Here is a 72,089-nt window from a genome sequence, read left to right as displayed (position 1 = left end):
CAATATATATATATATATATATAGGTTGTTTAACTCATTCATGCTTGTATTCACACGATAAGAATATCAATAAGAGGGAGATAGGTTGTTCAGCTCATTCGTGCCTCATTTAATTCATACCTTTTGCCTTTCCATTTTCTCTTTTCTCTAAGTAAAAATAAAAATACAATAAAATTAAAAGGCGGACTTATGTTTCTCAGAGGTTTAAAATACATTGCTAGTATTTTTTTTAAATAAAATACTAATTTGTATAATATATTTTAGGGTCATGGGCGGATTTGGATTCAGGGAATTCATTATTTCTATGCAGTCAAGTACAGTCAAATGAATCTGGACCGTTCACATCATCCAAGCTTTCATGTACTGCCACGTCACCTAATTTAACCATAAAAAATGGAAAAGGAAAAACCCATCAGAAAAAAGGTAACGGCCACTGAACTTATTTTCTTATTTATCATCATCTGCTACCTTCTTCAACCTCAAAGATGGCTACAAGTTACAACCATTAAAGAAAGACATCTAGCTTGCTTCTTCAACCTCAATTACTCAGACAATTGTTTAATATTCCCTCTAAAGTATAACAACATAGTATGCAAATCTCCTTTTGTTTAAGATGAGGATCAATACATCATCAATGATGTTAAAATCTCCTTAATTAGACATGGTATATGCTTAATTGCAAAGATGATTTAGAAAAGCATCAGTTTTGCAAATCTAGTAACATTTGAAGCCAACAAAACCAAGCATCTTCTTTACTCTAAATTAGAACCTTTTTTTTTTCCTCTTTTGAAATTCCCAACACAAAATTTGTAAATCAAACGATGGGAGAACTTCGTCGTTGTCGATTGTCAATATCGAAATCACGACACAACAAGTTCGCCGCCGCACAAGTTCAACGACGTCTCCCTTTTCTGATGGTTTTCATTTTTATTTATTTTTATTGTTAAATTAGGTGATGTAGCAGTATATAAAGCCGTGGATGATGTGAACAGTCCAGATTCATTTGACTGCGTAGAAATAATGAATTCACTGAATCCAAATCCGGTCATGGGCACATGTTAGAAATTTAAAAAAGTAATTATGTTTTAAATATTTTTAACTTCTAAAGAGATAAAATACACCATTTTTAATACAAAATTACTATTTATAGGATACTAATAAGTGTCGGAAGAGCGTGTCATAAGAGCATATGTTATTTTTTCCTATATTTTATTGCAAAGTGTCTTCTACCAAACTTAATTGACGACATTTATGTACTTATGTAGGATTAATATATCAAAATTATCTAACATTGGCTAAAAAAAATAAGGCTTAATTACACACAACAATTTCAAGAAGTTCTCATGTGTTGAAGTTGAAGCCATCAAAAAGAAAATATATAGCAAACTTAAAATGACTAAATTACTAATTTAAAAACCCAAGTTCAACATTTTTAAAATCACTAATATTATTATCTAACATCAAATAAAAATAAACTACTATTATCTAACATTTTAGTCAAAAAAAAATTAAATAAGAATAAACTATTTCTTCTCATCATACCGATAAAGGGCTCGTTTGACCCAACTTTTTTTAAAGCTTATGCAAACAGCTTATGCAATTTTTATATATTATTATAAGTTTGTCAAGGTAGTTTATGATAAAATAGCTTATAAAATTACAAGTTTCACTAGTGTAAACTTATAAAATAGCATAAATTCTAATTTATATTGCATAAGCTGTTTGCATAAGCTCTAAAAAAATTGGGCAAAACGAGCACAAAAGAAGGTGTAATGCAGTAGTTGATAAAATATATTAAGCCGAAACCTTTCGTAAAATTTTCAAGTATACATCAATCTATGGTACTATAGATTTAATGGGCAAACATATTGATTAAAAAAAAAAAGTGGGCGAACATATTTAACAGCCACAGCTGATAAATTGCTACATATCTAGGCTACCTGACAAAAAAAACACTAGAGAATTATCCCAGCTATCTTTCATGACATGTCAAACAATTCCTAAGCAAACTCTACCTGATTTATAGACAAAAATCTGATTAAACTATACATTGTATATATGGTTGAACGCTATTTTTTGGTACAATATATGGATGAACTCTATTTATGATAGAACAGAAGAAAAAAAAAAAATAGAACAGCATATAATAATTATACAACATACTTTTTATTCGCTCAAGAGATAAGAATCAATCACTCTTTAAAATGCCAAGAATCTAACTCTTATCTATGATTGTAAGAATGCACTCTTTTTCAACACTCCTAGCACCTCTTGAACCACTTAAGTTATTTTTTAATTAGGTCAAATGTCATACCTTTTCATCACTTGCACTTGTCTCCATAAACCTTTACAAATGTGCATATATACAATACAATAGGGATTCTTCCATTGAAAGGGTTTCGTTACTCAATGAATACCAAGGGGGTTTCTTTATTAAGGGAACCAAAGTATGCTCTCGAACAGCACACAGTTTAGGAATCTCACTATAGATTATCTCGAATCATGTACACATTGATGCATTAATATTCATGGCTGTAATGAAGAGAATAAGAAGAAGAAAATTCACTCATTTACTAATTCATATCTATTTTCAGCTTGACATTACAATTATGAGACAGCAACCAAGAATTGAATATCAACAGTGACTGCTACAAAACTTCTGCAAAATGACCAATAACGACTACACAATGCTCATAAATGATACATTACCTTGTATATCTACCAAAGGCCTGAAAAAAGGAAGAAAGTAGAATTCAAATTCAGGACTAGAAAGTTAAGGAACACCTTGTGTATGCGAATCTATACACACACAGGAACTTTATAACTCAAATAAGATGCTTTAGAAAAAATTATAAGTTTTTCTTTGCCACCTAGCCTTGTACAAACAACATTGTTTATTATCATTTAACAAGTACAAACCCTTAGTCGGATATATCAGCCAGTTGACCAAATACAAACGAAATTAACATAGTAAGCTGTCCTAACAAACCAGCAAGAAAACATATAGTCGTTTATAAATTTTTTTGTTCATTTTGATGGGTTATCATTCAAGTATTCAAACAATGTTCACCAAATAACTTGATGAAATGAATATTAGTGTCAGACTGTCAGGCATTGTATTGTTATAAGAAAGACTATATTTTCATAGCACTAAATCTGGACTATTTCTTCTGAAAGTGAAACAACTACAAGTCAGACATGGCACTGGCCCGTAATTCAAATTTATACTTATCGAGAAGATAACAAGGATTCATATGCATAAGTCATAAGTAATCAAAATTTAGCAATAATATTACCTCAACTTAGTGTTACACAAAAATGCAGAGTGAAGAAGGTTTAAATCACCCTCACATCCTCTAAAGTAGGTTAGCCTTCCCACAAAACCAATGATGAGTTCTTACTTTACAATACAGTTTACTGAACAGCAGCATTCCCAAATCTTTGCACCAAGAATTCATCGAGCTGACCCCAGTTAGGGGTATCAGATTTATTTAAATCACCCGATGGCAATGACCGTATGCATTGGAGAATATGTTTGATGTCCCGATATAACCTAGCAAGATGGAGGAATTTTTAGAAACAAATTGCATTCTTATTAGTCATAAAATTTTAGGTCCAAATAATATAAATTGGGAAAAGTAAATACCTATTCTGTGCTTGTGAAGTGCTTATATCAAATCTTGAAAATGCTTCTGAAATTTGTGAGTGGAAGATAACCACCACTTGCCTGAAAAACAGAAAGTTCAAGGAGTAAACAGTAGGAATTCATAAGATGCTAGATGATAGCATTACAGAATCAATTTTCTTTATAAGCTGAGACAGAAGCAGAGACGGTAGCAGCCTTAATTACACTTTCCATTTAAATGGAAAAACACGTAAAAATTTACTTCAGAATTCATCATATACAAGAATACAAATTCCGGAAATCGAGCAGCACAATTAATTGATGGCAGAACTAATACCAACCCAAGAGATTATTGGGAGGTCACGTGATAGTTAAATACATCAGTTTGCACTCTGCAATGTAAGATTCATATCCAGCTAACAAACTTCTAAAACCTAATATGCTCTAGTATTTCAGAACAATGTTTCTCTATCAACTAATTACACCTAAAACCTAGCAGCAGCCGGTCACCCTGGAGAAAACAATAAAATACCGACTGTTTAAATAATCATCCCGACATTAGATAATGGGTACCACATTGATAGAGAGCCGAGTATGAGGGATAAAGGAAAAAGGGTTATTATTTAGAGAGTCTGAATTGCTTGGGAGAAAATACTCTCAGCCTGTTATTATTTATAAGCAAGCGAATACAACTAACTTTGATCTAATCCCTTAACTATCGGGATGAATAAACTAACAAACTTAATCTTATAGAGTTGTTTTCTCAACAGAATATATCTTAAATCTATACATATCTTCACAGTAATAGAGAGTATGGTGAGGATATATGGTAAATAGTGTGTTGGGGTGCTTAGTTGGCAAGTTTGTCATGCCTTAGTATTATAAATAGTGTGGTGAGTGAGTGGTAGTGGGTATGGAAGATTTTAGTTGGACCCATTATGGTTAGGAAAAGAAAGAGTGCTCTCTTTCTTTGAGGAGCTTAGCTCCAAGGGTAGATTGGAAATCATTTCCTTCTACACTTTATCTTTCATTTACTATTTTCCATTGTAAGAGCTTTTGCTCCATTTTCAGTCCATAAACACATTATTTCATATACTTGCATTTCTGGGTTCCAACAATGGTCCGACCTGCCGGATAATAGCCCTTTTTCCTTCCCTCATACTCTGGAAATCTTAATATCACATTTTTTAGACAAAATATCATAATAAAGGAAACAAGGAGATTTCTGAGGTTCTTACCTGAAAATTGCCTGAACATCTTCTTCATTCAAGGTTCGAGATAGAACACGCTGGAGGTATCCAACTTCCTAGCATCAAGTTAACAATATAAATAGGTTCCAATTATGAGATTTCTTTGGTGAAAGATTGGGCATGAGAGCAGAGCTAAAAAATTTAATCAATTTCAAAGCACCCATCACATCAAATATATCAGCATCATATCTAGAAGCACACCAAGTTAGATACATGTTCCATATTTGTCATTATAAATTTCTTGAAGTTAACCAAACTCAAATGGTAGAATGATTTCTAAGTAAATCATATACAGCTTAGATTCTATGCGTAATATTAAGGCAAAAAAGAATTATAGTTACAACTTACAGTCCTAACAATTTACATAGACAAATTAAACAGACTCATCACAGATTCCATTTTAATATTTTTCAAACTGATTTAACCATTTGCAGTTAACCAATTGTTTAACATATTTAACCAACCAATATTGGGGTATTGCGATTATCACATAATAATTTAGGCATTTTTAGGAGTTGATCATTTATTTTTAAGTGATAAACAATAATAAGATGGTCTTTCAAAAGTGATTCCTTCGTAACCAACAAAAACTCTGTTAGAACCCAACCTTGTTTACTGGGCCCGGAGGGGCAATTGATCCATAAAGTAAATAATGGGCCCAAGATTGGGATGCAAGAGAAAGAGTGTTGAAGGGAAATTAAGTTGAGCTGGCAGCATTAGTAGAAGGAAGGAAGTGTGAAACCGTTTCTGTTAGAGAAGGGTGGATAAATACAGAGAGTGACTTGTTAGGAAGGTATCTTTGAGAATATTGAAGTTGTAATAGAATGGAGAGCTACTGCTCTCTGTAGGGGCTTGGCCCTGTGGCAGATAGAGATTTTTCTATTCTGTAAATTCCTTATTTCCTCACATAATAGTACAAATCTTTACTTTCTAAATTCATTGTTTTAGTTCTAAAGTTCTGGTTCCTAACAAACTCTAACAGAAAATAGTTTTGATAACAAGGCTCATAAAATAACCAAATATTTTGACAGAGAACCAATTTACAACTCGATGAACATATGAAAGTAGATATTAATAATCAGTAACTAACAAGGAAAAGAGTTGCAAATAAAAATGAAAAGACGGAAACAATAAAATATGGAAAAACTTCAAGAATGAGGATTAACAGAAAAGCATATCATAATAAAGTATGAAATGGTACCAAACAGTGTGTAATTAAAAATTGTAGACATAGAATCCAAGTATAACAATTATCTTTGTGAATCAGCGCAGTTATTTACCTTTGTAAGGGACCGAGCAAATTGACTGGGCTGGGGATCAGCATCCTCAGGTCTATTCCAACTCTCAACAATTTGAGGCAACCCACGCAAATGTACTAATAATCTTTCTCGCATTATCTGAACCAATTTAGTATGTATTTCATCTCTATGGACTTTATAATCCTGAAATGAAAAGATATGAAGGTCACTAAATGTTACAAAAGTAAACATTCTCAAAATATTTTGAAGTTTTCTTGCAAACAAAATGAAACATTTTTTTATAAAATGAGAAAGGCAGTAAATGAAGAAAAAAAATTTTAGGCAAAATCAAAATAAGAAACAATGACATTGGTACTGTTAATTACAGTCATAAATATGATATTCTCTCTGTTTAATATTGTTCATACAGTTTCCTTATATTATTATTTTTCCTTAATTTGAGAGATTCTCTCTTGTATTATGTTTCTGTATATCCCCTTTGTGTAATGCAACTTGATCATTCTAAACATGCAGAACACTTTAAAGCCTTCATAAAATGCGATGAATTTCATAGATGATGATATTAAAGAGCTTGAACATGATGAAACTAAGAGAAAACAAGTTTCTGAGAAAACATTATCTATAGTGGATATAGAAGAGTAAAACATTCCTTGCCGGTCCTTGTTCCTGTTCCCAAACATTTTGTTAAAACCAATATTTTAACAAAGGCGGCAAACTCCAATCTATTGACCTTCAGCTTAAATGCACACAAGTTGTTAAAAACTTATTGTGCAAGACCTTCTCTGTAGAATACAAGTCATCGCATTTATTTGTAAGCTTCACACAGACTTCTCTCTATTTTTTATTTTTCTGTTCACTTTCATTTTCTATCACATTTGGTCATTTTTCATTCCCATTCTCAGCACTTTAGACTTTAAACTCAAATACTCTATTGATTGCCCCCCTTTTAAAATATTTATTTTCTAACCAAAGGAAAAGTAGAAGGATTGGGTAATCGTTGCAAGGGTGATTAAATGGAATTATTGCAAGCGGGATTTAATGGAAAATCTATTTCCACTAAATAAACTACTATATAAAAAATTTCACCTTATACGAGGAATTGTAATTCAAAAAAATTCAGCACCTATAAGTAGGAAAATAAAAGAAACAGTAATATTTCCAGCAAAGAAATTCATTGAAAAATGCAATTAAAACCAAACATCTACATAAGTATACCCTATCAGACGAAGGAAGGGGAAATAGGAATTATGCAAGTACCTGCGCAACTCGATCAATCTCTGAAAGCAATAGCAATTTTCTACTCTCCGGTACTTTCAGAAAAAGAATCTGCCGAATTTCTTACACCAGAAATGAAGAAAAAAAGTTATAATTTAATTAAACCATGTAATAAAAATGCCATAAACTCTTGTGATATCAACACATTCAAAAAAACTTAATATAGGTGTGCGCATTTGTACCGGGAATAATAGCATGTATGAAGCTAATGACTTGACTTGCCAGCGCAAGGTGTTTAGAGGTGATGGACTTCAAACCAGACACCTGAACAAAACTTACAAAATATTAGAAACCAAACGAATCTCTTACGTTAGTTGAAATGAGAGCAGGATAGACGCAAAACTGTCTCGGGTTGAAGGGGAAAAGCACCCGAATATGAGAGGAAGTAGGGACGTAATTCTTGGGTCTGTTCTGTCTTTAAATTAATAGTTGTGGCATTTACTTAGGATACAGTAAGATTAAGTGATGCATTTTATTCAAAAACCAAAAAATTCTGATGTGTGTCGCCGGCGTGTCAGTATGTATTGACGATATATCGGAGCTATCGAGTATGATACGGGACCAAAACTCGTAGACCCATGCATCAGAGGTTGGTTCAAAATCAATTGGTAGTTTGTTGCTGCCTATGACGATTATGTTCTAGTTAGAAGAGGAGTGTTGGGACTTGGGATGATGTAAATAAGTAGTTATAGTTTATAGTATCATGTAAATAGAGTAACAAGGGCATCATTAGTGTTTATATTTATTTTATTAACTTTACTAGTAAATATATATATATATAAATATAGCCCAGTTGTCCAAGACACGTGAATTCTCATTTTTGCCTTCTTTTTCTCTAATCTCGATATTGAAGCATTAGTGAGAGCTTATTGAATCATACAATTGTATTTACAAGCTTATGAGACAATTTTTGCTCTATGGCATTGAATGTTGCGAAGTGAAGGGCAATGTGAGAGAATTTTAATAGTATTGGATATGAAGAATGAGTGTTGAGGTGGATAATGGTCCAATTAAAAGAGATAGAGGAATACTTAAATTCTTGAGTGAGGACCCATTTTGATCCCTCGCAAATTTCTGACGGGGCAATTCAATCCCTTACAAACTAGTCGCCGATTCAACATAACCTAGGGACTAACTTGTCCTAGCATGAAAATGTCAGAGACTAATTTGGGTTTTATTTTTGTTTGAGACTGTATTGTCCCTTCACTTGGACTTTGCTCTAAATATATGCATATGACTTGTATGAATATAGTTTCTATATTTAAAAGGATTCAAAAGATCAAAGAACGATACTAGTAGTACCTGCATTGCACCAGCCCCTAGCACAAGTTGACATGTTCTTGTGTTGAAAAACTTCAAGATTTCTGCCACACGGTGAACAACTTCTGACGATAGTGTTGGCAAAAGGTTGTTCATATCAATATATTCTGACAACATCTTCAGCAATATCAAGCCACTGGAAGCAAACAGAAGAAATTAATGTATTCACAGCTGAAGGCTAAAATAAAGAGTATCAGACAAAATCATAAAATATATGTGAACCCAACTGCAAATTAAGACTCACATGAAGCAGTATATTGTAATAAAAAATAATAATAATAGTAACAATAATATAAAATAATTAAGAATGTCTACACATGGACATGGTAATTCAGAGAGAGAGAGAACAGTGAATAGAAGACAGAATAGAAGCTGCATACAACAGTGGGCAAAACGAATGAACAAAGTTCAGTCCAGATAACTAACCAGTTTACCATGTGATAACCAACACCTTTGTAAAAAAGAGCCTGAGATGCAGACTTCTTATGATCTTTTTCGGTGCTGATACTCTCTAGCGATTTACTATGACCTCTATTTGGTTTCTTAGATTCTTCCGTGAAATCAGTCTGCTCCACATTCTGTTCAGCATTTGACTGTCCAGTGTCTGCCATTGGCCGAGCATCATTGTTTGTCGCCATATCATGGTAACTGATTGAATTATCTTCTTCAACACCATTAAGGTTCCCAGAAGACAGTGAATCCGATGAAAAAAGCATATTGATAATGGATTGAAATTCATCAGGAACATCTATCTCCACCCAAGTTTCCTGGTCAAGCACAGCCTTAATTTTTGACATCTAAATACAAAGCAACAGCTGTTAATAGAGATTAACATTTTTTTTATGACGAAGTATTATATAATATAATGGAAGCACCAAATTTAAACTGACCCGAGAATCATGCTGGAAATCAATAAAAGCCTTGGCCTGTGACTGCAGTGTCCCACGGATGCTGTATCCCAATCTTCCACCAATCTGTTAATTTGAATGTGGGAATTCAATCGGGGAACTAAGGGTCCGTTTGGTGCACAGGATAGAGAGACATGATATGATAACACTATCCTATCATGTTTAAATCTCTTGTTTGGTGCACCAAGAGGAAAGGATAAATATAACCTATTACTAATCCTATCCAACTATTCCTTTGTTATTTTAATCCTTATTTTTTGGTGGGTTAACAACCTGATAGCATAATATTATCAGGCGCGCTTGTATTTTCTATTTGTCAAAGACGCTTGTTCGATTCTCTGTGGCAACTGCTTCTACAATTTTTACCGACATTTTTCCTTTTAATTATCTCTATTCTCCATAAATCCCTAGTCGACATGCTTCCCCCAATCGTTACTCTATTCTATACTTTTCTAATTCCCAGCAATCCCTAATCGATCAACACTGAGGGTGTGTTTGTTTCAAGGTATGAAATTGCATTCCTTGGAATGATATTCCTAGGAATATTATTTTCAGGAATAACATTCCTACTCATGTGTTTGGTTAAAATTTAGATTTCCTGGGAATGTTTTTAAAATTTATATAAAATAAAAAATTGAAAAAATAAAAATGCAAATAAATGTGAGTGATAGTGGGAAGTTATGAGAAGTTATAGGAAGTTGAGTTTTATTCTCATGGGAATGTTATATTCTCACCCTATTAGCATGGGAATAACAAGTGTAGAAGTTATGTGTAATTAACATTCCTGGGATTAAAAAATTCCTGGGAACAAACTTTCCAAACTTGAAACAAACATAGCAATGTTACATTCCAGATCTCATATTCCCAGGAATAACATTACAAACCTTGAAACAAACACACCCTGAACTGTTCCAGTTTTTTTTAATCCCCCAAGCACTGTAATCATTTAAAGAGTCTGCCATGCCTTTATAAAAGGGGGGAAAAAGCTAGAGAATAACAATGAAGACGACGATGGCAGAATCAATGATTGTTGTTATTATTTTACTTGTTTTCTAGTATTCAATTGACTTGTTTCATTATTCATCATAGATTTTCCTATTGTTGTTATTATTTTACTGCCATCATAGATGGAATCAAATTGAAAGTTGGGTGGAATCAAGTTGATTTTGATTCATCGTCGTCACCTGTTGTTACTATTATTATTTTTTATTTTTTTTAATTGCTATGTTAACAAGTGTAATTTTTCTTCTTAAATTATGTAAAATTTGATTATACAATAGGATAATTTTTCTTCAACATGTAAAATATAAAATTATTTTTTTTATAAAAAACTGTATTTGTTTTACAAGAATAATTTTTCCATTTAAATATATATATGTATTTTATCATGTCAATATCAACTGTGCACCAAACATAGGATATGATAAAATATTGATATCCTCTTTTTGATCTTGTGTGCACCAAACACATGACATGATATGTGCTTATCATGTCACTATCATATCCTATCATTATCCATCTTCTTATCCTATCATATCTCTATCCTATCCTGCACACCAAACGGGCCCTAAAAGCACATAATTTGCAATATAAATTTTAAGCCAAAATAAAATATGTACTTTTTCCGTAGCTGTAATGAACTCATGGGTGATGTTGTAAATAGTTAGAAACTCCTGCAGTTTCAACCTAGGATGGAGAACGGCGCGGACCCCCAGAAGCTTTGCCCATCTTCCATGAGCAGCATCACATGCTGCAAAGACAGCTTCTGCGTTTTCTCGCAATACATCAGCTCTGTTTAGGACCAGATTCTTTGAGAACATCAAACAAATAGGGCAGCAACTAAAACATAAAAGTAATTGCAGAAAGCATACTAGATCTAAGTATAATTTATTTTATATAATCCATATACCAATTCTTAATACCCATTATCCACATTTTTTTAAGAGAGAGCACATAAGAGCAATTAGTTACCAGTGATCAGTAAAAAAGAAATATTATACACTACTTAAATCCTAGAAGCATTTGAAACAGAAAAATGACTACTTTAGGGCCGAATAAGATGACAAGATAAAACATTTGAGAGGACCATCACCATACATACTGGTTTAACATCGTTAAGGTGACAGATGTTATTATGTTTGCAAAGATAGTGTTAGGAACAAGAAAATGTACCACAGATAAATTAGATGGTTTTACCACAGCTAAAGTCATGTGGCAAACCACTTAAGTCTTAAGGGAACAGAAAGTAGTGGCGTTTAATAATATTCCAGCTCATTTTTCTTTTAACTTTCCTCTCACAATTTTCTCCCATTTGGTTTTTTTGTAGCGTACTTTTTTAAATGATAGGATAGTTGTATAATGTTTTTAGTATAAAGCCTTTTGTGTACCTTAACCTATCAGATTGAACTTTTGAATTAATTGCCTTATGACATATACATAGTATCCTGATGATTGAAAAGATTCCTACCAATATGGACTCTAGAAAGGAAAAGTCCCCATTCAATATATTACATTTGTCACCAATTCAATAAAGAATCAAACAGTTATACCTATTAAAGGAAAAAAAAATTGTTTGCGCAAAACAATAAGAAAATTTTCTAATTACATCACAATTATTTATCATTTATATTAACTTAAAGCTTGTATTTCTTTACTTCATTAGTAAGTTTAGGTGCTTCTGTGAGAGAAAAATTAGCTCCTACATCATAAATTATGGAATTTTTTCAATCTAGAAAAAAGAATCCAGAAAAACTTTCCAATACAAGTCTATTAGAACAAAGAGCCTAGATTTAACCTGAAATTTTTTGACATGTTTGAGGAGCTTGAAGCATCAATTACTTTTCCCTGAAAAGAGGGACCCTTGGCAACATTTCTTTGCGGTGAATATGGCAAAAACATAGTACCATGAACCTCACTATCTTGGGATATTTCGGCCGCTGCAGCACCATGAGCAATTGCAGCTGCAACTGAATCAGAAGCATAATGACCATCACAGTTGCTCAAAATCCATTCAATGGCTTTTTTCACTTCAGCAGCCCGCACTAAATGTGCCTGCAATCACTAAAAAGAAAAAAATCTTATTACATCACTCTTAAAACAGCTGATAAACTGCAAACCATTGGAAAACTAAATTTCAGTAACATGGATGTAATGCTTGACACACAATACCTATGCTTGTACATAAAATGCAGCCAATGCATAGAGTATTCCTAAGAAGATAAAACATGTCATTTAATTTTAACATAATAAGTTGTCATAAGTCAATTATCCTTTTATTGGGCAATGGCCATTGATAATGAAAGCATAATGCATCCAAGACAAAAATTATACAGTAAAAAGTATACAGCATACAATGCAATCTAATGCTATTAAAACCGATGTAATATATGGAAATGTCTGAGTCCTGGTGATTGCAGAACTCGCTCATAGATGCAAACAATATGTATGTCATGAATAAAACGTTTTGAGGTTTAACACGTTCTAAGTATTATAATAGTTAGGGAAACACCACAAGATTGTCAACAAAAAAAATACAAGAATTTATAAGCAAGAGTTTCAATTCATGTATAAGTGATATTTGTTGGTATAACTCACGATTTCAAATTCTCACAAATATAAAGAAAAAAGCTGAACACTCAAGGAGTTCCATTAACATAATGACCACTTTAGAGATAACATACAAGAAAACAATTGGACTGCAGATTGAAAATATATTGTATTTATATGTATCATGGAAAGGAGAACGCGCCATATATATGCATGAAGCCAACCTAACCAATCCCTAAAGATTAAAGAATAGAATCAACTAAAAAGGACAATTAAGAAAGAATCCCAGAAAATACAATCAGGATATTATCTAAACTCATACTAATATTATTTTAAGATACATATAAGACTCGCCTCCTCCAAAATGGATAACCAGAAATCCTCCAAAATATGAAGAGAAAACAAATACATCACATGATATAAAAGAGTAAAATATGCATCAAAGTAGCCCAATCTCTACATGAAAACCCTGGAACAAGTACAACCCTATCCCAAGATAAGTTGAGGATCAAAGAGTTTCCCTAAAATGATAAAGTGTTTAGCTCCGACAGAAGACCAAAGGACCACAAAGGCCAAATATAATTTGCCAAACAATGTTTGTTTCCCTTTGGCACACCAAAACTTTACCGTGGAACACACATCCAACATCCAAAAGTTATTGAATGATAATTATCACTACTTGCAACTTGTACTGGGTTTATTAGTGGTTCATGTGCTCTGTTTTTTTAGTGTTTTGTTGTTATATACATCTAACAGTCAGTTAGTTTGTTAGGACTGATGGTTGCGGTCAGTTCTGTAATCCGTTTCCTTCACTGTGATCTTCTCATTTATAAACGTGAGCAGTCACCGTTGTGTTGTATCAATTAAGTCAAATTAATTTCAGTTAGAATTTTTCTGCATTTCCCTCTATTCTTTCTCAATTCATGCCAGAACTGTAATAAGCTCCAAATCCAATGTAGGAGGGCACACCAAAACTTCAGCAAGGAACACCTCCAAAATATATGTGCCCAAGTGACAGGACATTTCAAAAGCATGGCAACATTTTAAAATTTTCATTAGTTGCAGAGTCCATGTATTTTGTATCCATGACTATCCATCTCCGCAATACCGGCAAGAAATAATTAATGCACATCCTCTATTTTATTAAGACTAAATAAATTTCAAACTAACAAAATTATAGTCTAGATGGACACAACAAAGGTCAAGTACAAATTACCTGTACTATCATGAAAATAGCACTCAAAAGATGGACAAAGCAATCAGACGAGAGACTCCTTAACTTGCTAGCAAGTGAAGCACCACCACCTGAGTCACGATTTAACATTAGAAACTTGAACCATTATTCAATGACGCTGCCATTATTTGATGACACTACACTTGTGTAATATTTGGACACTAACATCATTCGCTAACATTTTATCAGATAATGGTAATTCAAAATTCATCATAGGATATTTTTGAATCTTCCTTAATTGTAATTGAAGCAATAATAAAATATTTTTTAATCTTCGTAGGATTGAAATTTACTATCATACTCATCAAAATGCACATTAATGTAAAATTATTCATTATGTCATTGAGATATGCCAAAAATAACGCCATATGCATTATTGAAATATATGAAAATAAGAACCATCTGATTACAAACTTATTTACATTTTATGAGATGTGAATTAAATAATCTAACAAATTGTTATTATTCAATGGTTGGACCAACACAAAAATTATGTTTTCGAGTTTTTAATGTTGTAACACTGCATATATTAAACCGATAAGACTTAAACCCTTCCCATATATATATATATATATATATATATATATATATATATATATATATATATATATATATATATATACATACATAAGAATTAATTTCTCATTGCCAAACATCAACAGTTATGATAAAGAAAATCTCACCATCTGCCTCTACAGCTCTGTCTCCAGAAAAGAACTCTGATTCTGAACCTCGGGAAGCAAGAACTGGAAGCAACTCGGCAACAGCAGTTTTAATAGCACTCTTCATATCAGCAGTCAGTGTGTCTCGATAGATCCTCAGAATAGAGGGAAGTTTAGCCTGAAAATAAGAAAATCATTAATTAAGCCACATCAAGCTAAACCCAAGAAAACCTATTTTCCAGTTCTCTGGGCAAAATGGTACAGTATTATTTAACAAGTATGATCCCCTGCAAAGATAAAACTCATCCAACAAAGGACCATAGACATGCATTTCAAGAAGCCGGAAGAACAAGGAGTAAATTTAAAATAAATAAATCCCCTTCTTAATCTGTTTTTATAAAATCTATGATAGTTGAAAAGAAAAAAAAATTCTATGCTAGACTGAAATTTTAGCAATAGTAAGGATATCTCGTAGGCCTCTCCCCACAAATCATGTGAAATCATAAGATCCTACACTACAAACGCTAAGGGGGGAGGGAAACTTGGAATAATAGACAAGTTTCAACTTACATCGTCATGGACAAAAATGTTTTGATTCCAAGTCAACAAATTCCCTCCCAGAAAGAGTCGCATCAATGAATGCCCGTCATATGTGCAATTATTATTTTTGAAATAATGCATGTTAAGGCTAGTTGTCCTATTCATATATCCGTTACTCCACCTAGATGGATAAAACTTGGGTGGTGTTGTTGTATTCTATACATAGTTTACTACTTTGTACATAGTGAATAAGCTGAAAATATAGATGGCATGAGGAAACCACAATCAAACCCCGCCTAATAAGCATACTTTATTATTTTTCCAATTCCACATAAAATAACCCATGGCCAAGACTTCCTCTGCCACTCCAAGGTTTTCAGATTTCATGCATCACATAGAACTAATAGAATGAAACACGAGGAATTTCAAGAGAATCACATTGACAGCATCAAAATGGAACTTTCACGGTGCTATTTCTTTGTGTACAGTTCATCAACCATTTTTACGGTACAGGATCTCAGACGATTTTTTTCTGTTTCTCTTTTCTTATTCTCATTTATCTGTTACCAAATGCCAAGCGTTTACAAATCACTATCAAGGATAAAGGAACAGAATATCCTCAAAAGTAGAAAAGGCATAGCTAGTTGCATGGATCTTGGTAAATATTTTTCATAAATTAAAGCCAATACTCAAACTTCCACGACATGATATAGAAATTGAACAAACATAAGCAATAAATATTTGCAGAGTAAATGCAATTAATACTTACAGTTCTAAGCAAGCCAATTACTGTAGGGAGAAGACTATCTTTGAAATTAGTTGTTTCTTCTTCTTCTTCCAACTTTACCTGGTTATGATCAGGTAGGGGTTAGATCAAAAATTGCATCCTCAACTTCAAAAGATCACAATTGACTTGATATTTATTAAGAATTGAGAGAGAACTGTTGAATCTTCAATTCAGTTTTCATTGATTCTGAAATTGGCTGTTACAATTCAATTACAGACTGCCATTTATAGTAGGCTAGTCATGACCTGATATAGCAGATTAATTCCTAGTAGCCTAATACACAAGTTAGCCTAAGCTTAGTGTTGTAGGAACTATACTGTATCTCTAATAATATTATCAAAACACAAATGCACACAGAAGCTAATAACAAAGAACACAATTCATGCAAGCATAACATTGTGAGATCTTGAGCTTCTCAAACATTGGATCAAATGTCAGAGTACGGAATGGAATTATTTATCATTGTGCTTAAGGCATCAAAAATCAACAAGGTTAATGAGATCCCCCTAGGATGAATCGTTCCGGAGAACCCGGGTTCGATTCCTGATGGGAACAATTTTTGTTCAAGTTTTGCTTACCTCGCGGCCGAACTCTGGATTACCTGGGCCCCCTTCCTCTGGGAACCAGACGGTTCATACCCACAAAAAAATCCAACTACTCAACTACGTTCCAACACAAAGGGAAGAGTTTAGACTGTGGATTGTTCATACTAATCACAAGTCAATCCATGACAAACCCATTTGGAAGTGAAACTCTAAACTCGGGTTTTTAGAACTTCATTTAAAACCCGCTACTGCACAGAGCAAGGTGCTGCGGGTCTGAAAAGCTCACTAGTCTACTAGTTTTCAGTTTCATATTTAACATTTTATTCTTTCAGTTTTACCATTAAATCTGAATCTCTATTCAACAAGGTTGTGGTTTCTATTTCATCTATTATGGAGCTGGCATGTGTTATGAACCTTCATGTGGGATCGAGTCACAAGTCTAGAGGCAGTAGAATCTTTCTTCTGATCTTATAGTAAAAGCAAGAAGCAGGCTCGTCCTTGATCGTGCCCCCTCCTGCAAGTTTCTCAATAATAATAATTTGATAATTTTACATGCCTATTTTTACCATAACCCTCTGATTCATATGAAAAATGGGCTATGGTAATCCAGTGTTTGACTGGGAGGTAAGTGAAGCTTGACAAAGAATTGTCCAGCTAGGGATCAAACTTGGGTAATCTCAATCAATTCAACCTTAATTGACGTTCATTAACTACTTGGTTAATTGATATACCTTTTAAATAAGCTACAGCAGCAGAAAGAGTCCTAATTGAATTTGGATAAAAACTAATACAGGCTAAAGGTTAGAGTCAATCCTAACAATGCTAAAAATTCAAAATTTTGTTATCCTAATCTTATCAAGATAAGGAAGCTGAATAACTCTAAAATAAAATAGATAAATTAGTTCTAATCAGCAAATCCTAATTAGCATAAATATAAAAGATAAAATAATCCTCATCAATAATTCAAAAATGTAAGTGGATAATGTCTTCTTTCTATATAATAGTGCTATGTCCCATATCAGAATGTTGAGTTATTATTGTGCTAAGGGAAAACTACATCCACCACCATTAAGGTATCACTAAATGACAATCACCCCCCCCCCCTCTCTAGTAGTAAAATGAATACAAACCTCCCTTATTTGTTTCTCTATTGGTCAGACAGACCCCTCCCAATTTCACCCATTCATACTCCGTTAAGAATCAACGGTTAATGTTTATCGATACACGGAACTAACATTAGAAACCCATAGATTTCATGGAACATGTTGATCTTTTATTTATGCTCTGTTTCATTAACTTCTATCCCTCCATAATCCACCATGCTCCGCCTACAGTGTTCGTTGTTTTTGCATTAAATGACTATTATCCTTCTCATATTTCTATCGCAAGATCCATCAATTGCAATTTGCAACCACCGATTTTGACTTGAAGAAACTACAGCAAAAATGACCCTTTCCAGCAAAAAAAGAACGATTTCGACCTTTTCAGTAAACCACAAAATACATTCATGAATATATCTTTGTTCCCTCAAATCTAACAGAAAATTGAGATTCAATCAAAACAAACAGTACCAAAACCCAAAATTAGAAGAAAATAAATTAAGAAATATGTTAATTATTCTCTCAAATCAGATGCCGTTAGTTTTTTTTTTTACAGGAGTATATTGGAGGAGTATATTGTCAGCTCTATTTCAGTTTGAAAATTGAATTACAAGTAGAAACAAAAAATGATTGGGCGATGTATGGGAGAGAAAGTGTTAGAAGATGAAAAATAAAGGATGAGTGAGCATTCTCTCTCTCTATGTGACGATGGTAAACACCATTAGTCTAGAAGGGAGGTGAGTGATTTATTAAAACTAGAGGGGGTCTATGTGTCGCATAGCAAAACCTTGAGGGAGGTAACTGTATTTTCCCCTTGTGCTAATGGTATTATATTATGAATGAACTGTTGGAAAATCTTCCTTTTATTGTGGCCAGGCCACATTGTCAGCCTTCATTGCTGAAACATTTAGTTATAGAAGTGTCTTTTTGCTTGAATTCATTAGTTAGAATCTGACTCACTCCCTCTTTTCAGGGTTCTCCTAAATTGGTTAATTTCTTTGTGTTTAAGGATAGTTGACCACCTCTGGTTTACTAGCATATGCTTGAAAGCTCATGAATCTTATTTTAATGTGTATCATGTAATACTTGTCTAATGTTTAATATAATGATTCCAGAGTTACAGGCTACTGTTATTCTCATTTCAAAGACTGTGTACACACTACAGTAAGCAGCATCCTTTCTCGAGTTTTTCCTAATTCTAAGTTATGCATTTGAATCTTTATGCTACTCTGATTTATTATGAATTTGAAACTTGAAATGTTGAACTATTGGTGTGTTAATGTATATAGGGAGTGACTCCTGTGAGAACCCTTACTTAATATGAGAAATGAGATCACTCAATTACATCCTTTAGATTTTAATTAAAGGCTTAGATTAAGGTTTCAATGAAAAATTAGTCTCAAAGTTTCCATGAAAAATCTATCATGTTCTATTTCTGACCACACCCAAATTATGTTATGCTTTCATCTTCCCCTTTTCAACCCCAAACCGGTTGTTTTAATCAGCCCCATCGCCGTCAGAATAGTTGATGTTTTAGTGGGTTTTAGATTGAAATCTTGATGTTTACATTATGCTCCAGAAATTGCTCTCCTGACACTTTGATTACTTTTTTAGGTCAAATGACAATTTTGATTACTAGTATAACTGGAACGGTGGAGTTCATAAATCGTTAATCAAATCCCTTTCTATTTTGTATAAATGGTGGAGTTCATAAACCCCTTTTATTCTGTGCGATTAGCGATGGAGGTGTAAAACACAAGCAAATTTGATTTCCTTACAAGTTTTATTTTCTTTTCACAAGGGGAGGGCTGTGGTTCGACGAAAACAAAAAACATTTGGAGTTGGAATGGAGAAGATGAAATCAAATAATTAATTGGGTGGAGGTGAGAACACATTATAGTTTTCAATCCAAGCCGTTAAATATGAGTTTAAAATATGCCAACTACAGTTTACATGAAAAAACCGCTATGACACTACCCGCTCTAAAACAAAATGGTAAAGATTTGAAAGATTTCCGGCACAGATTCATATCATATCATATAAAATAAAAGAAACAAAAAAAAAATCAGGTGTTAAAGATAAAAGTAATTGAAGATACAATCTTACTTCATCTTTGCCATTCATGGGAATGGAAGCTCTTGCTTTAGCTTTAGATAAAATTATCGCATCTGATTCTGCAGCATCGTGTAAAGATGCTCGAATAAACTCTGCTGAAAGAATGCTACAAAAATAATACAATACATTACTAAAAACATTCAATATATAAGACAACTTCAGTTTTTTCTTCAAAAATCTACAATACTTTTTTACCGTTATATCAGATTTTAAAGTTACAAGCATTATACAAAGAAAACATGTTTTAGATAAGCATAAGTTTAAAACATTATAAAATAAAGCAATACGGATGAATATAGTTTGAATCAAAGAAACAATTGACCTTTAGGTTGGAGTCAGATTCACAGAACCGTAATAAAAAAATATGAATTTAGCTTGTTAAGATCAACCCTTAAACAAAGTTAAATGCCACGAGCAAAAAAAGACACTCCTGAATTTTCACACTTGAAGATTTGGATTACTTGTTTCCAAGTCACAACAAATCACAATATCAACCATCTTTTTATCCAAATTAAAAATAAAGAACTAATTCATTTGTTGATGATTCCTCGTTTCCAGGTCACAATATATAGCATCTCATTAGCTGATTCGTTTCTCTAGTATCCTGTATCTCTCTTTTCTTTCTTACCAATCCAAATTATGTGTTTTACTTGGATAAACCAACCCGAATAATCTGCAGCAGACTGAAGCAGAGTCATGCTATAAAAATGTGTTGTATCATCGGGCACCTATCTATATTCTTATAAACCTATATATTCAAAACATTGGCAACAATATATGTACAAATTCAACAGTAAGGAAGTACTACATTATAAATTAAAATTCACTACAGTTGCATATTACTCCTTCCACCCCTAATCTGTGGTCCTTTAAGGATTTTGCACACATATTAAGAAATAATAAAGTTAGATAAGTTTAGACTCTTTTACCCTTAATTCATTTAATGCATGCATTTGATGTTTGTAAGGGTACAAAAGGAAAAACATCATTAACTATATCTTGGTTTCCAAAAAGAACCAAAGTTTTGTGGATTTATCTTTCTCCAGGGTCTTAATTTTTCACTTATGTTTCTTTTAGGATGATATATTGATATATTGATATTCAATGGTTGCATTCCTCTACTACTCTTTTTGTCAAAACAATTTCTTTTTCTACCCATTCTACAAAAGATTTCACAGATAGCCCAAGTGCAGCGCATGAATGAATCATTGTTTCAACCCTTCCAGGCCATTAAAAGGCAAACACAGAGATAGTATAATTCAACCCTATTCCCTCCCATTTATTACTGATCAAAAATCAAGAAACGCAGAGAAAGCACTGTCAAATGAATTTTTAGATGCAGGTTAACGGAATACACAATCTAAGAGCAAATAAACAGTAGCATATAGATCAGGACAGAACTAAATTGTACCTGTTTATGGATTCTATAAATCCCGTTACATGATCTCTAAGATGACGAAAGCAATGCAAGCCAGTAAGCTCATCTCCATCCTACCAAAGGTACAGGAAACAAATAAGACTAAAATTAGCATAAAAAAAATTTCACTAGTAACTACATTGTACTTGGGATTTTTTCAACTCGAATAAAATTTAGAACTCTAGTCTGTTGAGTTGTCTATCATATTCTATTAAGTTGGCTCCGCTAAAATAAAACCATAACAAGTTTGGACTTGGGACCCTTTCCTAGTCATGATAGGTCAAACACATATAGTGCTCATTAAAAGAAAAAGAACAGAACTAAGGCTACGACCATGAATAAAGGAAGTAGTTAAGAATAAAATTCATACGATTTCATATAATAATAATTAAAGTATACCAGTAAATGTTGCAAATCATCAGTTACGTCCAGTGCTCCAGCACAATCTGCAGATGTAACAAGCTGTATCACAGCAAAATATATCAACTTAAAATGGATTTCCAGTTGCCGAACAATAACAACAATTCATAAAAAAAACTAAAATAATAAAGGAAACATGGCAAAAACCAAACAAAATGACAATACATATCAACAAAATGTGACGATTAATCCGGTGACAGACATACTAATTTTCAATGAAACCCATCCAGTGACAGACATACTAATTTTCGAGGAAACCCATCGCATAAATTGATTAATTAACAATCTCACATAACTACTACAAAGGCACAAAGTAGTTTCCCCACAAATCTCCATAATACATTAATCCTATTCACTATAGTTTCCACATTTCCAGCACAAATGCCTACAAGGAGTCGGAATTTGAAACTCGGAATAATTCACAAGCTAACAAATCTAAAAAGCCACATAAGTTAACTGCAATCAGCTTTCCATAATTCTCCATAACCATACTAAGTAGAGTTTCTAACATTCACGGCACCAAATCTTAAAACACTCATCTCTAAAATGAATGAATCGCACCAAAAACATTCAAATCCAAAATTGAACTAAGCTCCACTCACACACTAACATTGAATCTTGAGACAGAATAAGAAAACGAACCAATTTGAGAGCAGAGAGTGCTTGATTGACGTATAAAATAAGTCTGAGTTTCTGCTGAAGCGCCAACAGATTCGTCCTGGTGCCATTGAGCTGCTGAATCTGCCTAGCAGACTCAACCAAATCGGAATCAATAAGCCGAACGGTATCCTTCAATTGACGAATCCTCGCACATCCTTCAACGATCTTACCATTAAGATCCTGTAACTGTCCCTGCGCTTCGAAAAACGACGAAGACCTTAGCGAGATCTCCTTAACAAGATGAAGCTCAACCACATCAAGATACTGCGAAAGCTTCTCCTGCAACACAGCGTTCTCATTGAACGTAGAAAAAGGACACGCAGCACGAAACGTAGCACCTTCTTCCAATCGAAAATCCTCTTTAAAGTAAAGCGACGGAACCTCACGTAAACAAGCTACAAGCGCTTGACCGGCACCGGAGCCATCGACGTCGTTACCGGAGATCTCTTTGGTAGCGTGTTTACGGATGTCATCGAATCGGTGAAAAGGATCGGAGACGGTTGTTAGGTAAGAGATGAAATCGGATCGGGTGACTTCGGAGGTGGCTTTGATTGAAGAAGAGATTGGGGAAAATTCGGGAGGGTAGACGGTGGTTGAAGAGAGAGGGTTGTTGAGAATGGAAGAGAGGCTTTGAATTGAATCTTTGGAGAAAGATGGAGAAGAAGATGAGGAAGGTGATGAAGTTGTACGGTTGAGATGTGTTGCAGTGGAAAGGGTTGATGATGATGATGATCTTCCCCACGTTTGTTGGGAAGGTGGGGAATCCATTTGTGGATTATTATTATTATTATTATTATTGAATGGGAGAGAAAGGGATTAGTGAGGGAACATTGGTTTTTATAGTGAGAGGGAGATCGGAGAGTGGTGATTGATTGATTGTAGAGAGAATAGTTTGGATTGAGTTGAGTTTGGTTGGATTAGTGATGCATGTGAGGGTGAGGAATGGGAAAGGTTGGGATCTGGACTGGAGGAGGAGGAAAAAGAGAGCGAGAGTTGAGGTTTGTTAGTTTTGCAGTGAAGAAATGAAATGATGGAAATGGAGACTGGAAGGAAGAGGATCTTTGGTATGGGAAAAATCCGGTGTTTTGAACCGGGTTGGGATTGGGACTCACTTTAAACCGGTATCGAATGTGCCAAATAAATATGATTTTTTTTTTTAAATATTAATATGAATTTAATTAATCTGTTTTGTTAGTGCATAATTATTTATATTATTTTATATTAACATAGAAATATGAATAAAAAAATAATATTAACATAGAAATTAAGTTCCCCGTGAGCTTAGCTCAGTTGGTAGGGACATCGCATTATATGTGTAAGAGTCTAGGTTCGAATCCGGGACACTCCACTTATTCACCTTTAAGGTGGATTTTCTAGCCACTAAACTACTTGAATTTTTTTTCACTTTAATGCACTTTTGATCCCTATTTTGAAAAAATTGAACTTTTAATCTCTACTTTAAAAGTCAATTTTTTGATCCCTTGTTTTTGTTTTTTTCTAAATTTTAGTCCCCTAATTCAATTTGGTCAAATATTTGTTGATGTGTCAAGCTCATTAATGACGTGGCAGTGTCAATATGAACAAATCATATTTAATGTCATTAATTTTTGTCTTTAAATCGTATTTGTTGATTTGTATCGATTGTTTTTTTAACCATGGTCATTGATTTACATCTAATGTTACTATTCACTAGGGGTAAATTTATGCGTTGCACGGGTTCGATTAAAATACATAATTAAAATATTTTTATGAATTAAAAATAATAATTGTGATAAGTATAATCACACATTCGATTAAAATACATTGTTAAATACTTTTTACGATATGGTTATATTTAATATTATATATGTGTAAAAACAAAAAAAGTTGTTCAGAATTAAAATAATTTTTATTGAAATGATGTATCATATTTTATTTTAATTGTGTCATCGTATAAAATCTTAGTTTTCATTATATGAGTTGCAATTTTAGTCACAAATCACTTTGCTTTTTTATTTTTAATGTATCCTTTATTTATTTATTTTCAATAAGAGTTGGAGGTCATACATACTTATACTTGGTGAAAATATTGTTCATGGGTAATGTTGAACTAAGAAGTACGGTGGTTTTGACATTTCTTTTTATGCATTGTGGTAGTATAGTGGCAACTTGCTTTGCTTTTTTACTTTTTTTTTCTTACCGTTGTTTTTTTACTTTTGTATGTTAGAGGTAGTCATGCTTGCCTTATGCTGATATATTGACTTTGTCGAGCTGAGTTTTTATTTATTATTAAAATTTATTCTAAAATTTTTTTTGATAATTTTTTTTTCATTTGTGCAATTTTTCAACTACGTTTTTCCTATACTATTAATAAAAAATGTAAATAATTGATATTTTAATAAAATAAAAATAGTTTGTAACTTACGACTTTTCATTGACCATTCATCAATTTGAACCTTTTATTATTTTTATAAATAAATAAATAAATAAAAATATTTTTTTGACTAAATTTGTTATTCTATAAATGAAATAAAATAGAAAAAGGAGTGTTAATTAACTAATTTGTAGAATGACTGATGGATAAATTTGATTATGTTTGCTTTAACATAATCAAAATTCTTGGGGACGACTCTTGAGTTTCGTGTTTTGAATTTTACTTGTACCTAAAATAAAATAGAGATGTTGCTAGCAATTAATAAAAAAAGTAAAGATTAGCCATATATTTAATAAAAATTACAGTAATAATATATAACAATTATGTAAAAAAAATTGAATGGGACTATACATATAAAACTAAATTAAAAATTATACTTAACTTGCACCAATACATACACCATTTTCCAATCAGCAACATATCATTCTTCATAACACTGGTAACGATTGAAAAACATGAAATTGCAATGAATATTAGTGTTAATGGTGAGGTTGTCCATAAAACCATATGTCTTCATCTATGTGTTCATATATAAAAACAACAAATATGTAAATTTAAAAACACAATAGATAACAAGTTGGTAAAAGGTGATCTACTTACTTGTTGACATTGTTTTGAGTGTAGCTGATAAGTTAGGAAATTATTCAAGGGATTGACAAAACTCGCCTAAGTTTTCCTTCAAATCTTCCTCACATTCCGAACATGAGCAATCAATCATGTTTTTCCTTCATGACATTAAAGAATAAATGAATATAAAAGTAACAAAAGAACAAAAGAATGTACAATAATTACTATAAAAGACAAATGAACACATGTATATTCAAAAAATGTCTACATATCTTGCTGAGATTGCTATCAATAGTAGACATAGTGTACAACTTGAAGATATATATAATCTCATGAGTACCATTGCAAGTGTCAAATGTATAGAACAAATATAAAAAAAATGTGATAAGTGGTGGTTATAAAGGTTAGAGTGAAAATGAAAATTAAGCAATATTTCTTTTATTACTCTATGTTGGTTACATTTGCAATAAACTCTAAGGTTAGGGAAGTGTAATAGTGGAAAATACTTAATGGTACGGTTATGATAGTGAAAAGTTATAAATAATATAAAAACATGTTTTGTGCAATTCATTCTTATGAAAAATTTGATTAAATTAAATATTTATAAGTGGAGTTTTTTTTTATCAAATAAGTGGACTTTTCTTAGATGTGCCATATATATATATATATATATATATATATATATATATATATATATATATATATATATATATATATATATATATATATATATATATATATATATAGTGAAAGACAAATGAGCAACAAGTTGCGCCGCTAATCCTTTTTGGATGGCAAAATTAATCATTTTGAAAACTACATCTACAGACCTAGGAGAGACAATATTGCTAGGAAGCCAACGTGTCAAACGCGAATGGTATAAAAACATGTTGATTGTCAAAACATGCTTTATCATGTTTGGTCACTCTACTTGAAGCAACTTTAAGGGTCGCTTGTTCTACAATAAAATCTCATGACCTCAATCCACAAGTGGGAAAACTTCAGTCAAGTCCAAATGAGCATGCTTCCCTCTTGTCCAACCGTACACTAAAACATTCGCGGGTCTAAACGTCGATCTTCCTTCATGTGGGTCAAACATGTAAAAGACTTAGCTGGACAAATGTATGCTAGTTCAGATTTGGTAGGATTTTTTTTATAAAAAAAACTCTTTTCACTCTCGATCCCCTTTCCTCTAATTTCTATCTAAGTCTTTTTCCAGACCTGCCTCCTTCTAATCCAAATGTCCAATTGTGATGTAACCAAGATTGGTGTTGGTGCGATGAGCAGCGGCATCCCTCCACATCACCTTAGCCCAGATCGGCGTTGGAGCTTCGTGGTGGTCTGTCTTTGTCCGTGGTGTTTCTGTTCATGGGGTTCTAAAAACGAGGAGTAAAATTTAAAAGTTAAAATTTAAAGGATCAAACTTAAAAAAAATAAAAAAAGGCTTTAATATACTTTTGATCCACCTATTTTGAAAAAATGAACTTTTGATCCCCTATTTTAAAAGCCAACTTTTTTATCCCCTATTTTGAAAAACCTGAAGTTTTAATACCCCTATTTTAGATTTTTCTGAATTTTAGTCCCCCAACTCAATTTGATAAGATTTTTGCTGATTTGTCAAGCTCATTAACGACGTGACAGTTTCCATGTTGACAAAACATTTTCACGTCATTAATTTTTTTAAAAATCAAATATTTTAAAAGTATTAAAATAATAAAATAATTAATGATAATTAAAAAACATAAAATAAACCTCGTTACATTATATAATAATAACTAAAATAAAGTTCTTTACTTTGTCAAAAAAATAAATAAATAAAGCCTTTTACATTATTATATAACTAAAAACCAGTAAATTACTCAAAGAAGTTAGAAAAGCAAACGATGGTTCCCAAATCATGACACCCTAAGAAATCAGAAACACAAATAATCACGCTTATGTTAACATCCTTCGTCTTTGTTCGCTCACTCTTAATCGTTCATTGACTTTGTCCGCGATCGTTAACTTTTTTTGGGTAATTTACTGATTTTTTATTATATATATGTATAGAGGTTAATTTTACTGTTTTTTAAATTATTATTAATTAATTATTTTATTGTTTAATACTTTTAAAATATTTGATGTAAAAAAATTAAAGACATCGAAACGTTTTGTCACCATGGACACTGCCACGTCAATAATAAGTTAATTTGACACATCAGCAAAAATTTGACCAAATTGAGTTCGGGGACTAAAATTCAGAAAAATCTAAAATAGGGGATCAAAACTTCAGGTTTTTCAAAATAGGGGGATAAAAAATTTGACTTTTAAAATAAGGGGATCAAAAGTTCAAGTTTTTTAAAATAGGGGGATCAAAAGTGCATTAAAGCCTAAAAAAAATTAGAAAAATCTTACCTATATTAGAAAAGAATATACATAAGAAATTCTCAGTTTGCCCCTTTTTAATTTTTTGCAGGTTATTTTGTGTCTTTATTCAAAGGTTAGTAGAATATTAAAATGCTAAAAAATTTCTCAACAAGATTCGAACCTCTGACCTTTTAGTTACACTTCTTATTACATTTACCACTAAACCATATCAATTAATTTGATATATTTTTGTAACCAACATATTACCTATATTAGAAAAGAATATACATAAGAAATTCTCAGTTTGCCCCTTTTTAATTTTTTGCCACATCACTCAATTAAGGTTATTTTGTGTCTTTATTCAAAGGTTAGTAGAATATTAAAATGTTAAAAAATTTCTCAACAAAATTCGAACCTCTGAGACCTTTTAGTTACACTTCTTATTACATTTACCACTAAACCATATCAATTAATTTGATATATTTTTGTAACCAACATATAGTCAATATGATTTAAATGCCCAATTGCAACCACAAAACCCTACTTTACTTGTTACTTCTTCCACTTTTTTTTTATCTACAAATCCAATTTTTTGTATGTAACTCAAATTAAAATTACCCCACTTTATAAAAATTCAATTTTTTTATTAAATAAAAATCAATTATTAACTGGGCATTGATATATCTTATGCATATTTATTAACTGGATAACGACCATCTGCCACGTTTTTTTTAATATAGGCAGATTACACTTTTTTTTTTCCTTTTTATCTACAAATCCATTTTTACTAATATATTATGTTGTCTATTTTTTATTTAATAATTTACGGGTTATATTCATATTAATATGTGAACCTAATTTTTTTGGTTATATCTATGATTATGCAGAATCTATATTTAGTCTCACCGAACTTGTGTTTTACTAATATATTATGTTGTCTATTTTTTTTAATAATTTATGGGTGATATTCATATTAATATGAGAACCTAATTTTTTTGGTTATATCTACGATTATGCAGAATCTATATTTAGTCTCACGGAACTTGTGTTTTACTAATAATTATGTTGTCTATTTTTTAAAATAATTTACAGGTTATATTCATATTAATATGGAAACCTAATTTTTTTTTGGTTATATCTACGGGGCCCTTATATTTTTACTCATATATTAATAAAGTTGTATATATTTTTATTAATTTTATGAGTTATACTCATATATTAATAGTGGACATAATCTTTTTGTGTGAATTCTGATGGACCTATGTTTTTCTTCTTATTAATAAGGTTTTCTGTATTTTAATAATTTATGTAGGACTTATATTTATACTCATATATTAATACGAGAACTTTTTTTTTAATTTCTACAAGATTTATTAATATCTACCTATATTAGAAAAGAATATACATAAGAAATTCTCAATTTGCCCCTTTTTAATTTTTTGCCACATCATTCAATTAAGGTTATTTTGTGTCTTTATTCAAAAGTTAGTAGAATATTAAAATGCTAAAAAAATTCTCAACAAGATTCGAACCCCTGATCTTTTAGTTACACGTTCTTTTATAATATATGTGGAACCTATATTTATACTCATATATTAACATGAAAACCTATTTTTTTATGTTGTCTATTTTTTTTTTACAATTTTACGGGTCATACTCATATTTAATATTTAATACGGTGACCTAATTATTTTGATGATTTTTGCGAGACCTGTATTTTCACTAACATATTAATAAGGTTGTCTATTTTCTAATAATTTTTACGGGCTATATTTATACTCATATATTGAATACATGGACATAAGTTTTTGGTGATGATTTTACCATTGTTCTTTTTCTTTTTTACCAAATATTACATCCTTTATGATATTTTTTTTTAATCTTTTGATTTACTTTCCAATAAATTATTATTTCAGGTTACCGAGTGAGGAGCGGCAATGGCGCGACTGCCGTGCATGAGTGTCTAGCTAGTTAAAAATGAAATTAGATGTAAGTCAATATGAGGAGTGCTAGCAACACACTCTTTAACAAACACACTCTCTTCTATTGGTTAAAATTTATATGAGTCCCATAAAAGTTATATGGGTCCACATTTTTTTATGGGACCCATGTGAATTTCAACCAATAAAAGAGAGTGTGTTTGTTAAAGAGTGTGTTGCTAGATTATTCAAGTCAATATACTAAAAGGTGTAACGGCTAGTTGGAGTACAACTGGTTACGTGTCACAGCACGTTCCCTAACGTCTCTCTTCTCATCATTCATTCATACTCTCTCTCTCTCTCTCTCACACACACACACACACACTCTTCATCACTCTAGTGCTGCTACTGTTACTTCCTCCACTTCGCTTCTTCTTCAATTAGGTTTTCATTTTCTTCAACAACAATGAACATCTTCAAGAAGAAAACCTCACCCAAAGGTTTTTTATTTTGCCCTAATTCTTACGTAACAAATCAGTACTTTCTGTTTCTTAACTTCGATCTACTTTTTCGTTGTGTTTCAGAAGTGGAAGTTCATTTAGTTATTTTTTTTTTGTATGACAGAAGCTCTGCGACAAAGTAAGAGAGAAATGTCTACTGCAACTAGAGGTAATTAAATTATTAATTACTTGATTTTCGATTTTCTTCTGCTTATTTTAGAATTGTAGTTTAATTATCGACTAATTACTTTTTTTTGGTTGTTTTTTCCATTTGATTTTACTATATGAATTGCTAGATTAGAAAGAGCTTTACTATTTATTTCTTTTCTAAATAGGAAAAAACTACCTTAAATAGGAAAACACACGGTGCTTCATAGTATTTGCGTTTCATTTCTTCCTTAAATTTGTGTCTTTCTTTCCCTTTTTGTATTTTTTCGTTAGGATGAACACATGATCTTAATGGTTAACAGAATCGGTAGGATTACTGATAATTTATTCACTTCATGATTACACTGGAAATTTCACTTATAATAATACACTACAGTAATGTAAATTAACAACGATGGGGTTTTTTGGGTTCATATTTCAATATAATAATCAATGAATTACATAATTCAAGCATATTCATGCTTGAAATAATGAATATCTTATAATTCATAGGGGTTTTAGAGCCTTGATTGGATTGACTTATTTGAGCTTATCAATTTCACAAAACTTATGCTAGTTGATAAACAAGCTTATGACACATAGCATAGCAGTATACACACATAGGCATAGCCTTGATTGGATTGACTTATTTGAGCTTATCAATTTCACAAAACTTATGACACATAGCAGTATATACAAAAAAAATTAAATTAATTTTTTTTCTTCTTTTTCTATAGAAATAGTTTATTATGTAAGCTTATACATAAACGCTTGAGCTATAAGCTGCCAATAAGCTGTTTATCCAAATAGGGCATAAAGGTTGAACACTAATAGTTACAATCAAATAGTTAAAGCCTTAAAGGTGAAATGTACATTAATATAATTTTTTATTTATTTTACTAAAGTGGGATTTCTGTAATATTCTTCTCTGTTTTCTTTTGTTCACTCTCGTTCTTTCTTATTTCTGACTATACATTACAAGGCATTAAGTAGGACTTAAGGCCCGTCTGGAATAGCTTATGCAAAATTGCAAATCATCTTATATGCAAATAAATAAGGTTTTATGTTAATTTATAAGTTTCCACTAACAAAAACTGTATTTTTATAAGCTATTTTTTCATAAACTATCTTGACAAACTTATAATAATATATAAAAACTTATTTATTTGCATAAGCTGTTTTGTATAAGCTCAAAAATAAGCTATTCCAAACGGGCCCTTAGCAATGCTTCACATCCAATTAGATTACTTAAGGATATGTTGGGATGGAAGATTTTTTTTTTTTTTTTTCTGGTTATAGGGATGGAAGATTTTTTATAGGAGTGGGGAAGGCTTGTATTTATTTTCTAAATTAAGGAAGTTATATAATGTTTCTAAAAGTGAAATAAGTGTGATTGAAATTTTATGTGATTATCTCTCATGTTATTCTTTCAATTTTTTTAAATCTCACATACCAAATATTCCCTAGATAAATAAGCACTTATGTAACATTTCTTTCTTTTAGGAATTGAAAGAGAGATAGCATCGCTTCAGATGGAGGTAAATAGTGTTACCAGAGATCTTCTTAGTAATTTTATGTTCTGTTTCATATTTTCTTAGTAATTTTATGTTCTGTTTCATTGCCTTGTGTACTGTAGGAAAAGAAGTTGGTGGCAGAGATTAAAAAAGAAGCAAAAACTGGAAATGAGGTAAGATCTTGAAACTGCTTTGTAGAAGTTATCTTACCAACAAACCTACCAATGTTCAAGGGAACACATTTAGTTATCTACTTTTCATTGATGAAAGTGTCGGTCTTTCCTAATATGTATTGTCCTATTATGCTAAACATTGGATTATAAGCATTGGAAATAGGTGATTTTTTGGTGTGCAACAACTTCGGAGTTTCATATTTAGTTTAGGTCATTCTGTACAATCCTCAACTATAGTAACTCACATATTCCTCGAGTCATAGCTTGAAATTCAGTTTTTGAACTTATACAAGCAACTACATTCAGTTTCCTACTCATCTATCCAACAAAGTTTTTCCACAAGTACATATAAGAATATGAGGCTGACCTCCTATAGATGACTAACCCTGCATAGTTAGTATATTTTTAGATTATATAGATCTCCACCCTTTCTAGAACACTCCCTCTACCAGTTCTAGACTTGAGGTGCTAATGAATTCCATCCTTTGCTTGTTGTAAGTGCCGTACTCTTGGTCATACACATGAATTTGATAACTATTTTGATTGCATATGCCCGATTTGGTGTTTCTTTGATAGGAGGAAGATGAAGATGCCTTGTTGCAAATAAGCAAATTAAATTAAAAGTTTTTAGCTTTACAATATCCTTTATGCCAAACTCAATTGTTGATTTTTCCTTTACCAGATGTTTAAACATACATAAATAGTACAGTTTCCTTTTGTGAATCTCCCAAATCATGCAGGAGGATATGGTTTCAGTCATACAAAACATTATTCAATTTGTACACCTTTCCTCCGCTAAGGAAATCATATAGAGTAGAATCTCCATATAATTTCCGTCCTCTAAATCTCCAGGAAGAAATACATTAATGACAAGCAAGAAAGAGTAGGACTTACACTGTGTTCGTCCTTGCCACCAAATGTTTCCTTTTACAACTTGTTTGGCCTTATAGCATCTTAGAAATCCATTTGCAAAAAGAAATTTGTACTTTAGGGGAGATGATAGTCCAGTTAGAAGTTTATATAATATTATAAACAAACAGTTTAACATCAATATTATGCTGTTAATTATATTGTCTTTTTCTTGGATGGGAATGGAGGGAGTTGGATTAGGCCTAAGTTTGTGAAGCACTATTATAGTATCTTCCCTACGCAGTTGTAACATTGCTTTCTATTGAAACTTGTATTGTATGCATATATTTGTGTACATTTGAACTGATTTGGAATGCATGATATTCGCTACATAGCAATGCTGAATAACAAAGTGTCTGGTTACAGGCTGCTACAAGAATCTTGGCTCGTCAACTAGTTAGGTTACGCCAACAGATAACCAATTTGCAGGGAAGTCGTGCTCAGATCAGGGGTGTAGCAACTCACACACAGGTGGGTGAAAGAAGTCCTTTTTTTTTCTTCTCAAGAGGTTAACTGGATTTCCATTTTTCATAATTTCCAAATTTCTTTTGTAGGCATTATATGCAAGCACTTCAATCTCGACAGGGATGAAGGGTGCAACTAAAGCAATGGTGGCAATGAATAAGGTATATTTTTTGTATCTTTTTTGCTTTCCATTATTCAAAATTGCGGACTAAAATTGTTTCTGTTTTATAGTAGTTATTGATATACACAATCAGTTTAGCCCCTTTTAATACCATATTGAACTCTTGATATGCCATTGCCAAAGAAGCAAACAAAACAATCCGTGCTATATGTTAAGAGCAACTTAACTTCCATAGGATATCTTCGACACAAGACTAGATATTTGTGATTTCCATCCATGGTTTATACTTTAACACAAAAAAGTGAAAACAATTGTACTGTCGAAAATTTCCTGCTTGCACTGAATCCACATTTTGTAATATGTGATAGATGCTTTTCTGTCATTGTTAGATTTTTGAAAACTTGTGCTTATGACTAGAATGATACAGTAATCATGACCTTTCTTATCTTTGCAGCAAATGGCACCGGCAAAGCAGGCTAAAGTGATACAAGAATTCCAAAAGCAATCAGCACAAATGGACATGACGGTAATTTTATCCTTTTTTGTATATTTCTATTCCAATATGTTCTCATGCAAAATCAGTTCATTCTTAACTGTTGTTAGACTTTCTTCGGGAGAGTGGTTGTTTATTGGTTGACACTATATTTCTAATTGCATACCACAAGGGGAATTATTGTTTTCACTGGTATTGAGCAGTTGGGACCTTCCGTGGAATTTTTTTTGGTAAAGAAGTAATCCAAGGAACAACAATAAACTAACAGTTAAATGAAGGAAAAATGTTTTATGTAAAAGATAAGTAACAAAGACTATGGGTGTAGTTTTCTTTTTGAACGGCAAATATATTATTATAAATATTCAGGTCTTTGCACAAGACGAACAAAGATATGTAAAAGAGGGGCTACAAAACAAAGGTGCCGTATATAAGCGGAACACCAATGAAAATACCATAACAGACACCACCTAATAGAGGGCTACTCTAATCCCATTCTTAGAAAGACACTCTTTAGCTTCCAGATCACCGGAGAAGACAGCAACCCGACCCATAGAGATGTCAAAAGACACTAACTCCCGATCTCGAATCAAAATTAATCGGCCCATCAGAATCCAAAAAACAACTCCTTGAGTCAAAAGTCGATGGGACACCAGTGGAATGAGAACCTAGGCAGATGAGTCTCAGCTCGCAGACCGCCTCCAAAACAGTCAACATCAGCGCGATTAAGGTAAACTAGATACATAGAGACCTGCAAATCTCAACAGATTTGGAAACCATCAGCGACTTAAAAAAAAGTCCTGCAAATCTCAACAGATTTGGACACAGTCAGAGAATCCAGTATGCTAGAAAACCAATCGCACACGACATCAACATTGACGACGCCAAATCCAACACCACCACCACCACCATAACACCAACAACCCACCACCTCATCACAACACTACCTCCTCACCACAACACCAACTATGAGATGGTGGATAAAAAACATCGACGACTATGGGTGTAGTTTGATTTGTGCACTGTCATGAAGATAGTACTTTTCAGCTGAAAACCGGAAAAAAAAAACCTGCCACTATATACTGAAGATGATAGTGAGTGTGGTTGTTGCACTGGAAAAGGTTGTGTTAGAAAAAGCGTCAATAATAAAGATAAAAAAAATTGGTAGTGGAACTGAGGTTGGAAATAAGATTGTGGCAATAGAGAGATTGTATTTAAAAAAGAATGAAGTATAAGAACTAAAAAAAGTAACCAAAATTAAAGTATTCATGATCTAAGCTTAAGAACTAAAAGAAATAAAAGATTCAGAAGATAGCTGATGCGTGGGCTCTGACCTTCATACTATATAAACTGTCAAAAGGGGAAAGTTGGCACAACATCGGCATCGGGGTTGAAACCATGTGTCTAGTAGGTCATTGGTTCAATTTGTGGAACCAGCCTCTAGCAAAAGCAAGGTAAATGTTGCTACAAGCCTACAATAGATCCAATCCTTTGTCTCCACCACGGTGAGGTGAAAACTTTATTAGCATCAAGTTTCCCTTTTATACTACACGTTTTAATTAGCTTGGAGCAAGCAGATATTGTGCTTGCCTGATAACCTCAGGAGACTGCAGGATCCAACCATAGCATTAGACTAATTTTTTTTTTTTTCTCTCCAAATATTTATAATGTTATCCTAAATGCAGATTGAGATGATGTCAGAATCTATTGATGAAACTTTAGACAAAGATGAAGCCGAGGAAGAATCTGAAGAGCTCACTAACCAGGTAAATATAAATAAATGACAAACATAATTATACAGCTTACTAAATACTTAAGGATAAGTTCCCATTGTCATATCTAATTTTCATTTATTCATTGTAGGTTCTTGATGAAATTGGAGTGGATATTGCATCACAGGTTAGTTTTCAACCCAATCTTTTAATATGTTAGAGATACAATATAAAAAATCATGTGTGTTTTCACCCATCTGCTTAAGTTTATGAAATAGTTAGTAGTTCATGACTTGACATCAAAGCTTCTATGACAAATCTTGTCACTGCGTTGATTCTTTCTTTAATTACTTTTATGAGTATTGGGCCTGATACTGTATTTGTTTTCTTCTGTAGTTATCTTCTGCTCCGAAAGGTCGGATTGCTTCAAGGACAACTGAAAATGTTGCTCCAAGGTACACTTCAACCTTATTCATATGGAGAATGTTGTTGCCTATACATATCCACTTCTTCTATTGGTTTCTAACTTAAGTGTTGCTTTGTGCATGCAGATCAGAATCCCAAGATGTTGAAGAGCTTGAAAAGAGATTGGCTTCTCTACGAAGAATATAAAGATCTGCTACAGCTGTTGATAGATGTGTTTCTTAATGTACAAATTCATCATATATTCTATATAGCAACAATAAGATTGTACTCTAATGGCACCTCATTTTGTTACTGCTTTTATTCGTTGTTAGATATGAAGCATAGTTGCGGGACTCGAATGTATCACTAGCAGAAGCATTTATAAATTGGGCGTTTGTTTGGTTAGGATCTAATATAAAGTTTAAAACAATCCTAACTATATATCTTCAAGTGTTGGTCAATAAGCTACTTTGGTAGGTACTTCTTATGTTTTTTAATTCTGATCCTCTCTATACCCCATAAGATGCATGAATAACGGATTTGGATTATGTGCGGTCACTAATTGCGTGCAATCGTACAATTACGACTTTCTGACCATCTGATATAGATCTTACAGTCAAAATTTGAAGATTGAAACTTCAAGTTTTATAAAATTTTCAAAATATCCCTTTATAAATTGTGACTGCATCCTCATATTGATAAAATGTCCAGAGAACATTTTGAAATGGAAATCAAGAAAAAATATCTAATCATAAAAACAGAAAAACATGAATTATGCAGTCAGTGACCGCACAAAATTCAAAATCTATGAATAACATAATTCTTGGAGTATGTCATTGTCATTCTGTTTTCTAGAGATTCTATTGGCAGCAAAGGTTTAAGAATATATAGAATCTATATGGGAGCCACAAACATGACAGGTACAGCCTCCATTATCACCACCCATCCCCCACCCAACATCCACCATCAGTATCTCCGTTGTCTATAGCCACCACTTTTATTGTAACCATGGAGATAAGGACTTTCTATTGTTGCATCAAAGATAATGGCAGCTGGAGTAGGCTAAGAAATTTAACTAAGTGGTTATTATTCAAAAAGTTGTTCTATGAAGCTTTGATTAAGTTATTTTGAATAGTTATTGAAACAATAATTGAAATTTTTTAAGAAACATCTAACTTCACATATTGGAATCCGGCTCGTCTAAAGTTTATAAAGTGAGAAATATCAATTGTTAATAAATAAATCAAATGTAAATATCCGTTTGATCCGCAAAACATAAGTACAAAAGTACAGAACAGAACGACATAATACAAACGTTTAAGGTATTAAACAAACTTTCTGTTGTACGATGTTTGATGAACAAAAAATTATTTTGATATTTTAGACATCATGTGGAGAGGACAAAAAGTTGTCCCATTGTTTTGTGCGACAAAAATTTCAGTTTTTGTCCTATCCGTTGACCCTTAGTTTCTCCGGTACCAGGAATAATTTTAAAATCAAACACAGTACAACTAAAGTTGTCATGTCCGGTCCCTTTTTTTAGTAGATCAAACGCACCTAATCTTTTATTTTTTCTTTCACTTTTTCCATGGCGTTTTTTGCTTTATCAATATCTCATTCACATGCTCCCATCCCAAGTCTCCCCACTCAAGACCAAAATGTCTTCTCCATTCACTTACATGTCCAATTTCTTTCTACGTACCTCACCAATCATTGAAATCACTTGATACTATCGTTGTCAATTTTTTAGAGCTTTCAAAATTGTTGTACATTTGTAGCCAAAAGAACACTTATTTGAACTAAATAATCATTTTTTTTTTCCAAATAGTCTAGTTGCTATAAATTTCACCTTAAAAGTATATAAGTGAGATGACGAATCCCGGCTCGTGCATATATAATACAATGTCTATGTCAACTGAGTTAAACTCGCGGACATATTTTTAATGTTTTTGATTGTGTTTATGACTTTGTATTTGATAAATATCGTTTATTTAACTAAATAATATTTTTTTTTGGGTTACAGAGCAGTTAATTTTTAGTAGCTTTTGAGAAATAAATTTATTTTAACTAGAACATCGACCCGTGCACGGGTCTGATTAACTGTAAGATATATAATAATTAAATAAGATATGATAATTCCAATAATGTAAGGTATACGAAAAAAGTTGAGTAACATTAAACGATAGTTCAACAATAATTTTGGATAAATATTCATACAAAGAAAATTATGTTATATTACGGAAGACTTCTTTATTGACCACATTCGAAGTCTTAGTCGTATCTTCACCATCGTCATCGATGATCAATATTTTTAATCCTTTTCTAGAAGTAACTCTTGAAATTGCAACATACAACTGACCATGTGAAAACACTGGCGACGGAAGATATATCCCAACATGCTTTAAAGATTGTCCCTAACTCTTATTAATAGTCATCGCAAAGAAATCATTATAGGAAATTGTCTCCGTTGAAATTTAAAAGGAATTCTCACGTCAGATGGTGTCAGAGAAAATCTAGGTATGAAAACCTGATCACCAATATTACTTTCTGAAATAAATTTTCCTTCAAAAGCACGTTTTCTCAATCTCGTAATAATAAGTCTTGTTCCATTGCATAATTCTAATTTTTTATTCAAATTCCTTAATAGCATAACTAGAACTCCAACTTTAAGTCTCAACTTGTGATTTGGAAGTCCCGACGTATAAATCGTGTTCAAAAATTCGGTATGAACATCATCCACAGTTTAACCGTCTACATTTTGTGTGAGTGGAGTATTATAACTCAAATATGTTTTTTCTTCATCAGGAATTAAATCCAACATATAATCATTTATTGTGTCGACTATTGAATTTTTAAGAGCTAGTATAGCTCTATTTTGGAAATACGTTATATCGTTCATATTTTGTAAAAGTTGGGGATAAGTGTTTTCAACGATAGAAGCAAGAGGATTACCTGAATTTGGAATCAATAAATCTGATGGAATGTCAAGCTCTAAATCATCGTCGTTGTCATCTCCAATTTCTCCATCGCCAACACCCAAAACTCATTCAGAAAATAATCTTCTTTGTTCAACGTCTGCACTTGAAGCACCATCGAGAAGCCTCATGCTTTTACTCAATGTTAAAACTTCAAAAAAATTCCAAAGAACCGAAGAATTAATAGTAGCATGAACAACTTCTGGCCTTGTACCTTTGGGTATTACTGGTAGAATTTGTCTAAAATCTCTGCCAAAAAAACCAACTTTTCCACCGAAGGAAATATGTTTATTTTTTTCATCGACAAACTTGAGAATATCTTTTAAAGTTTTATCAACAACTTCGAAACAGTGTTTATGCATCAGTGGTGCTTCATCCCATATAACGAGCTTTGCTTTTTGTATTAATAGCGCCAAAGGGCTTTTAGGAACTATAGTACATGTTGAAAACTCGTCAACATTTAGAGGAATACAAAGCCTTGAATGTGCTGTTCTACCGCCATGTATAAGCAATGCAGCGATCCCACTTGAGACAACTGTTAAAACTATCTCACCTTTTGAGCGTAATGCGGCTGACATGGCCCTCTAGATAAATGTCTTCCCCGTACCGCCATAACCATAAAGAAAAAACACACCAGGTTTGTTTTTGTTAACTCTTGTCATGATTGTGTCATATACTTTACGTTGCTATGAAATCATAGTTGACATCAATCTAACATGTTCCTCAGCTAATGATTGTTTGTTATAATTCAATTCGTCGTGTATTAAACTATTTTGTATATCAGGAACTAATGATGTGTCTGCTCTATGCATTGGAGGATAATCTTTTAAACTCTTCCCACAACTACGTAACATCATCTCAACATCTGCTAGTGCATATTGTATCAATTGATCATTGGTTAATATTAAATCTGCAATGTTAAAATCAAAATAATGAATGTGATTAGTGACATGACTATGGTTGTGTTCGGTTGTATTGCAAAAAAAATTGATTTAGCAGAATTGAGTTTGATGGATTTGATTTTGGTTAAAAGTGAGTTAAACAGAATTGATTTATGTTTGGATACATTAACGTAAAAATAAAGGGTATTTATAAAAAATATCAATTCTTTTTCCAATTTTAAAAAACTACAATTTAATAAACTGCATAATAAATAATTTAAAAAGTTATATAAGCAAGGTTACATGAGATATTGAAATGTGAAAGATGTTTTTTTTTTTAATAGATTTCAATATTGTTGAAGATGTTATAGTATGAGAATATATATATATATATATATATATATATATATATATATATATATATATGGGGAGAGATCAAATTACACCGGTGTAACATTTGAGTAATGTTACACCGCTCAATAACACTTCAACGAATACAAATTTTACAAAATCCACCGTTGGATTGAAAATTTATATCATATAGATCATTCATGTTCAATTCTATAAAAATCTAAAATCATTTGATATGTTATTGAGATTGATCAAGCTTAAGGGTATTCAATAAAAACACATAAAGCGTTAATCTTGTTCGGTCTCAATAACATATCAAACGATTTTGATTTTTGTAAAATTGAACATGAATGATCTAAATGATATAAACTTTCAATCCAACGGTGGATTTTGTAAAATTTGTATTCGTTGAAGCGTTATTGAGCGGTGTAACATTACTCAAATATTACACCGGTGTAATTTGATCCATATATATATATATATATATATATATATATATATATATATATATATATATATATATATATATACTTTCCAAATCACACGTGATAATAACTTTCCAAATCTCACATGATAATTATTCTCTAAATTTATGATCCGGTAGAAAAAAAATCATTGATCAGGAAAGAAATAAAAATATTTCGTGATGAATAATATAGTCAACAATAATTTTGATATGATATACTTTTAAAATTGATGGTGCTTATCAATTATTGCACATAATTTTAATCACAATTCGTATACTTGCCATAGTGGTTGGAAATATTGTCTTGCATCGAAGGGTTGTGGGTTTGAATCATAGCTAAGACAAAATTGTATTATTTTTTAATAAAAATTGCAAGATAAAATGGAGGGAAAACATGGAAAACAAATTAGGGTTTAGGGTTTGCTTGTGTATACAAGCTTATAATATAGGACAAAACTTACATGCATTTCCATACATGCATTTCTTACTTTTCCACTCACAAAGAGGTGGTTATTTGTGTTTTTTCATTTTGAAAAAATAAATGAAAATTATTTTTTAATAAAAAAAACTACCTCTTTGTGAGAGGAAAAGTAAGAAATGCATGTATGGAAATGCATGTAAGTTTTGTCCTATAATATAAAAGATGAGTGTGGTAAATGATTTTTATTGACGCAGCGTGGTAAATGATAGAGAACATTAAAAAATCCATTTTATTATTAGAAATAAATAAAAAAAAGCATTTTATTATTAGAAATAAATAAACACATAATACCTTCAGCTTAACATGTGAATGTATAAAAATAATAATATACAAAAAGAAAAAACTAAAGCGTGTTAGGTAGATAAACTTAGTATATGTTTGGTTTTGCGGTGGACATAATTGATTTTGACAGAATTGAGTTTGACAGAAATCTCTTTTAACAGAATTGAGTTTGACAGAATTGATTTATGTTTGGATACAATAATTTAGAATTGATTGTTATCAATTCATGTTGTTTGGATAATTTTAAACAAAATTGCTTTTGGATGTATAATTACCATAATGGATATAGATAAATTCATATAACATACATTATTTTTATTTGGGTTTGTCTATGTACAACTAAACGTAGTAATTTTGTATTGAAAAACAACAATTATTTATTAAAAATTATGCATTTAATATAAAATGCACAAATTTTAATACAAATTTACTCTTTTGAATTTTTTAATATCTATAAATTTGCATATAATAGAAAATTATTCTTATTTAAATATGATGTACTCCCTTCGTCCCAAAATAAATGACTTATTTTTTACTTAGTGTACTATTCATATGACCTAATTTGACCTTATTTTTTTTACTAATATATACATGCAAATATTAACATATGAGCTGTTGTTTGTCTTAGAAATGAGTATTGGGCCTAACTCAACCTTACAAAACCGGCTTGTAAGGTGATGATTGCCTCTAGTATATAAACACTTAGTCAGGCCATCTCTCAACCGATGTGGGACTCTTAACACACCCCCTCACGCCCAGCACTATTGGGCTTGGTGCGCGGATATAAACGGTGGGTGGCCCGATAGCGAAAACCTAATAACAGGTGGCCCAGCAAATCGTGGAGAGGCTCTGATACCATCTTAGAAATGAGTATTGGGCCTAACTCAACCTTACAAAACCGGCTTCTAAGGTGAGGATTGCCTCTAGTATATAAACACTTAGTCAGGCCATCTCTCAACCGATGTGGGACTCTTAACAGTCTGACCTTATTTTTTTTACTAATATGACCTAATTTGACCTTATTTTTTGGGCCAAGTAGTCTAATGGCTGAAAAATTCACCTTAAAGCTGAATAAGTGGAGTGTCCGAGGTTCGAACCCTGCACATATAGTGCGACGCCCCTCTCAACTAAGTTAAGCTCACGAGGACTAAAAAAATAAGAATTTATTGGTGGATTAAAATGAGAGTATAATAGGAAAATATGTACAAAAATACATTTCGTTAATTTGATGTTAATATTTCAAAACGACACTTAAAAAAAGGAATGGATGAAATATTAATTAGTGTCCTAGTATTAGTCAACAAAACTCTTATAAATTGTGTGACAATAAAAAATTGAAATTTTAAAAAAAATGCATTAAATCTATAAATCTTGACAACAAGAGTCCATCAAAAGCCATTGTAGGTTTGAAAAACTAGTGTTTTGCATTTTTTCAATTAATTAATCTTTTTATATATTTTGTTAGATAAATGTTGTTAGTGGTTGTTGATTTAACTAGGGAAGGTATTATCTAGGAAAGGTAATTTTTAGTTTTGTCATTTAATAGGGAAGGTAATTCTGCAACACAAACTTTACCCCCAAGTTTCAAATTCCTTTGTCTATAAATAGCAAAGGATTGGTGCATCAAAAATACAATACAATCCTTTCATTTTTTTTATCCTTTCTCTTTTCTTCAACACAAGAGAACCCATCTTCATTTCCTTTTTGCTATTGACTTCTGTTTTACATTGAATTCTTGAGGATTGATTTCTTGAACCTAAAAAGAAAAAACTCATTTGATTAGATCTCATCCATAATCAATCTTTAAGTGAGGCATGAATATATGAACAAAGATTGAGGCCATGAACTATTTCTATATGCAATTTATTAGTTACTTTGTTTGAGACTTACATTTTATTATTGATTGGTCTTTTTTATAGGTGACACTCACTTCTATCAAGGATCTTGTGTCTGTGTTTCAAAGGTAAATATATGTTTTTCGAATATCTCATTTCTTTCATGAATTGTCTTTAGTAATACATTCTTATATTACTGACCTCATATCATTTTGGTGACATTATGCTTAGTTCTATTATGTACTTTTATATTCATGCTCAAGAATTGATTTTGCAGGAACCATTTGAAGATGAAAATAAGAATAATTTTGGGAGGGAACTTTCATACAAGGTGTTCAAATAGCCTAAACAGTTTGAACTTGAAGAATATTCATTCAAAATTCATCACAAAACAATTAAAGTACAAAATTTAACACTAATTCCATATTACACACTCATGACATCTTACTATGTCTAAACTCATCCTCTAATAGTGAGTAAATTAATAGTTTCCGTTTGAAGTTTATGACTTTCATCAAGTTTATTTGTCTTTCCTTTTCTTTCCTTTCAAAAAAGTTGAAATCATGATAACATGAACAATCAATCAAACTCTCTTCTATATTGGGATTACTACTAACCAAGGAAATGTAACAATTTTCATTCATAATGCTTTTTTCAATTTTTAATAACAAAGTCAAAATCTTTGATTAATTCTCTTTCAATTTCAAACACATTGGATACAATGAACTATTTATATTCTGTTTTTTATTGTTTACCCCACTCCAATCAGTTCTTACATGAATAATGTTTTTAGTAATACACTATTAAATCACTAACTTCATAATTTTAGTTAGATCATGTTTAATTTTTATTATGTGCATTTATAAATCTAAGAGTACATATAAAGAATAGGAGCAAAAAAAGTAATTAGCAAACAATAAAGGAAGAGAAAATTTAAAGAATACATTTAAAGAGTATAACTAATAGTGAGAAAAGGAGAAACTATTTGTTATAAACTGAATGCAGTAAAAATAAGTGGAATGAGAATTGAGCTTAGACACTTAAACACAGTAGTAGAAAGACTAAAGAAACATGCTAACATTAACCGATTACATCTATATTCTGCTTCTTTGTTCCATTTTTCAGTCAGGTACACGTATTACGTATATATAGGCATAAGCTACATACGTTTGTCGATACATATAATCATCTCTAAGCAAATTACCAAATAACTGTTAGTATGCATAAAATCAACCAATGTTCTTCCATAAACTGTTGAACTTCATAGGCCAAAATAATTTATAATGCAAAAAAAAAAAAGATTGAAACACACAGTTGATTATTTTCTTCAATTTACTGTAATGTTAAACTGCCTCTAACAACCAAAAGCTTAACTCCAGTGCTCGAATATTCAACATGAGACTGTCTTGAAACATCATTGATATTCCATACAAACAAATAAAAGAATAAAAAAATCAGAACAAAGGCAACAATCGATTTTCTTTCATACTTCACAAAAACGAAAATACAGAGCAATTATGATAGCAAAATGTAAACAAAACCAGGACCCAAAGGCAAGAATCATATGATTTCATGCTTTATAAATAAAAAAATAAATCATAGAGCAATCACAATGTCAAAATAAAAACGAAAACATGGTCACTTATTTTGTTTGTATCGTGTGGCAGAGTGAGGGCAAAGACACTTTGGGATTGCAACAATCTGAGATTGAAGACAGAGCAAGGCGATCAACCATGAGAGAAGGGGACGATGTGAGATTGAACGACGATTTTGTGATGCGTGAAGAGGAGTACAGCGTTGCAATTTGAAGACTATAACGATTTGAGGACAAATATGGTGTTTCTGGATAAATTCATTTGAGTTTCTGGATAAATTCTTTGACGATGCATTTAGGAGAAATGAGACCTATAACACAGACACATGATAAGTAATCAAAACAAACTTTAAAACCGTAAGATTTAAATCAAACTGGGGGTGAAGATTGAGAGTAATTCTATTGAGTTACTCTTGGAGTCAATTGATACCTCCGCATGAATCAATAACAAAAGGCACAAAATAATTCAAAGAAAAAAAAATAAATTAAGAATAAGATTGTCCTTACTATCTTTGCACAATAAATCTACAGCAAAAACACGACACAATAATTCAAAGAAAGAAAATCAAAACATAAGTTCAGAATGAGATTGTCCTTACTCCTTACTATCTTTGCATCCCCCTTCTTCTGTAGCTCTTCCATACATCAGTGTTGGCCAACCAATATTTTAAGACCACTACGTGTTGTCTAGTTCCTTCATCAGCCACGACACATTGCCACATGAATTAATATTAATAAAAATCCTGAAATTTAAGTTCTAATACTAACACAACTTTCAACGTAGAAATAATGCACGCGAGAGATTGCACTAGAGAAAATTAAAACCAATATATTAAACTATAGACTATTAATCTCAACAGGTAGATCATGATAAGCTTCTAAATGTGAATGTGATAAAACATCATTTCAGATTGTGAGAAATGAACAGTTATATACGGTTTTTAATCGACACAGCCTACATAAGTAGATTAAAAATGTATATCTTCCACATGTAACCTTACTGTATCATGAATTTATCAACAAAAATAAATAAATTATTGTATCATGAACTCTATGAGCAAAATGGTTAAAATAAACACTTGTGTATTTACATAAACAATTAGGAACTACCAATAAAACTGGCAATATCAACGACTCACAATCAAAATACACCAAGACATGCAAATTCATATGAATAACTATTAAAATCACCCAATTTCTTTGTTTAATAGTTGACCATTATGTTCCCTCGGCTACACAACCTAGTAAAGTTCAACACGTGGCGTAAGCCCATAAATAACACCACACCATTTGGGTTCAAAAGATAAGCCAAAAATCTAAAATAACATAAACAAAAAATCAAAGAAAATTTCATTTGTAAGAAACAATAACGGGATGAATTGAATAAGGAATATCACGCTGTAGAAAACTTGAATAGTATTAGGAAAATTTTAGACCAAGTGTTTCTCCGTAGGAGCGTTAGTGAGATTTGTTAAGTGAGATGAAGAGTATTAGGAACAATTGGAGATTTTGTAAGGTACTAAAAGTATGGAGACGATGTTTGTGTGAACCGAAGTTGACGTACCTGTTTGATCGGAAGGGGTTGAATATGTAGAAGAAGAAGTGATTAGAATTATTAAGAGGAATAAATGATTTCATTTAGATAAGTGATTGGACAATTAGTGTCGAAGTTGAATGAGATCTCAGAAGTTGAGATGAAGCTAAGTACGAAGTAATATTTTGGATGATGAGAAATAAGAAAGTTAGCCGCTGGAAAACGTGTTGAGAATGAGTATTAGAGAGCATTTTCGTAGCATTTGGAAGATAAGAGTGAGTTGAGTAATTGTTTACTAGAGAATGTTGATTCTTGAAATAGAAAAGTCGATGGAGGCTAGTGATGTTAGCGGTTTGATAAGAATGGTTTATGCCAACATCATGATTGTTGACTATCTATCGACAAATTGAGGAACTGACCGTCCTTGATCTCTTGTTGATAATAGACAAAAATTGTGTTGGTTTGGATAAACTAATTTTGTCAAACCTAGATTTGTGTAGCGTTTGGAGTGTTTTGTTGGAAAATGGATAAAGGGTTATCCGGAGTTGTTTTAGTCGCATAATTTTCGAGGGAGAAAATCTTTTAAGTTGGGGAGAGTTGTAACAACCCAATTTTTATTATTCGCTATTTAAGTGTTTAATTAATTTTTGCGATGACTTTTAATTAAGTTAGTGGCGAATAGTTATTTATCGAGAGTATTAGTTAATGAGCCAATTAAGTCGCGTTTGTGAGAGTTAGTGTCCATGAGGTTTAGTTGGGCCGAGTTATTGGGTTTTGGCCCAATGGGCCTTGACACAAAGGAGAGGGGGACACTACTTAAGGCCTTGTTAGAGAGAGAAATTCATTTTTTTCTCAAAATTTGTGAAGGAGGTAGAGAGAAAGGAGAGCAAGGAGCTAGGGCAAGAGGGAAAACTTGAGATTCAAATAGAAAGCTCGAAATTTCGTCGGATCTAAGGTACGAGAGTTAGATTGTATATTCGTGAGTGGTCATAAAGAGGGGAGGATGTCGATTCCTCCATTCCCAAACTCTTTCACTCATTTTCGTTTTGGGTTGTAGGATTTTTCTTAAGGAAAATGAAATCTATTGATCATAACATGTTTAATAACCTCTTAACAAGTTGTATGAACGAATTTATTGGGTTTTAAATGGGAATTTGTAGATGTTTTGTCAAGAACTTTGTGTTTGATGAGTTTGTGTATGAATGTGTCAAAATCCATGAAATAAGTGATTATTGATGTTAATAAGTTGCTTTTTAAGTGCTTTTGAACATGTATAAACATATTTTATGTGTGGTATGTTTTATGAAGTTGAAATAAGTGATTTTGGGTCAAAATAAGTGTTTTTACGCTCAAAATCGTGTTTTGACAGATCTGGACTGATCCCCTACGTCTGGGCGCAGCTTTTCTGCGCCTGGCGCAATATTTTCGGAAAAATCTGCTGGTTCCTGCGCCTGGGCGCAGCTCGGTCAAATTTCTGCGTTGACCGTTGACGTTTGTTGACTTTTGACCTTTTGATGGTTTATGCACCCGGAACCTATTTTGCTCAGTTTTTCGTGTAGAATCCGATTCCGGAGTTTATTTTGTGAGATAATACATGCTTAATAAAATTGACTTATATTAGTAGTATTGTGTTAAAATGTGAGTAAATGCATTGTATGTGTTGATGAATTGTTGATGGTATGTGTGGAATATAATTGTTGTTGATGATTGTTGATGATGTTTGTTTAAATATCAAAGAAGAATATTAAGGTGTAAATTGTAACACCCTAACCCATACTACCCTTAAAACGTAATTTTAAAATTTTTTTAACAAGTGTAAAGGCAGAGTGCCACGCGGTAATTAAAACACAAGCATACACACAGGGCGTCATGAAGTTTAACATGAAAAGCAACAGCGGATTCAATCAAACCAAGCATGCATATATATACATATATATACATAAGCCATATTCATCCCTAAGGATGTCACTTATACAAGAACTAGCATATCAAAAAGGTAACACCGATATACGATGAAATCCAAGCGTAATCCCCGACTCGATGTTACATTACCAGAGCATTTACTATTTACAAACTCTAACCAAAAGCTAGTACTAACAGGAGAAATCTATGCTAAGTCTCCTCACCAAAAGGTACTTCAACACCAAGCTAAAACAACAGTCTAAACGTCGGCACAATCCTCAGCCTGAATATCTGAACCCCCAAAGGTCCAGCAAATAACACAAAGCAGAGAGTTAGAAAACATAATCGCATAACATACGAACATAAGAAAGGTCTTACACTTTCGAACTACATCATACATATTCTAACTCACGCCAAAACATCGCACTAAACAATTATCAATTAATAAAGTTCAACACAATTCAACCAAATAATGTCACATACCATTTATCAAATATATGCGCATTTACCCTAAGGTATCTAATGCCAATCAATTCACTGTCATGCCTTCCCTAGACATAACTAAATGCATGTGATACCAAGGTGTCACACCAACGGTGGACCAAGAACAATTTTATATCTTGCTGGATATGTCGGAACTTACCGAACCATCTTATCTCCCTTGGATAAGCCAACACAGTTTTATATCCTGTTGGATAGCAACTCCGGACTCATGGATTCATCTAATCCGATCCTCGGCTTCATTATGGACACATAATCCATTTTCGTTATTGGAACCCAAGTTTCCAATGTTCACATACAATCATGAATGCATGTATGTATGCACATATCAACCATATGATATTCTCTAGCTCGAAGCTACTCTTTTATGAATGCGGGAACACAATCCTAACACATTTACTTAACATTACAAATTAATGCCAAAACATCACATTGCTCACTTTAAGCTACAACTTATTGCATACACGTTTATCAATCATATAACGATTAACAATAAGCATTAACAGTATCAACATGTATCAACAATCATGTAAGGATACCCTTAAACCATGTTACAAGTGCCTAATTACACTTACAAACATCAACAAAAATTGCTGTCACAGAGGCCTTCGCTGAGCGAAGACTCAGCGAGACATGGCGAACCTCACCAGGAAGTCACCTGCTCATGGCGAGCATTGGCGAGCTTCAGCGAACTATTCGCTGAGCGAAGGCTTAGCGAGCCTACGCGAACCTCACCAGGGGATCACCTGCTCATGGCGAGCATTGGCGAGCTTCAGCGAACATGTTCGCTACAGCGAACTCCTGGTCGCTTAGCGAACTACACCAGAAAAGAATATCTGTTCTTGAGTTTTCTAAGGCGGTTTAACATTGAATCAACTCAAAAATTCATTCAAACATGTTATAAATTCTTATAAACAGCAATTCCAAGCATATATGATATCAAGGAACATTAATCATCCTTTCCAAACATCCAAATACCTCAAACAATCAAAATCATGCCAATTTCTTGGATTTTAAGCAACTTTCATAAACTTTTCCAACATGATCCAAACACATACATATTTTTCATGGAATCAAGTTAGTGATTAACACATACAAAGTGATGATGAAGAACATCACACTCACATACAAAAGCTTAATCAAAAGTCTAAAAGAAATTGAGTGGGAGAGTTCGGGAATGGAGACATAGACAATCTCCCCTCTCCTTGCCACTCAAGAATCATGAATTCTAATCTCTTACCTTAAGTTTGGTGATGATTCCTAGCCTTCTCTTGCTCAAGCTTTCTCTCTTGATCAAACCCTAGCCCTTGCTCTATTCTTGCTTCTAAGGCAAAAGTCATGAAATGAGCTAAGTCTCATGACAAGGTTTCTTTAAATACCTCTCCCTAAAAGTCATGAACCAAGCCCAATTGGCTTAGGCCCATATGGCCTCTCACGCCCATTAAGCCCAAAACAAAGGTTCTCGCGTCTAATAACTTACGCTTGGCTAAATAATTATTCGTCGCTCACTAAAATAATAAAAGCCAATTAATAAATAAAATAACATTTAATAAAATATACGAATACGAAAAATGGGTCGTTACATAAATCAACTTAATAAAGAAGAATATTAGAAATTGTATTGTAATCCTAATAAAGAAGAATATTAGAACTATGTTATTCTAATAAAGAAGGATATTAAGGTATAGTGTTATCTTAATAAAGAAGTAATTTTGGATAGTGTTTCACATTAGTAAAGGAAGAGCTTAATGCTAATTAAAATGATTGTGTCAGAGTATTCATGAAAACATACATGCATTCATGAATTATATTAGGGATATTGGATATTCCAATAAAGAAGGATATCAGATTATATTTATCTGATAAAGAAGGATATTAGAGGTGAGATACTCTAATAAAGGAGATGATACCACATGCATTAGATATGTCTAGGGTGACATAACATGAGTTGTGGCATTAGATTGCATTAGGATTATGTGTACATTACGTGATAATTGGTGTGTGACACATATCTGGAACTTCTGATGAATTGTCTATACTTGTTAAATGATGTGTTGATTACAATTATATGGTAATCTATAATTGATTGAAGTGTTAGATGTTTTATTAACTCTAAAAGATACTTCTATGTGTTGATGCCTAATAATCTTATAATTGAACTAAGATTGAGAATGTATGCTTGTGATGCTTTGTTGTTTATAAATGATATTTTGATTACAATTATCTTGTAATCTATTATTGAATGAAGATATTAATGCATATTTGTGAGTTAGAATATGCATGATAATAATGATGAAGTGTGAGTATATTTTCCACACTAGTATGTTGATGTTTATGTTATCTAACTCTCCGTTTCGTGTATTTGACTGGTTTGAGACCAGACCCACAAGTTATGCGTTTTTAGTTGTTCAAGTGTTGGTGAAGCTCCGCTATAATTGTGACACGGGAAAATGGTGTACTTAGTGTATAGAGTCTTTAGGACTTATTGTATTTATTTGGAAAAATGTATCTTTTCATAAAGAGGATTTAAGTTGTATAAACACGGTTTTACTAGATACATTAATATTATTTTTGTTATGAGGAGTGTAATACCTTGAACCAATATTTTATAAATAAATTGTGATTTTCCGTTGCGTACCTTGAGATTTTTTTTTTATAAAGGTATAATTACTTAAATAATGGGTTTGGGTGTTACACCTACTATAACTTATTGTACCAAAAAAAAAAAAAACTATAACTAATGCATATATATATATATATATATATGAGGAGGGTTATATTGACTCCAAGAGTAACTCTTTTGAGTTACTCTACATTCTCACCCTTGATTTTGTCTTAATCCAATGGCCAATAATAATTCTAATTAATAATGGTGTGACCTCAAGTTCCTTAATCATTCTCCCAATATTTACCATTTCCTTTTATTACTCAATATTTACTCTTCCCTAAATCATAATTAATACTAATTGGTAAAAAAAGGGAAGTAAAAAAAGAAGAGAAAAGCAATCCACATAATTCTTTCAACACTGATCCTCTGCAAGAATAAAAAAGGGAAGTAAAAAAAGAAGAGAAAAGCAATCCACATAATTCTTTCGACACTGATCCTCTACAAGAATGATTTTGTAACCGTTTTAATTTGATGATAAACCATGAAAGTAAAATGAATGTCAAAAAAAAAAAAAGAATGTCAAAGTCATATTACATCTATATGTATAACTAGTTGAATAATTGAATTTGTTGATATTTTTTTTTGGTTACAAAATTTGTTGATGATTCTATATATAATAATCGATGTCATTCTTTGATAAAAAAATCATCTTCCAATCGAACATGTAACAATTATCATCCTCTTCCTAATGATTTTAATCTGCATAGGGACAATGAAATTCCTTGATATTTTCTGGTTGATATAAACTTAAAACTGTGATTGATTTTGGTTTTCAATAGCAAAAGAAAAACAAAAACAAGAATGCGTAATAAAAGGAAACCATCAATTTGAAAAATAACAAAAAAGGAAACCAAAATATTGCGAGGAAAAATCAAGGAAATTGAGGTCACACCATCATTAACTAGAATTAATATTGATCATTGGATTAAGACAATATCAAGGGTTAGGATGTGGAGTAACTCAAAAGAGTTACTCTTGGAGTCAATATAACCCTCCCCCCTCTCTCTCTCTCTCTCTCTCTCTCTCTCTCTCTATATATATATATATATATATATATATATATATGTTAAAGATCATTTTGGTAATTTACACATTTAAAAGTAATTTTGAATCAACTTATACAAACAACATCAAATATTGAAAATCACTTTTACTTCCAAACATAAATCAATTTTGTTTAAGTCACTTTTAACCAAAATCAATTCTGCCAAACTCAATTCTGTCAAAATTAATTCTTCCTACCGCAGAACCAAACACATACTTAGTGTGTGTTTGGTTTAGCAGTGACTAGAATATGTTTGAATATGCGTTTTTCAGCCTCAAACGCACGTTTTCATATGTCAAACGCGATTTTGCGTTTTCTCTTGGTGTTTGGCAAACTGCAAACGCGATTCAACTTACCGTGAAAATAGATCCCAACTCCCGTTTCTTCGAAGCTACAATTTGGAACTTCTGCGTCAACTAAAAGTGATTTTGAACTATTATTAATTTTTTGACAGATGTGTTTTCCTATTTACCCATGACTACTTTTCCATTTTCTTAGTTGCAAACCAATTTCTTCTACTTCATTCTCAACATGGCCACAATAAGGATTTTGCTGCTCCTAATTTTATGCTTCTCGACCTGTTTTGTTTTTGCGCAGCAGTAACCTAAAAACTCAAGAGTTTCTCTCTCGTTCCATGGGTTAGAGATGGAGTTGGAATGGGCTCCAAAAGCCCATTAACCTCCCCTTCTTACACAAAGCCCATATATGAAATAAAACTGGAAAAAATATTTACTTTTTGAAATTTTTTTTTCTACCCCAACAATTGTCAATCTACCCCAACATTAATTTTGAATGGACGAATTTACCCTCATATATAAACTAAAACTTGAAGAATTTTTTTTTACCTGAACACTTTGAAAAAAAGTGTGTAGGTATGTAAAATTTTTCCAAATTTATTTTGTTACCTACACACTTTGAAAAAAAGTGTTCAGGTATGTAAAATTTTTCTAATTTTTTTTATTACCCGAACACTTTGAAAAAAAGTGTGTAGGTATATAAAATTTTTCCAAATTTATTTTGTTACCTACACACTTTGAAAAAAAATGTTCAGGTATGTAACATTTTTCTAATTTTTTTTTGTTACCTGAACACTTTGAAAAAAAATGTGTAGGTATGTAAAATTTTTTCAAATTTATTTTGTTATCTACACACTTTGAAAAAAAGTGTTCAGGTATATAAATTTTTTTTAATTTTATTTGTTACTTGAACATTTTGTTGTTTTTCTCTTCGCCGTAGAATGTCTTCAACGGGATTCCCCGATAGTGGTGGTTCCTCTGATTTCTACGGTGGAGCTGCTAGTTTTTCTGGTAGATCTATCACACTTCCATCATCCAACATGATCAACAACATGAACAGCAACAATATCATCAACAATAACAATTATCTCTAAAAAAAAACAATAACAATTATCTCTCAAACATAGCCACCAACACACATAACCTTCATCAACCTTTCTACCGAACCCAACAACAACAGCTTCCATCGATTTTCATCGATCCTTCTTCCCAAATCCAACAACGTCAAACATCTTCCCTCATAGGGAAACGCACCCTTGCTGAATTTCAAACCCAAAAATTCTCCCAACTGTCCAAAAATATCTTAGAAATAAGACTTTTTCCAAAGTGTTCAGGTAACAAAAAAAAATTAGAAAATTTTTTCATACCTGAACACTTTTTTTCAAAGTGTGTAGGTAACAAAATAAATTTGGAAAATTTTTACATACCTACACACTTTTTTTCAAAGTGTTCAGGTAACAAAAAAAAATTAGAAAATTTTTACATACCTGAACACTTTTTTCAAAGTGTGTAGGTAACAAAATAAATTTGGAAAACTTTTACATACCTACACACTTTTTTTCAAAGTGTTCAGGTAAAAAAAAAAAAATTTCTTCAGGGTTTTAGTTTATATATGAGGGTAAATTCGTCCATTCAAAATTAATGTCGGGGTAGATTGACAATTATTGGGGTAGAAAAAAAAAATTTCTTACTTTTTTTTAAGGAGGAAAAAATATTTACTTGTCCATAAGTACTTTGGAGTTTGGACAGTGGAATTTTATTTTTAACTAGTAATAGACTCGTGCTATCGCACGGGTCGTAACGTTATGCCGATAATTTTTGAAGTCACACTTTGCGATATCAAATTTAATAGAAATTATTGCATTTACACACTAATTTGAAAATAATTACAATTTAACATTAAACGAAAAAGATTTCATTAAATAAACAGCAGTATTACATTAGTATAATCCAAAAAAACAATAAGTTAGTGAACCTCAATTAACATATTGAAACTTCAAAACATTGAGATATAGTATTCAAGCATAAATTGAGATAAAAAAAAAAAACTTGAATCTGCAACCTGAAATAAAAGAAAAGATGTAATTAAAAGTTGGTTGTAGAAGTAAGTTACAGTTAAATTAAATATGAGGCATGGCTTACTATTCAAATATTATGGAAAACCTCTTTGTAGACAACATTAGTTGTTGAAGTTTTTGGTATTTTTTGTCATCATGAATCAAAATCTTGATTCCTTTTTTGCTTTTGACTCTTGAAACTGCAACATAAATCTGTCCATGACTAAAAACATCTTTTGGCAAGAAAAGACCAACAAAATCCAATGATTGTCCCTGTGACTTGTTAATAGTCATTGCATATGAAACCATTATAGGGAATTGCCTTCTTGTCAACTTGAAAGGCCATGGAGACTGGGATGGAGAAATCGGTATTCTTGGAATGTAAATAACATTACCATGATATTTCCCACCAATGACTTTTGCTTCGATGACATGATTTGCTAATTTGGTTACAATCAATCTTGTTCCATTACATAAACCTTTGGCCTGGTCTATGTTTCTCATTAACATAATAGGTGTTCCAACCTTCAACTTAATACTATGATTTGGAAGTCCAGAAGTATGGAGAGAATTCAAAAATTCAGGTGAATAAATATGAAGCATATCTTCATTATGAATGTCTGATCTATCAACTGAATTTGAACTGAAAAATTCAGTCTCTTCACCTGATAATAATAATTTCATATTTGTTAAAAAGGACAATATGTTGACTTGTAACATATAATGTGGAAGACAGATTTGAATAACTATACCTGGCATTAATCCAAGAACATAATCATTGATGGAATCGACAATCTCAAGGGTTGATGCTAATATTGCTCTACTTAACAAATATTCATAGTTTTTGTAATTATTTGAAAAATCTGGATAAGTGCTTTCCACAATTCCTTGAATAGGATCCTCAAAATCTGTAATCAAAATTTCTTTAGGAATTTCAATTTCAGCTGTTCCATCATTAGGTTCTGAAAGTCTTCCTTCTCCAACCAAAAGCAACCATTTTGAGAATGCTTCAATCTCTTTATTTTCTTCAGTTGTAGAATCTTGTGTAAGTCTCATATTTTGTGTCAAAGTCAAAACCTTACAACTATCCCATATGTAAGATGCATTAAGTGCGGAATGAACAATATCAGATCGGGTACCTCTTGGGATGACCGGTAAAATCTGTCGTAAATCACCTCCGAATACAACAACTTTTCCACCAATTTTTTTTCCGAGTTACTTCCATCACTCATAATGTCTTTAAGACTCCTATCCAAAGCTTCAAAAGTATATCTATGTGCCATTGGAGCTTCATCCCAAATAATCAACTTTGTTGCTCTGAATAAATTGGCAAGGTCAGAATCATGTTTAGTTTTGCAGATGGAGTTATCCAAAGTTGGTACAGGGAGCTTGAACTTCGAGTGTGCAGTTCTTCCTCCAGGAAGTAGAAGTGCTGCAATTCCACTTGTTGCAACTGTTAATACAATTTCTTGTTTTGATCGTAAAGCACTTGCAAGAGTTCTCCACATAAAGGTTTTCCCGGTTCCGCCGTAACCATGTAGGAAAAAAACTCCTCCCTGCTGTTTTGTAACAGCTTCCATGATCTGATGATAGATTTTTCTCTGCTCATCTGTAAGGTAAATATATTGATTAGGTATGGTACATCAATATTTCAAGGTCAATAAAAAGTAATTGTTACAAACCTGTCAATGTAGAAAACAATTGATTAAATTCTTGCTTCTGACTTGGTATATCATAATTCCTTTCATCATAAATAAGTCTATTGCCTAATTGTTCAAGCACATAACCTTGGGGATATGGCATTGAAGTAAATTCCTTTAAAGTTCTTCTATTAGCTTGCAAAAACTCTTCTATCTCTAACAATGTCAAATTCTCTATTTGTTGATCAGTTAGTTCCAAATCTGTGCAAAGGTTAAGGAAACAAACTTAATTAGTATCAATCAGATGAAATAATGAAAAAAAAACTTACAAATGAACTGATACTATAAATTTGATAAATACCTTTGTTATTAGCAATGAGTCTTTGTTGATATAAAATGCCATCTGATAACCATTGTAACGTGCTTTTGAAAACATGATATGGTCTGTCCATAGTACCACACAGTAGTAGAATGACAAACAATTTCCTTAAGAAGTAACCTGGTCCCCATCCACGTGCTTCCCTTATTGCACCTATGTATTCTTTATCATCACCAAGGAATCCCATAGCAAAGCATGCATCCCTAAATGTGAAATATCGAGTATTTCTAACCTTGCGTATTTCTTCATATGAAGTTGGTCCTAGGACAACGGTTAACATCATTCTCAAAAAGAATAGTTCTCCGGTTGTTGGTGGAACCCAAATTAAACGGCCAATTTTGAAACCTTTTTTCCTTGGTGTCCAAGCTTTTTTTTTTCTTACTGTAAGTAAACTTTGTAACAAATTGACCATAAGTCAGTTTTCTTGCAGATGGATAATCTTGATTTGCTTGTAACCATGATGTGAACATTGATTCGGTGACACTTGGTTTCTCAAGAATGTTTTCCATCCTATCGTGATCAGTGAAGTAGATAGCATTCTCTCCAACCAAATGAAAAAACATTCTTTCGACTGATGGTTTTCTGCCATGAATTTTGTAGGAATAAATTCTCCAACATGCTTCACTTGGTGAAATATACCTGCAATCAAGATATTGTTTGATTTCATCTATTGGTTGCCGATCAGATGTTACAACAGAAGCACTGATGCAGTCATAACCTTTGTGTATGTACTTGAACAAATATTTGATTGAAGTACTTTGATTACACCATTCCATGTTCATATGAGCTTGGTATTTAAGTAACAATCTTCTGTTATACGGAACAACATTTCTATTGTCCATAGTAATCCCATTTTTGACCACTGTGTATGAATTTAACCTCCTTCTGTAGACTGGAAAACCATCTTTATCAACTATAGTTTCCTCATTAAAATTTTTTGGAAAAAACTTAGAATACCTCTTATTTTTCATGCATGGTGACTCCTTTTTGTCTTTACCACATGGGCCATGAATCATATGCTTTTTCACCAGGTTGTACAGCTCTCTGTCAGTTTCAGGATTTGGAATCTCAACAGAAATGATATTATCAATATCCTTCGGTGTAGGATATTTGCTTGAAGGATGTAAAAATATGATCATATGGGCATGCGGTAGTCCTCTTTTTTGGAATTCAATATAAAAAAAATAAAAACCATGATGAACTAAAAACAGGTAGCATATATAAGTTGAACTTCAGCTTCTGAAATATTGCATTAATGAATATGAGACGAATGACATAGTTAATATGTAAAAATAAGAGTGGAAGATCAAAACTTACATGCTAAAACCTTGCCGAGCGCATGTTTTTTTGTCAAATCCTTCATTAATAGGTCAAATTTCATCTTGAAAACCTTAGAAATAATGTCAGGACGATCTTGAGGTTGAAGATTATTTTTTGCCAATTCTCTAGTATTTCAGGCCAAGTTGGATTACAGGTGAAAGTGATGAACAGATCTGGAAATCCAACTGCAGATGAAATGGCCATTCCATCAAAATATAACTGATCCATGTATCTTTTACTCCCAACAAATGTAGACGGGAGAACAACTCTTGTGCCTCTTTTCTGACTTGTGCTTGGATTGTCAGTTTCACTATTGTTTTGTAAGTTATGATACTTACATACTCAGTTTTGGTTGATTTTTCCTCAACCAATTAAGCCTTTCACTTTCCATCATTGCATAACCATCAACCAGAAATTGTTGATAAAGTCTTCTCGAACATATTAAAGTTTTAGCTTCATTCTTCCTAGTTTGCATTCGGAATGAAAGCCAATCTTTAATTGTAAGTCTATTTCTCTTAGTAACTTCTGTCTCATGTCTAAATCTATGTTGAATACCAGCTCTGAAACCATCTTCACCATATGGAAAAATGAGTGGATATTGATAAGCAAGATAACTTGGATGGAATTCATTAATTCTTTTCAAAAGACCATTTTTTTTATGCATGATGATGTCTCTTTGTGATCCTGTATTTACATCTCCTACAATGAATGCAGCGATTTCAGAAACAGTTGGTTGATTATAAATTCTGCCATCAATTTTTCTCTCGGCAATCAATTTCAACTTAAGATCTTCAACTTGATTATTTTGCAAGTGGTCGCGCGCCATTCGGAAGATTTTGGCATGAACATTGTGCTCGTCAAGCATACACTTCAACTTGTGTACAATGGTTTCATCCAATTCTTTGTTGCTTCTGAAAAAAGTAGCAATCGTTAAAATTTGCGCAAAAAATTGAAGAAAATGTGTTTTTTAAAATTAACAAATGGTATACTTGAAATGCTGCATTTTGTTTTTGACTTCGTTTTCAGTATCATAAATGTAGAGTTGGGCAAACTTAGGAGGTTGTCCTTCTGGTGGGAGCAGACTTCCAATTCTATGACAAACTTGGCCTTGAATTCGTAAAGTTGGTGGCCCTTTTCCAGGAGTATCATGGTCATTCAATTGCATACCAGGTGATGTAAATGCAAACATAGAATTGTATATCCTGGTATGTGCTTGATAGTTCCGGCTATCTGAATTTCCTTTGTTAAATAAAAGATGTTGAAGCAGTGGTGGTGGTTGTTGCAGTAGAGGCAATTCAGCATTGCCTCCATGACAACATAGTTGGAACTGAGGTCTTGAAGTATGTCTTGTTCTACATTTTCTTTCTTGATACCACATTGATGCACCACAATGTTCACACTGCTAAACAGGGTCCCCTAAATCGAAGTAGCCTGCATCTATAGCAAGCTAACAATAGTTAGTGGACCATCGGATTGACTTAACCAACATTGGAGAACTCATTAATTAATTGGATCAATGTTAATATGATTGAAAATGCGATGAAAAAAAAATGTACCTTCATCATCGTTGTTATCTTCTATCGATGAATTTTCATCATCAGTTATCTCCTGATCAGAATGAGGTTCGGAACCACTTGAATTGTTATTGTCTGTGTCAGAATCTGAAGAAGAATCTTCAATTACATGGTTATAAAAAATGTGGGAGTATTGAGATTTTCTATGGGCAGAAGTTGGTGCAGTTGATGAGCTGGCTTGATCAGGATGAAGTGTTGCAGAAAACTTGTTGTAGAGGTTAACTCCACGTGTATTGTATCTTTTCGCGGGTTCAATTGTTGGGTTGTTGAATGTATGTGGTTGTGTAAATTGTGCAGATAAGTTGGATTGCGTGTTTTTGGTCAAAGCAAAAGGTTGATTTATCTGAAAATTCTGGTTGCGTTTGTGGGAATTTGATTGTTTAGAATCTGTTAAATGTGGCATTGATTGAATTATGGGTGTCTCTATTGGAGAAACGAATGATTGTGAACCAAATCTAGGAATGAGATGAGGTGTATGTGATGCATTGGGAAATTTGTTACATTCATTGTTTGATGGAGAAGTGTATGATTGTGAACCAAATCCAGGAATGAAATGAGTTTTATATGATGCATTGGGAACTTTGTGACTTTCATTCGGTGTTGGAGAAGTGTATGATTGTGAACCAAATCCAGGAATGAGGTGATTAGAAATTGATGATTGTGATGTAGTGACAGATGGAAGAGTTTTGAATTTGTTGGTTTGTGTTGAAATTTTCAATGGTATATTTTGATTTTTCAAAATGGATTTTTGTGAACCATGTGAAAAAGCCTTTTCAGAATTGTGAATGTTCAAGTTTGAGTTGTTAGTAATTGATACAAAATCATTTGATATAGATTGTAAAACCTGTCTTTTGTTTTGCAATGATGAATTCGATGAAGATGAATCAGTTTTCTTGAATTGAACACAATGTTTCTTGTTTATCATTAAAGTCTTTCTTCGTTCCCTTGCTTTTGAAGAATGTTGTTGATTTTCCTTGTTGTTTTCGTCCATGCTGAGGGAGATGATAATGCACAGGAAGTTGAAAAGGAAAAAGTGAAATTATATATTGGATAGTTGATGATGATAATTGAATGATAGTGAGAATAAATGTAGATGATTACCTGTTGAAGCTTTGGGTTGAAGGTTAGATATTTAGGAAAAGCATATGAAAGTTAATAGTTAGATAATGATATAATTGTGTTAATTTGAAAAAATAAGTTTAATTTGACTTTTTAGTTATGGAGGGAAAAGCAATATTTGTAACACCCAAACCCCTTAACGCGAATTTATTGAATATAAATAAATAAAACACTTAAGAAATTTAAGCGTCACAGTTATAATACAAAATCACGGCATAATTAAAATCATGCTAGCACAGCGGAGATTAAAAGCAAATATAGATCATAATGCATATCATACAATAACCATATTGTTCACACAATATCCCTAGGCTCTAGGCCATATCAACAACAAGGATATTATGTTTACAACAAAAGTAAGGATTAGCAAGGTCAAATATGCCATCACGAGCTTAAGTACAATTCAAGCGAATAACCCGACACGGTAAACACCTAATCAGAGCAATTCTATACAACCCATAAAAAAGATATACAAAATATATCTAAAGGAGTAGTCTAAGCTAATCTCCTCACCAAAAAGCGCACTATCACAAGCACGAGCAACTCATCTAACTCTGAGCGGGATCCTCAACCTGAGAATCTGAACCCCCAACGGTCCAGCACATAACACAAAGCATGAGAGTTAGATCACATAATCAAATATAAGTGTAAGTAAAACGGTACTTAACACTCCTTCATAACATATGCATACATCACAATTATACATATATATATATCCACATCTATTGTAACAACCCGATATTTTATACTTATCTTCTAAGTTATTTTCTTGATTTATTTCACAACTTATCTTAAACTTTTAGTTTCGAGGACGAAACTATTTTGAAGGAGGTAATAATGTAATATCCCAAAAATTTATATTTATTTTTATTATAAATTTATTAATTATGATTTTTTTCCATCCTATTTATTTTAATAAATTAGTAATGTTAATAAATATTTGTATAACCTATGTATATACTATGGGCCCGTTTGGTGCGCAGGATAGCATAGTGACAAGATAAGATATAAAACAGGATAAGAATAGGATAGGATAACAACAGGATAACAGTTATACTCAGTTACCATATCCTATGTTTGGTGCACACAGGATAACAAATATGATAACTATTATATTTTGTTTTTAATATATATTTGTTCATAATAATATGATAAGATATATAACATATTTAATTGACAAAATTACTCTTGTAAAACAATTGTTATTTTTTTAAAATTATTTTGTAATACTTTGAATGTTATAAATAAAAAATATAAATAAATAATCAAATAACTTTATATAATTTAAAATAAAAATCATGAGAAAATAATCAAGTTTAATTTTTTATATGAATCATGATCAAATAAATAACTCAATAATATATACATGTTAGATAAGCCAAATAAATATATGATATATCTCATACGTAAATAATAAAATTACTATTGCAAAAGAATTATATTTAATTTTTTATAAAATTTAAATTAATATCCCTATTTGTCAATTTTTTAATAATCATTTTACTTTAAAATATTGTAATTTTAGTAAAATTTTGATTTTTTAGAATATATAAATTACAAAATTACCCCTGTAAGAAAATCACATATATATTTAAAAATAAATTATTTTATTATTTATATTTTATTAATTTTATTTTATGTATTTTAAAATATATTTTATAAAATAAATCAGTATTTTTTTTTTCTTCTTATCATATCCTGCTGGTAACCCAACTCAAATTCAGGATAAGAATTATAACTAGAGAGACAGGATAGGATAAGCTTCAGGATTAACTTATCATATCATGTTGTATCACCAAACACTGGATTGCGATAGGATATGATACAATTATCCTATCCTGTCTCTTATCATGTGCACCAAACGGGCCCTATATTTCTAGTAGGTGGCGTGACATGTCTTATGACAGATGTTCATGACTTAAATTTTAATTGAGGAAGTTTATATATATATATATATATCATTTACTATTTATTTTGTCAAAAAAAAATCATTTACTATTTATTATTCATCAAGCTATACATAGAAACCAATACTCCAACCTTCTATCCTTGACACGACATTTTCTTTGATTGACCAATAAAATGTATTTGATGACTTTGTCTAGAGTTTAATGAGTTGTTTGCAAATAATTAAAGGTATTGATAATTCCTCACCATATGTGACTCACGATGACTAATTTCTTGTTTAAATTCATTTTAGTCAAACATGTCAATAAAGATAGTTTAAATTCATTCTGTTGAATGAGGCTTTTATGATCAATATAAAGAGGTTGGTCCTCTCTCCCTCTCCCAAAAACTCACGCCATCTCTCTCTCACTAACACTTGATCATACTCCATACTCCAATTGAACACATCCTCTTTGCATACAAACTTTTCTAAGCTTTTGAAAAGACACCTTCTTCTCGATATCGTGGAAGTCATGAGCAATTGTCCTTCCTTGTAATGTCCATAGTAGACCATTAGAATTCGTGGCAAGGTGTTCCTTTGTAAGTAAAGTACCTAAGGTAAGGGCAGTTTCCTCCATACAAGTTACTATGCATGAATTTGGTTGTATTGAAATATTGTATGATGATAGCCATGTGTGTGTTTTTTTAAAAATATTTGTGAATACATGATTTTTGAAATTTTAGTGATGGTGTGAGTAGACATGGCATGAACATTCATTTTTGTATGTGGTGCTCCAGCCTTTTTGCGTAAGGGGGTACGTGATTATCTTATTTTTGTGGTGCTCCGGCCTTGTGCGTAAGGGGGTACGTGATTATTTTTTTTTTGTGGTGCTCCAGCCTTGTGCGTAAGGGGGTACGTGACTTTCCCCATTGGTATGGGTGACTATATCCGGATCATTTAGAATATGAGCATGCATTGTGTTATTATTTTCAATGGTGTTTATGTGTGCTTTGATTTATGCTCTATTTTATACGGCTAAGTTGTGTTTGGTTTTCTTGATATGGGCGATGGGAATAGAATACTGACCCTTACCACTACAGGTACAAAGCTTGAAGATGAGTATTGTTGGTGTGATGAATCGTTGCGTGCGCGGGGAAACAAAAGAGGGTTTTTGTTTAAATGTAATCTAAATATTTGACGTCGATGGCTTGTAATATTTTTGGATCCAATAAATATTCTTTAGTTTTAATTCAATAATTTTGATATCTCGAAATTTTTAATAAAATATTACTGCTTTGTTTTGTGATAAATTATAAATATGTTTAAAAGAAAAGTTTATTTTCTGGAAATAATATAATTAGACGTAATGTCTTGGATTAAAATCCGGGGCGTTACATCTATCATCCAATTATAAGTTCTTAAACACATAATCGAATACTCAAACGATCAATTATCAATTATCACAATTAGCCAAACATGTGTCACTTATCACTTATCACATAAATGTACACATAACCTAATGCATTCTAATGCTTCAACTTCATGCAATGTCACCCTAGACATATCTAATGCATGTGGTACCATCTTCTTTATTAGAGTATCTCACCTCTAATAATCCGATATACTTCTTTATTGGAATATCCAATATCCTATTTAATTCATGAATGCATGTATATGTTTTTCATGAATTCACTCACAATTATTTAGCATAAAGCTCTTCATTTACTATGTGGAACACTATCCAACATACTTCATCATTAAGATTTAACAAAACCTTAATATTCTTCATTTATACTTCATACACGATTAAAAATCATTTAACGATTAGCAATGAGCATTATAAGCATCAACAATCATGTAAGAATACCAGTGGATCACCTGCTCGTGGCGAGCTGCAGCGAGCTGTGGCGAGCTGTTCGCCACACGTTCGCTGAGCGAAGGCCTAGCGAGTGCCTCCTGACAGGAAAACTCAAAACCTGCGTTTTCCACACCAAATCACCCAAAAATCTCATTTTTCATGTTATAAATCCCAAAAGAGTTTGTATTCAAGTATAACAAACATGGATAAACACAAAAGGACAATCCATTTCTTAGATCTACATCATAAACATCGAAAAAGTAAGGATTGAACACTTTTTCATCAAAACTCTCAAGAACACAAAGTTCTTGAGTTTAATCTTTCATAAAACTCGTTTTTAACCATTAAATTCGTTCATTCATCATGTTAAAAGCACGTTAAGCATGTTAAGAACCTTAGGAACGATTTCCATCAAGAAAATCCATTCCAAGCTAAAACGAAAATGGGGTGGAGGATGTTCGGGTGAGGAGAAATCGACATTCTCCCCTTCCTCGAGTCACCCACGATTATGGAACCTACTCTCATACCTGGATTCGAAGAAAACACGACGAAAGATCTCGAATCTCTAGCTTTCCTCTTGCCCTAGCTCTCAAGCTCTCTTCCTTCTCTCTATCTTCAAGAACAAAAGAGAATAATGAATTTCTCTCTCCCTCTTGGCCATATGGCGCCCCACACTCTCACACAAGGCACATTGGGCCTCAAGCCCAATTGGCTTGGCCCAATGACACGTTAACTCTCACTACTCGCTTAATAACTAAAGTACTCGATAAATAACTCAAGTTATTAACTTAATTAAAATGCCACGCTAATAAAATATTTTAACACACGAAAACTAATAATTTGAAATTTGGGTCGTTACAACTCTACCCTCCTTAAAGAATTTTCGCCCTCGAAAATTACCTGGAAATAACTCTGGATATGAACTCACCATCTTGCTCTCCAATTCCCATGTCGCATTCTCACCAGCGGGTCCTCCCCATACCACCTTCACCGAGGCATATCTTTGTTTCTCAACCTCTTCACTTCTCTTCCTTCGATCCTCAAAGGCACAGTCTCGACCGTTAAGTCATCCCTCACTTGAACATCATCTGATTCAATCACATGTGACGGGTCTCTTACATACTTCCTCAATTGTGAGACGTGAAACACATTGTGCAAATTCGCCAATGATGGCGGTAAAGCAATCCTATACGCCACCTTCCCCACTCTTTTCAGAATCTGATAAGGACCAATAAACTTCGACGTCAACTTCCTTGATTTCAAAGCACGTCCAATTCCGGTAGTCGATGTAACTCTTAAGAAAACATGATCACCTTCTTGAAATTCAATGTCCTTCCTCCTCTTGTCATGATAACTCTTTTGACGACTCTGAGACGCTTTCATCTTCTCTCGAATCATTCTAATCTTTTCCGTAGTCTCTTGCACAATATCCGGACCAAGAATCACACTTTCTCCGGATTCAAACCAACAAAGCGGTGTTCTACACCTCCTCCCATACAAAGCCTCAAAAGGTGTCATTCCAATACTCGAATGAAAACTATTGTTGTACGTGAATTCGATCAACGGTAAACACAAATCCCAACTTACTCCTTGCTCCAAAACACAAGCTCTCAATAAATCTTCCAAAGATTGTATCGTCCTTTCCGACTGACCATCTGTCTGAGGATGATAAATCGAACTCAACCTCAACTTAGTCCCCAAAGCCTCTTGTAAACTTTCCCAAAATCTCGAAGTAAACCTCGGATCTCGATCTGAAACAATACTCGACGGAATACCGTGCAACTTCACAATTTGCTCCACATAAATCTCGGCCAACTTAGGCACCAAGGTACCTTTCTTAATAGCAATAAAATGCGCACACTTCGTCAAACGATCTACTACCACCCAAATCACTTCGCTACCTTTCGTAGTCTTGGGTAAACCTCCCACAAAATCCATCGCAATACTATCCCACTTCCATTCCGGTATAAACAAAGGTTGCAACAAACCAGACGGTTTCTGATGCTCAATCTTTGACTTCTGACAAACTATACAAGCATAAACAAACTCAGAAATTTGCCTCTTCATTTCTGGCCACCAAAACAACTTTTTCAAATCTTGATACATCTTGGTTACTCCCGGGTGAATACTCATTCCACTTCTATGACCTTCTTCCATAATCATTTTCTTCATCTCGGGCACATCGGGCACACACACTCTTCCATGAAACCTTATAACTCCATTCTCGTCAACTTTGAAATTAGCTTCTTTTCCTTCCTCAACGACTAGTGCCAACTTCTCCATCAACTTCTTATCCGTCTTTTGACATTCTTTGATATTCTCTAGAAAAGGATTCGTCAACTTCAACATTCCCAATTTCACACTCTTAGGAGTCACTTCACACACTAGACTCAAGTCTCGGAACTCTTCAATCAACTCCAACTCTTTCACCATAAGTGATGACATGTGCAACGATTTCCTACTCAACGCATCGGCCACCACATTAGCTTTTCCGGGGTGATAACTCAAATCAAAGTCATAGTCCTTCAAAAATTCGAGTCATCTTCTTTGTCTCATATTCAACTCCTTCTGATCGAATAAATACTTCAAACTCTTGTGATCACTAAAGACTTCAAACTTCGATCCATACAAGTAATGCCTCCACACCTTTAATGAAAACACAACTGCGGCTAATTCAAGATCGTGTGTCGGATAGTTCCTCATGAACCTTCAACTGTCTCGACGCATACGCTACCACTTGACCTTTTTGCATAAGCACATCTCCTAGTCCCATCTTCGAAGCATCACAATACACGACGAAAGATTCCTTAGCATCCGGTAAAATCAACACAGGTGTAGTAGTCAACCTCTTCTTAAGCTCTTGAAAACTTTCTTCACACTTCACATCCCAAACAAACGCTTGATCCTTCCTAGTCAACTGCGTCAAAGGCAAGGCCAACTTCGAAAATCCTTCAATGAACCTTCTATAATAACCGGCTAATCCAAGAAAACTTCTTATCTCAGAAACGGACTCTGGCGTTCCCCATTGCAATACGGCATCAACTTTCGCTAGGTCAACCGCTATTCCTCCACTTGAAATCACATGACCTAGAAAACTTACTTCCTTCAGCCAAAAGTCACACTTCGACAACTTGGCATACAACTTCTTCTCTTTCAAAACTTGCAAAACAATCCGCAAATGCTCTTTATGTTCTTCTTCGGATTTCGAGTAAACTAAAATATCATCAATGAACACCACAACAAACTTGTCCAAGAATGAATGAAAAATCCTATTCATGTACTCCATAAAAACACCAGGTGCATTGGTCACACCGAAAGGCATCACTGAATACTCATAATGACCATACCTCGTCCTAAAAGCAGTCTTCGGTATATCTTCCGTTTTCACTCTAATCTGATGGTATCCGGATCTCAAATCGATCTTACTAAACACGCAAGCTCCAACTAATTGATCCATCAAATCATCTATCCTCGGAAGTGGATACTTGTTCTTGATCGTCACTTTGTTCAACTGACGGTAGTCAATACACAACCTCATACTCCCTTCTTTCTTCTTAACCAACAACACAGGTGCACCCCACGGCGATACACTAGGTCGAATAAACTTCTTCTCAAGTAGTTCCTCTAGTTGCTTCTTCAACTCATACAACTCTGACGCTGACATTCGATACGGTGCCATAGATATCGGGCTAGTACCAGGTACCAAATCAATCGTAAACTCTACTTCTCTTTTCGGAGGTACATCTGTCACGTCTTCCGGAAATACATCGGGAAATTCACAAACAACCGGTAACTCTTCCATCTTAACTTCACCTTCAAGTTTCAAGGATGCAAACAACGCATACACCTCTACAGGTTCCTTCAACGATTCAACTACTTCCTTCTTACTCATCAAATGCAAACTCTCCTCCGGTTTTGGAAACACAACGGTCTTCTCACAACAATTGATCACGTCTATTAAATACCAAAGATTAAATATTAACCAGTTCATACCAAAGATCACATCTATTCCACTAAGTTGGATACACACTAGGTCCATACCAAAGTGTCTACCAAACACGGTTACGGGACAGTCACGACATACAAGACAGATAGTTACAGAACCATTAGCAGGAGTTTCTATTTCCATACGACCAGACATTTCAGACACAGGTATACTAAGACGCTTCATGCAATTTGAAATTCTGGTATCACTAGAATGATGTTACCCAAGATGTCCCAACAACTACTTTATGAATAATGTTGTTTCTATTGTTGGCACATCTTACGTAACATGTAAAATACTGACAGAAAATAAAATGCACAAGTAATTGTTAACCCAGTTCAGCGAACTGCCTACTCTGGGGGATACCAATCTAGGAAGGAAATCCACTAATAGTTCTAGTTACTAAGACCTCCAGCAAACCCTAGGATTTACGCCTTACACTAAGACCTCCAGCAAACCCCTGACTTATGTCTTATAACCTCGACACTACTCATGCAACTTCTGCCTAGGAACTCCTAGACATGAGATCCCATCTCACTTTCACTCACACAACACAACCTGTGTTGTTTATACAATGTTGGGAATGATGTGGCAACAACTTACCTAGACAATATTTCACTCTTGCTTAAAAGCTTCAAGTGAATCACACACGGTAAACTCCGTACTTCAAAGCTTGGGAGTAACCTTACAATAATAAACTCAGTTCTTAACTCGTGTTATAGAATCCACAAGCAAGAATCACAATTAACAAAATACAAACAAAGACTCAACAAAGACTCAATATGTGTTTCTAATACTTTTCAATGAGATACTTAGTCTTGAACTTGGTCTTCATATATATAATGTAATAGCACGCTCCTCTTGCTTCACAAATGCAAGGACGCTCCTTGAGAGCCATAAAGGGTGATCTAATTCATTTTCAATCTTCATTAAGGATATATCAAGACTTTCCAAAAGTGTTTGAATGGCTTGGAAGATAAGATAAGTCATACAACTATTCCATTAAGTCCGACTTATCTCAAAAACATCTGATCAGATCAAATCTTCAATAAGCGCGCTCTTAAGTGGATTTCCATATATAGCAGATGCTCATATTAAATGCGCGAGATTTCCTTTAGCAAATAAGATGTTGTAACATGTTTTCCAACATCTTGTTAGCATATTTGTTTTAGCAAAAATTAAGCCAATTCAAATATCCAACACAATCAACAGATATAAAAGAATGTGTTGCTCCCGTATCAATAATCGCAATTAAAGGAGTGTTATAGATGAAACACGTACCTCTAATGAGATTATCCCCTTGATCCGCATCATCTCCACTCAAAGCAAACACCTTTCCCATAGTCTTCTTCGGCTTCTTGCACATAGGACTCTTGTGACCTTCTTCACCACAATTGAAGCAAGTCACCTTCACTTGACAAACATCCGACTTATGTCCCATCCTCCCACAATTGAAACACTTGTCCACCTTCTTTGGGCACTCATAAGACTTATGACCCATCTCCCCACACTTGTAGCATTGTCCACCACCTCTCTTCTTTCCACCACTAGTCTCAACAACTTTCTTTTCCTTGTCACCATAGGGCTTCCCACGGTCTTGACCTCTTCCTCTTTTGTCACTCATGGCCTTGTAGTAGTTAGTCTTGGCCTTTCCATCATCATCACAAATACGGCACTTATCCACCAAAGTTGCAAAGTCTCGGATTTGAGAAAATCCAATAAGATGCTTGATGTCCGGGCGCAACCCACTTTCAAACTTGACACACTTGTCATTCTCAGCTTCCACGGTGTTGTAGTGTGGACTAAACGCACATAGCTCCTCAAACTTCACGGAATACTCCGCCACAGACATGTTCCCTTGCTTGAGCTCCATGAACTCCACCACTTTCTTGTTCCTAATATCAGCTGGAAAGTACTTCCTCAAGAACTCTCCCTTGAACATCTCCCAAGTGATTACCACACCACCAACTCCCATTCTCAGCTTAGCATTCTTCCACCACTTTTTAGCTTCTTCACGAAGTACATAAGTACCCAAGGTTAGCTTACTCTCCTCGGTACACCTCATAGCCTCAAAGACAATCTCAACTTCCTCTATCCACTTGACAGCAGCTTCCGGAGCATAGCCTCCAATGAAAAGCTTCGGATTATGCTTCATGAACCGCTCCAACCTCATCTCATCTTCCCTCCCGGGTTGATGGTCTCTAGCCACAATGTTGGTCAAAGTAGCTATCGCATCTGCCATCTGATTGTTACCCCTTCCAGCCATGATCCTGAACAACCAACCAATCCAAGAACAGACTTAGAAAGGTAATATCAACAGTGTTATCTCTACACAAGTTGAATATATGGGCAACTAATCCTAATTGGTTCCACATGAACCGACCTTGCTCTGATACCACTATTGTAACACCCAAACCCCTTAACGCGAATTTATTGAATATAAATAAATAAAACACTTAAGAAATTTAGGCGTCACAGTTATAATACAAAATCACGGCATAATTAAAATCATGCTAGCACAGCGGAGATTAAAAGCAAATATAGATCATAATGCATATCATACAATAACCATATTGTTCACACAATATCCCTAGGGGGAAAGGATTCCCTCCAGTGTACTTTACACTGGATTTTCTCCAGTTTTAATTATCACCATTAGATTGTTCTTTATTTTCTTTTTATATTTTTTTTATAAAAAATTGGAAGGTCATGATGTCACATGAGACACTTTTCACGGGAGACAACCCACTCCCATCCCTAGGCTCTAGGTCATATCAACAACAAGGATATTATGTTTACAACAAAAGTAAGGATTAGCAAGGTCAAATATGCCATCACAGGCTTAAGTACAATTCAAGCGAATAACTCGACACGGTAAACACCTAATCAAAGCAATTCTATACAACCCATAAAAAATATATACAAAATATATCTAAAGGAGTAGTCTAAGCTAATCTCCTCACCAAAAAGCGCACTATCACAAGCACGAGCAACTCCTCTAACTCTGAGCGGGATCCTCAACTTGAGAATCTGAACCCCCAACGGTCCAACACATAACACAAAGCATGAGAGTTAGATCACATAATCAAATATAAGTGTAAGTAAAACGGTACT

At 32.9% G+C, this 72,089-nt stretch overlaps 2 protein-coding genes, 1 long non-coding RNA gene and 1 pseudogene across 5 annotated transcripts; 2 read left to right on the top strand and 2 right to left on the bottom strand.

Moving 5' to 3' along the window:
- Window positions 1–2,402: 2,402 nt before the first annotated feature.
- LOC123883662 (vacuolar protein sorting-associated protein 54, chloroplastic-like) lies at window positions 2,403–23,773 on the bottom strand. 2 transcript variants are annotated; one of them, XM_045932561.1, is made up of 19 exons: window positions 22,646–23,773; window positions 21,983–22,045; window positions 21,578–21,657; window positions 20,158–20,272; window positions 16,389–16,466; window positions 15,101–15,257; window positions 14,400–14,488; window positions 12,432–12,688; window positions 11,257–11,428; window positions 9,620–9,703; window positions 9,156–9,526; window positions 8,712–8,865; window positions 7,592–7,673; window positions 7,392–7,471; window positions 6,156–6,317; window positions 4,864–4,931; window positions 3,647–3,727; window positions 3,297–3,553; window positions 2,403–2,729 (listed from the first exon to the last, which is right to left on the bottom strand). In XM_045932561.1, the coding sequence occupies exons 1-18, from the start codon at window positions 23,429–23,431 to the stop codon at window positions 3,415–3,417; spliced, it is 3,018 nt and encodes a 1,005-aa protein (XP_045788517.1). In that variant the 5' UTR covers window positions 23,432–23,773; the 3' UTR covers window positions 2,403–2,729; window positions 3,297–3,414. The 2 variants fall into 2 exon arrangements, with proteins under 2 accessions (XP_045788517.1, XP_045788518.1); XM_045932562.1 differs by lacking the exons at window positions 2,403–2,729; window positions 3,297–3,553; window positions 3,647–3,727; window positions 4,864–4,931 and having other exon boundaries at window positions 6,182–6,317; window positions 7,392–7,460; window positions 22,646–23,758.
- Window positions 23,774–30,223: 6,450 nt separating this feature from the next.
- LOC123883660 (vacuolar protein sorting-associated protein 2 homolog 2-like) lies at window positions 30,224–36,757 on the top strand. 2 transcript variants are annotated; one of them, XM_045932559.1, is made up of 11 exons: window positions 30,224–30,408; window positions 30,533–30,577; window positions 32,059–32,093; window positions 32,192–32,242; window positions 33,518–33,622; window positions 33,706–33,777; window positions 34,192–34,263; window positions 35,913–35,993; window positions 36,091–36,126; window positions 36,336–36,394; window positions 36,491–36,757. In XM_045932559.1, the coding sequence occupies exons 1-11, from the start codon at window positions 30,375–30,377 to the stop codon at window positions 36,549–36,551; spliced, it is 651 nt and encodes a 216-aa protein (XP_045788515.1). In that variant the 5' UTR covers window positions 30,224–30,374; the 3' UTR covers window positions 36,552–36,757. The 2 variants fall into 2 exon arrangements, with proteins under 2 accessions (XP_045788515.1, XP_045788516.1); XM_045932560.1 differs by having other exon boundaries at window positions 30,227–30,408; window positions 30,493–30,577.
- An 18,543-nt stretch (window positions 36,758–55,300) lies between these two features.
- Window positions 55,301–61,116, bottom strand: LOC123886159 (annotated as a pseudogene).
- Window positions 61,117–63,689: 2,573 nt separating this feature from the next.
- On the top strand, window positions 63,690–64,397 carry LOC123883659. The gene is made up of 2 exons (XR_006800362.1): window positions 63,690–63,749; window positions 64,233–64,397. It is a non-coding gene; the product is annotated as an uncharacterized LOC123883659 (long non-coding RNA).
- The last annotated feature ends 7,692 nt before the right edge of the window (window positions 64,398–72,089 follow it).

This window comes from Trifolium pratense, linkage group LG5 (assembly GCF_020283565.1).
Source record: "Trifolium pratense cultivar HEN17-A07 linkage group LG5, ARS_RC_1.1, whole genome shotgun sequence".
NCBI lineage: Eukaryota > Viridiplantae > Streptophyta > Magnoliopsida > Fabales > Fabaceae > Trifolium > Trifolium pratense.
This window is presented reverse-complemented; position numbering and strand designations above follow the sequence as displayed.

What these genes read in the sequence shown, in the direction of transcription:
- LOC123883662 (XM_045932561.1), bottom strand. Translation starts at nt 23,431, where the DNA reads ATGGATTCCCCACCTTCCCAACAAACGTGGGGAAGATCATCATCATCA. An exon ending in CACTCTCTGCTCTCAAATTG is followed by an intron (nt 22,046 to 22,645) that starts GTTCGTTTTCTT and finishes GCTGTGATACAG; the next exon opens with CTTGTTACATCTGCAGATTG. An exon ending in CATACATGCTATTATTCCCG is followed by an intron (nt 7,472 to 7,591) that starts GTACAAATGCGC and finishes TTCTGGTGTAAG; the next exon opens with AAATTCGGCAGATTCTTTTT.
- LOC123883660 (XM_045932559.1), top strand. Translation starts at nt 30,375, where the DNA reads ATGAACATCTTCAAGAAGAAAACCTCACCCAAAG. An exon ending in GAAGAAAACCTCACCCAAAG is followed by an intron (nt 30,409 to 30,532) that starts GTTTTTTATTTT and finishes TTTGTATGACAG; the next exon opens with AAGCTCTGCGACAAAGTAAG. An exon ending in GTGTAGCAACTCACACACAG is followed by an intron (nt 33,623 to 33,705) that starts GTGGGTGAAAGA and finishes TTTCTTTTGTAG; the next exon opens with GCATTATATGCAAGCACTTC.